General features: G+C 48.8%; 1 protein-coding gene and 1 long non-coding RNA gene across 2 annotated transcripts in view; both read right to left on the reverse strand.

Moving 5' to 3' along the window:
- Positions 1-2,630: 2,630 nt before the first annotated feature.
- On the reverse strand, positions 2,631-25,661 carry LOC147666485 (uncharacterized). The gene is made up of 3 exons (XR_015304764.1): positions 25,388-25,661; positions 7,417-7,467; positions 2,631-2,700 (listed from the first exon to the last, which is right to left on the reverse strand). It is a non-coding gene; the product is annotated as an uncharacterized LOC147666485 (long non-coding RNA).
- Positions 25,662-71,903: 46,242 nt separating this feature from the next.
- The window catches only part of LOC147666486 (uncharacterized), a 1,272-nt gene continuing 1,086 nt past the window's right edge, over positions 71,904-72,089 (reverse strand). The window contains exon 1 of the mRNA XM_086949052.1: positions 71,904-72,089. This exon is cut by the window's right edge and continues 1,086 nt beyond it. Coding sequence (XP_086805178.1) covers positions 71,904-72,089 — 186 coding nt within the window.

A 72,089-nucleotide genomic window follows, 5' to 3' on the forward strand; every position in this document is an offset into this window, starting at 1 on the left:
GGGCGATAATTCTCAGGTTTTACCGGATCTAGGGAAGGCTTTTTTAAAATAGGTGTCACTACCGCTTGCTTCCATCTGATAGGCACAGTCCCTGAGGCCAGCGACAGGTTGATAAGAGCTAGCACGGGTGTGCGGCATGTCGCCTGCATGTTCTTAAACTGGGCCGATTTGAGTGGATCCACAGGGGAGCCAGATTTAATTTTTGGCTAAATAAATCAAACCCCTCCTCGGAGAGAGGGGCCAGCAGGTCCAGAATCACATCATCGCCCATAGGGCAGTCAGCTGGATCCGAATGCTGCAGATTAGTTGGAAAGGTGCGGTAAATTGCTTGCACCTTTTCGATGAAGAAGGATGCCAGACTTTCACTGTGGGAGTCTGTGCATATTTCCGCTGCGGTGGCCCTCTTGGTCATGAGGTCCTTTAGGACCTTAAAAATCAGTTTAGAGGGGTTGGGACTATTCCGAAACTCCTGCGCATAGTAGGCGTCACGAGCCTTACAGTAAATACTATATCATTTTCCAGGTAAAAAGTGAAGGCTAACCATGTCCAAAACATGCACCTTCCTACATTGAGACATATTTCCTAGGACAGCGGAAACTCTACAGCAGGTCTTGCTCACAGTCCTTATACTGCGACTGCCACTACTGAACATTAATCTTGAATTGTTAAAGCAGGGCCCGGATCTGGACAGGGGCCAATGAACGGGAGGGCAACTCATCGGATAATAGAAGTCTTCTGTCTTCACACTCACTCAGAGAGAACAATGCCATCCCATGTATTGCAAGACAAAGAGGCCACAACCCTCAGTGAAACACTCACCTCTCAGATGTGATTCATTAATAAGAATCAAATGAACATAACGGGTCCCTGTGGACCCCACAGATACACCGTTCCTATCAGTACCATAAATGCTTGGGGTCCCGCAGGTAAACCTAACAGTGCTACAAAGGCTTAGGGGCCCTACAGGTAAACCTTTCCTAACCCAGTTCTACAAATGCTATGTGCTCCCTGCAGCAGGACTGGGCGCTCTAGGGCAGCAATTAAGTTGCTTGGCATTTATCTACCCTTAGCAAAGCCACGTGATAAAGGCAGTTGATCAGGATGATTCTCTTCGATCAGAAGTAGCTCTCACTATTGAAAAGGTGGAGACCCTGGTATAACACAAACGCAGACATGCGGTTCGGCTCTACCAGGACATGCAGTAAACTATTAATTCATGTATCTGTAGGATTAGATTGCATTGCAAGTTAATTCTTATTTCACTATTTTCCGCAAACAACATACAACATAGATTCCTCATGTGCGACCCCTGATGAAGGGAGAACCCCCAAAATGAATTGAGTCAGACTGAATTTGAATTTACTTGCGCAAAAGTGGATTTTGAAAGTGATTCTATGAGAATAAATATGCTTAACCTGGAATACAGGTGGATTTGCTTCCAAGAGAAGGAGACATTGATGCACTTTTACAGGTACAAGCTGGGGAACAGGAGACACAGACCAGATCTAGTCTGAGCTATATAAACAACTCTAGCCACACACATCTACCTTCTAGCACGCAATGAGTGGATTACATAAACACTACAATAATGAATGAAAAATACACTGCATGCTTAGACAAGGTTTGCTATGTAACCTCTGAACTCCTGTAAACCTAAACAAACACCAGTAATCAGACACTAGGGACATCACCTGAAGCTCCTAAGTTTTTCATTTTGTTTGGCATCTTGTTTTTGGAGAGTGGGTTTTTACGATAAGCTATTTTTAGGTGTGTCTTCTTTTATTCCAGGCTGGGCACTAGTTTTGGCATTGTCATCTTTTATACTCTGCATACCAATTTGCTGACTTTCTTTCACGCATACCTCATTTCCCCGAACGGGAAACGTCTGGGGGTGGGGTGTGTCAGGTAGCCCCTGTGGTAGAAGATGGGATAGAGGATAAGGAGTGCCATGCCATCCCTTCATATATTTCTCCCCTCCTATATTCACAGTCCCCTTTTACCAGTTGTCCGCTTTGCTGTCATCAAGAAGTGGAGAGAGGGGAATCGGCAGGCGGCCCCTTTAAGCCGGAGCTGAGGACGGACATCAGAGGATACACGCTTGAAGAAGGGGTGGAGAGCGCGAAAGGTTGGTCAGTAGTTGGTCCAGCTACACGGGGCATAGGAACGCGAGGTGGAGAAACCAGCGGGGGAAGACCGGAAAGACAGAGAAAGACTAACAGCCTTCAGAGAGAGAGAACCGGAGCCCAGGGGAGGTCACAGCTTGCCGGCGAGCAGAACACCCGAACCTGGCGGAGGAGGGAAAGCCGAAACAGAAGACCAGACCTCACTGAAGGACTCAAAGTCACCACGCCACTGCCCCGGAGGGACGTGGCTTTTCCAGGTGCGTGGGCGTCTACGGGCTTTTGGAAAGGGGCTGAGTAAGAGAGGAATGGGAGGGGAGGCTGAGGGGTGAAAGGGACCCAGGGAAAAGGAAATAAGTGAGACGGAAAAGAAAGACAAGAGCAGAAATCATTGGCTACTCTTTTTCTTTTGGTTGCTCCAACCTCTAGCCCCTCCCTTCACATTTATGCATAGCTATTATTTATCCCTCAAATCCTCCCTTGATTAAACCATAAAGCAAAAACACTTACCTGAGTCTTTTCCTTCTGTCCGAGGGACGACGGCGGCCGAGGCTCACCTAAGGGACTGAAGTGGAAGACCCTGTGGGAAAGAAGAATATAAAAGAGACAATCAATCATTGTGATTTCCTGTAATACTAATAAAAAGTGCATACCAAGAAATTATTCAATGCAGTGTGCTCCTTCTTGCCCAAATCTTCTCCACGAGGAGCTACATACTTTCCCCACAGGGAATGGGAGACAGACACACAGAGACCAACAGACACACACACAGGAAAGCATAATAGGAAAATGCTATATACAGTTTTTATATGATTGCATATGTACATTGTTTTAGAAAGATGGTGGAACTATTAATTCTGTTCAATGTGCTTATTTTGCTAATTACTTTTATCTGCTTTTATTATCATTGCAGTTTGGGCTGGACTGTTCCCATGAGGCACTGATTTGCATATGGCCATGTCTGAACTGGGGTGGCATGGTGAGCAAAATAATGATGGATTTACCCAGATCTCTTGACTGGGGGTGAATTAGAATGGTTCAATTACTAATGAAAATGCTAATATTATGTTATTTTAATTTGATATTACATATGAATTACCCCTAAGCAGAAACTACTTTAAGGAGAAATGTAGGATTGGTAAGTAGAACCCCTCTGTCTTTGTGAAGTTGAAAGAAAGGCTCTTGTATAGGTAATGCCTGAAGTTCATCAACTCTCCTTAGTGAGGTTATAGTTATGAGGAAAGCAACTTTCCATGATAGGAATTGTAACTGACATTTGTGCATTGGTTCAAAAGACGGGCCCATTAGCCTTGTAAGGACTATGTTTAAGTTCCACTCTGGAGCAGGGGGAATACTTGGCGGTACCTTTTTAATCCTTCCATGAAGGCTTTAATCACCGGTACTCTGAAGAGAGGTAGGTGTTGTCTATGTTGCAAGTGTGCAGCTACGACTCCCAGGTGTAAACAAATGGATGTGTAAGTGAATCCACATTGCTGTAAATGCAACAGATAACAGATTAGGTTCTGCACAAAAGCATCAAGATGATTGATATTGTTGTTGTTACAATAGGCAACAAAACGTTTCCATTTGCTGCATAACATGCTCTAGTAGTAGGCTTTCTAGCTTCCTTAAGAATATTCATACAGTCTGGTTGTAGTTGTAAATAACCAAACTCTATGACTTCAGGAGCCAAATCGCTAGGTTGAGTTCTCTGGGAATTGGATGTCTGATTTCTCCATGGCTCTGAGTGAGGAGACAAGGTGTGAGATGTAGCTTTTGATGTGGAACCAGTGAGAGTTCTAAGGATGAGAGTACCAAGGTTGACGAAAACATGTGGGGGCTATTAAGATCAGTGTGAGGGACGTTTGTCTGAGCGTCCGAACCAGAAATGGAATTAGAAGGAGAGGCGGAAAAGCGTAAGCAAATATCCCTGACCAAATCATCCATAGGGTATTGCCTTTGGATGCTGGGTGTGGGAACCTGGATGCAGAGTTTGGGCATTTTGTGCTGTGCACTGTGGCAAACAGATCTATCTGTGGAAAACCTCAGTTTTGAACGTAGGGAAGAAGAACTTGGGGATGAAGTTCCCACTCGTGTACTTGCTACCTGTGTCTGCTGAGCAGGTCTGCAATCTGATGGTCTACTCCTGGGAGGTGTTCTGCTAGGAGATAGATTTTCTGGCGAATCGCCCAATCCCAAATGCTTTGTGCAAGGTGCGACAGCTGGAGAGAGGGAGTCCCTGCCTATTTCTATAGGTAGTACATTGCTGTCATGTTGTCAGTGCAAACTAAGGCAGTCTTGCCTAAAAGTTGGGTGAGAAAAGCTGAGTGCTATGAACAACACTGCTAGAAGTTCCAGGTAGTTGATGTAAAGACGTTTGTGTTTGTCTGACCACAGCCCCTGGACTTTGTAATGTTGTATATGGGCACCCCAACCAGTTAACGATGTGTCTGTGGAATCGGGTCTATGAAAGGCTGTCCTGCTAAATTTTGAAGGTTCCACCACTGCAGCGAGCGATGGTTTCCGCTGTCTACAAACACTAGGTTGGGGTCGCAAATTGCGAGGCTCATTAATATTAATGAGCATCCCGCAATTTGCGAGCCCATTGGGAATGTCAGCCCTACCAGGGATGGTGGCCTGCTGGGCTCAGCAGACCACCATGACTGGGACTGCTTTTTAATAAAGCAGCTTTTTTTTTTCCTTTTTTTTTTTTAAATGCAGCTCGTTTTTCTTAAAGGAAAACGGGATGTATTTAAAAAAAAATGAAACTTTTTGTTTCATTCTTTAAGGACTGGCAGTGGTCCCTGGGACCACTGCCGGCCCTTAAAAAATATTTTTAGACACAGTCACAAAGTGGAAGAGGTACACTGGGGACCCCTTCAAAATTGCGACTGCATTACCACCCTCTTGATGAGGGTGGTCATTTGCAAGTGTTTTGCGACTGCAATTGTGGTCTTAAAACATTCACACATAGCATTGCGTACGCAATTAGGAAGGGAATGCCCCTTCCTAATTGCGACTTACAATTCTTAAATAGAGAGTCGCAAATAACCTGCAACTCGCTACTTTGGAATTGTACATGGCCAACAGTGATTTTGCATGTGCAAACAGGTTCCCAAACCCGTTTGCGCATGCAAAATCACGTCGTACATCTGGCCCCCTGTGATTGATTCCACTGAGTCGCTAGACATTGTTGCAGAGGACGCATGTGAAGCCTTGCATGAGGTACGATTGCAACGCAGGATGCCATCATTCCCAGCAGATGCATGAAGCCTTTGGCTGGTAATGATTGGTTGAGTTGAAATTGTAATAGTGTGGCCTGGATATTGTGAATCCTGGCTATATTGGGAGTGGCAGGAGCATTGAGAGTGTTGATGGAAGCTCCCAGATAAGATTGCACTTGTGCCGGACACAGGTGAGATTTTTGTGCAATTATTGTAAAACCCAACTGGTGAAGTAGATGTACTGTTGTCCGATTGTGTAGTGTCCTTGGTGAGAGAGAGGATGATCTGGGTGTCGTGGGCGTAGGATACTATACTGAGTCCGTGCTGTTTGACGATGGTGACAACGTGTGATTCCTAGTGGGTAAAAACACGGAAGAAGATGTCCTGGCATGTGACGTCACCTACCGAGGATCGAGAGTGGGAGAGTGGCCCGGAGGAGCAGAGAACGGAGCTTTTGGAGGCGAACCCGGGGACGACAGGAGTAAGCCAGGAGGCCACCGGATTTGTGAATCGCCGTGCCACACTCCTGAGGGAGGAGTGTGGCTACAACAGGTACGGCAGCGTTTGGCGGACTGGGTAGGAAGACGGGGTTCTTCTAAACCATAGCCGCGTGTGTGCCAGAATATCTGCCCAACCTTTCTTTGTCCTCACCGTGTAAATATACCCCTCCTCACCAGTAATCACGCCTCTGCACCCTCGCACGTTTAATAAAGTGTTTAGCACCTTAGCACCGGTGTCCCCTGCACTTGCCCGGTTCCCTGTGGGAGAGTCCAGATAGAGTACATATCCTGACGATCTGTACCTGTTTATTTTCCCTGGCGGAGTCCAACGAGGAGTTAGGAAGAACGGAACATCCCTGAAGTCTGCTTCTTAACCATCTGGAAACAAGACCATAACCAGATGCCATCAGGGACCCCAGAGCTTTTCAGAGAGACACCTTGACAACCCGCCATAAAAAGACGTTTTCCAAAATAAACCTTACCTACCCCGAACTGGTCTTAGGTCTCTTCTTGATCCCATGCCACAGTCACACACTACGTTGTGACACGACGAGGGAAACCCAAAAGGAATCACACTAGGGTCCTTGGGCAATAGGCTATTTTACAGAACAGGGGACCCTAGACATTGAGAATCAGAGTAAATAATAGACATATACTGAATAGTATATATGACCTCCGCCCAGCCGGGCAGGTTTCTTTAATTATCCAAAATGTTTTTGTTACTCAGTGTAAACGACAATTGTACAAAAGTGGGCACAGCCTGTGACCCACAAGAAACAAGAACAAAACAAGTGACACAAACAGTTATGTAGAAGTGCACAAAGGCGGTCTGTACTCATTCCATGGTAATACAGACTGGTATACAATCTCAGCAACCCATTGTTGTTCAGAATTTATGTAGTCAAATCAACATATGGTGCATTTAGGTCGACGACGTTTCGATGCAATTACACAATACTTGCATCATCATCAGGACAGAAAAATATATGTCATGTTTGTCTTGGAAAATTTAAAAGCCTCGTGATTTATCAGAGTAGCTCCATGGTAGGCTTTCCTCGGAGTGTTAGAAACTAAGGAGATAAATGTTGGATAAGCTATCAGAATAGCTCCAGTGTTTGCAATACGTGCAATTTGAGGTGATTAGGGATTTAAAAATGAATACTCACGATAGTTTCATTTCCGTGAGAATTGGGAGGATGTTCAAGCCGAAGGTCACGCTTGGTCCTGGTTAGTGTTTCTGAGGGATAATTAGGTGCAGCATGATGGCTGAAGGAGGGGGTTCTGACGGAGATTTATACAATTGTCGTTTACACTGAGTAACAAAAAAATTTTGGATAATTAAAGAAACCTGCCCGGCTGGGCGGAGGTCATATATACTATTCAGTATATGTCTATTATTTACTCTGATTCTCAATGTCTAGGGTCCCCTGTACAGTCACACACTACAACATCTTTCCCTTTAAACCGAAGATAACAGCCTACAATAAAAAACGAACCAAAAAGCAACAAAACTAGAAAATGCATTTCCAAAAGCTGCAAAAGAGAAACTGTTAATACAAACTTTGTTGGTACCTTAGTAATGTGCTTACTTCTTGGCTTCACTCCATCTGCAGCAATAACGCTCTGAAAGGAGAAATTACTGCTGTTAGTCTCAGAGTCTTCAGTATAACTAGTCTCAGGCAAGAAGACTGTGGTGTCGGAAGATAACTTTCTCTTATTTGGCTTCATAGATCCACCAGTTACGCAATCGCTATTAGCAGACAGGCCACTGTCAGCAGCATCATAACTTCAGGCAGATCAGCAAAGCGGATCTCACCACTCACATTGGGTGAACAGACTCGTCTCTGCTACATACATCCACTCTGTTCTCAAATTAGCTTGGGGCTGTCAAAATGCAAAGAGCTGCAATATATTGGCCACACTTTCCTGACTACCTTGTTTTAAAAAGTTGTGACATTCAAGCGTGATGCTTGGTTCATCTCCAAGCTGAATTTTTTTAGAGGTTCTATTGCCACACAATACTATTCCCATATTCCAGTTTGTCCACAGGGTGCTTCAAGCCTGGTAGGTTATCACCTGCGTGTTTTGCAGATAATTTCCACAGGTTTTCCACAGATAGATCTGTTTGCCCTGGGGAGCGACTGATGACTCAGCCTGCACCTGGCCCAGGAAGGGCGAAGTACTGTCAACAAGGTACTCCTGGCTGCCCCTGTCCACACAATGCTGGCTCCACCTCCTGTGGAGCGTCTGATGTGCCTGCCCCTCACACTGAAAGCAGAAGCCAGAAGTACACCCAACAAGTGCTCAGAGACTGAATGAAGTTATGCAAAGGCCCCCCTGGCCTGAAAAGACAAAAGAAATGCTGTATAAAAGTAGGAGACCTGCTCCTTGTAAATCAGAATCCTGTTTCCACAAAGAACCTCGGCCCAACTAGAAGGAGAAGAAGACGCTGGAAGGACTGGCCTGCTGCTTGCCTTGCTGAGGAAGGAGAGGAAAAGACTTGCTGAAAAAACTTTACTGATTTGTGCTTGAAACTTTCTCCAAGGTCTTGTCTGAGCTTGCCCTCTAACCTGAGCCACAGGACCATCTGGCTCAACCTGCTCTCTGCTCGTCTGCCGGTAATTTCAAGGACTTCTGCCCCGCCGGAGACGTGATCTGTGGTGCCCCCAGCCCCTCCTTGAGGCCGTGACCAAACCGTGTTTCCCCGTCCCCGCCGAGGAAGAGTCCCGCTCCGTCGAGCTGCTCTCCCCCCGCTGAGGGAAATCGCTGTGTCACCTCGCCTTGGAGGCTCGCTGCCGTGACCTTTGTGGTGCCCCCCAGCCCCTCCTAGAGGCAGTGATCGAACTGTGCTTCCCCGTCCCCACCGAGCGAGAGCCTCGCTCCATCGAGCCGCTCTGCCCACGCTGAGGGAAGTCGCTGTATCACCGCCGTTGGAGGCCCGCTGGTGCACCCCCCCCACGCTCCCGTCTGACGTCCCCACTGGACCCTACAGACACAGAGGACAGACAGCTGAAGCTTCGGGAGCCTCGGGTGCCAGCCTCGCTCTGCTGAGAGCCACCGTGTGCCCCGCAACAGCCTTCACGGAAACCCCCAAGAGATGCCGCACACCGGCACACACGTTCTTCTTTCCCCTCGAGAGCACTGTGCGCAGCGGTTGCCTTTGTACACTGATCTCCCCACCTGAGCTGCCCTTCAACCTTCAGCGCTCACGGTGCGAGTCACCCTCCGTGCGCCGCAAGAAGCGTACCCCTTGATCGGACTGCCCCGAACGCCTCGTTGCTGGGAGTGGTACGAGTCGAACCCGTGCTCACGCCAGATGCGTGAGACGCGGTAGGGTTTCGCCGTTTACACCGGAAGAGGCACACAGAAGCGCAACAAAGCAGCTAGTGAGTCCTGAGAGGACTCAAGGAACTGAACTAAACATTTAAACTGCAACAAGGAGAACACTGCCTATTTTCAACCTTGTGGCTAGGAAAAGCGTTACCTATGGTCTTGTGATAAATACTTGCCTGCATATCTATATTTTTACATAAAGAAGACGTATTTTTATATAACCACAGCCTGGTGTCCATTTGTGGGGGGATTGGTACATTTTACTGTGTGTGTTATTACAAATGCTTAACTCAGAAACGCCTGAAGAATAGCCTTGACTGCTCAGAAGCCACGCACCTAGAGGGTGAGCAAGGGTAATTCTAAGGGGTCATCCTTTGCCCTGACTTAGAGGAGAGGGTGCCTGCTTGTCACAAGGGAAAACTTGCGCCAACCAGAGACCCCCAATTCTAACAGTTATTATGTTAACATTTTAAATGCTGCACCTTTTAATTTGTTCCGATATGAAAAGATCCTTAACCTGCACCGGCTTTGATAAGGGGAAGGAAATCATTTTTATAGGGAACTTGTGAGAAAGTAGCTTTTTTTCGAGGAAATATTGTTTGTTTGTGGCGGATTGCTGTGTTCAAGTTGTACATTTGGGAAAAACCTGATCTATGAAAAGGCCAATATTTGTGACGTCCATAAAACTTAAATCTGGTAGTAAACATCTGGCACACTCCGAGATGCAAGTAACACTGAATGGCCTGTCCCACACAAAATACTGGCTGCGCACCGAGTTAGCACCGCGTGGGACGGGATCGTCCACGAGTAAAATCGATATAAAGCAAAGATTTTGACTTCAGCGTGTATTTATAGCTCCCGGGAATTCTGTGCTACATGTCCACCACCACCATGTCCACCACGTCCATCACCACCACGTCCACCACCACATCCACCACAACCACATCCACCACCACCATGTCCACCACCACCATGTCCACCACCGTCACCACGTCCACCACCACCACCATGTCCACATCCACCACTACCATGTCCACCACCACCACATCCACCACTACCATGTCCAACACCACCACATCCACTACCACCACCACATCCACCACCACCACCACATCCACCACATCCACCACCACCAAGTCCAAGACCACCACCACCACGTCCACCACCACCACCACGTCCATCAACACCACATCCACCACCACTACTTTCACCACAACCATGTCCACCACCACTACATCCACCACCATGTCCACCACCACCACATCCACCACCACACCCACCTCCACCACCACCATGTCCACCACCACCACCACCACCACGTCCACCACTAACATGTCAACCACCAACCAGTCCACCACCACCGCGTCCACCACCACGTCCACCACCATGTCCACCCCCACCACGTCCACCACCACCATGTCCACAACCACCACCACGTCCACCACCACCACATCCACCACATTCCCCACCACCATGTCCACCACCACCACGTACACCACCCCCACACCCACCACCACCACGTCCAACACCACTTCCATCACCACAACATCCACCACCACGTCCACTACTACCATGTCAACCACCAACCACGTCCACCACCACGTCCACCACTATCATGTCCACCACCACCATGACCACCACCACCACGTCCATCAACTCCACATCCACCACCACTATGTCCACCACAACGATGTCCACCACCACTACGTCCACCACCATGTCCACCACCACCAGGTCCACCACCACACCCACCACCACCATGTCCACCACCACCACATCCAGAACCACCATGTCCACCACATACACCACCACGTCCACCACCATGTCCACCACCATCACCATGTCTACCACCACCACATCCACCACCACCACATCCACCACCACCACCACCTCCATCACCACCACCACGTCCACAACCACCACCTCCACCACCACCTCCACCACCACCACATCCACCACCACTATGTCCACCACCACCATGTCCACCACATCCACCACCGCATCCAACACCACCAGGTCCATCATACCACCACCATGTCCCCCACCACCACCACGGCCACCACGAGTCTACCACCACGTCTACCACCACCACGTCCACCCCCACATCCACTACCACCGCGTCCAACACACCGGTCCATCACCACCACGTCCACCACCACCACATCCACCACATCCACCACCACCACATCCACCACCACCACATCCACCACCACCACCACCTCCACCACCATGTCCACAACCACCACCTCCACCACCACCACATCCACCACCACTATGTCCACCACCACCATGTCCACCACATCCACCACTGCGTCCACCACCACCATGTCCATCACACCACCACCATGTCCACCACCACCACCACCACGGCCACCACGAGTCAACCACCACGGCTACCACCACCACGTCCACCACTACCACCTCCACGTCCACCACCACGTCCACCACCATGTCCACCCCACATCCACTACCACTGCGTCCAACCCACCGGTCCATCACCACCACGTCCACCACCACCACATCCACCACCACCACCACCACCACATCCACCACTACCATGTCCAACACCACCACATCCACTACCACCACCACATCCACCACCACCACCACATCCACCACATCCACCACCACCAAGTCCAAGACCACCACCACCACGTCCACCACCACCACCACGTCCATCAACACCACATCCACCACCACTACTTTCACCACAACCATGTCCACCACCACTACGTCCACCACCATGTCCACCACCACCACATCCACCACCACACCCACCTCCACCACCACCATGTCCACCACCACCACCACCACCACGTCCACCACTAACATGTCAACCACCAACCAGTCCACCACCACCGCGTCCACCACCACGTCCACCACCATGTCCACCCCCACCACGTCCACCACCACCATGTCCACAACCACCACCACGTCCACCACCACCACATCCACCACATTCCCCACCACCATGTCCACCACCACCACGTACACCACCCCCACACCCACCACCACCACGTCCAACACCACTTCCATCACCACAACATCCACCACCACGTCCACTACTACCATGTCAACCACCAACCACGTCCACCACCACATCCACCACTATCATGTCCACCACCACCATGACCACCACCACCACGTCCATCAACTCCACATCCACCACCACTATGTCCACCACAACGATGTCCACCACCACTACGTCCACCACCACCAGGTCCACCACCACACCCACCACCACCATGTCCACCACCACCACATCCAGAACCACCATGTCCACCACATACACCACCACGTCCACCACCATGTCCACCACCATCACCATGTCTACCACCACCACATCCACCACCACCACATCCACCACCACCACCACCTCCATCACCACCACCACGTCCACAACCACCACCTCCACCACCACCTCCACCACCACCACATCCACCACCACTATGTCCACCACCACCATGTCCACCACATCTACCACCGCATCCACCACCACCAGGTCCATCATACCACCACCATGTCCCCCACCACCACCACGGCCACCACGAGTCTACCACCACGTCTACCACCACCACGTCCACCCCCACATCCACTACCACCGCGTCCAACACACCGGTCCATCACCACCACGTCCACCACCACCACATCCACCACATCCACCACCACCACCTCCTCCACCACCACCACATCCACCACCACCACATCCACCACCACCACCACCTCCACCACCACCATGTCCACAACCACCACCTCCACCACCACCACATCCACCACCACTATGTCCACCACCACCATGTCCACCACATCCACCACTGCGTCCACCACCACCATGTCCATCACACCACCACCATGTCCACCACCACCACCACCACGGCCACCACGAGTCAACCACCACGGCTACCACCACCACGTCCACCACTACCACCTCCACGTCCACCACCACGTCCACCACCATGTCCACCCCACATCCACTACCACTGCGTCCAACCCACCGGTCCATCACCACCACGTCCACCACCACCACATCCACCACCACATCCACCACTACCATGTCCAACACCACCACATCCACTACCACCACCACATCCACCACCACCACCACATCCACCACATCCACCACCACCAAGTCCAAGACCACCACCACCACGTCCACCACCACCACCACGTCCATCAACACCACATCCACCACCACTACTTTCACCACAACCATGTCCACCACCACTACGTCCACCACCATGTCCACCACCACCACATCCACCACCACACCCACCTCCACCACCACCATGTCCACCACCACCACCACCACCACGTCCACCACTAACATGTCAACCACCAACCAGTCCACCACCACCATGTCCACCACCACCGCGTCCACCACCACGTCCACCACCATGTCCACCCCCACCACGTCCACCACCACCATGTCCACAACCACCACCACGTCCACCACCACCACATCCACCACATTCCCCACCACCATGTCCACCACCACCACGTACACCACCCCCACACCCACCACCACCACGTCCAACACCACTTCCATCACCACAACATCCACCACCACGTCCACTACTACCATGTCAACCACCAACCACGTCCACCACCACGTCCACCACTATCATGTCCACCACCACCATGACCACCACCACCACGTCCATCAACTCCACATCCACCACCACTATGTCCACCACAACGATGTCCACCACCACTACGTCCACCACCATGTCCACCACCACCAGGTCCACCACCACACCCACCACCACCATGTCCACCACCACCACATCCAGAACCACCATGCCCACCACATACACCACCACGTCCACCACCATGTCCACCACCATCACCATGTCTACCACCACCACATCCACCACCACCACATCCACCACCACCACCACCTCCATCACCACCACCACGTCCGTAACCACCACCTCCAACACCACCTCCACCACCACCACATCCACCACCACTATGTCCACCACCACCATGTCCACCACATCCACCACCGCATCCACCACCACCAGGTCCATCATACCACCACCATGTCCCCCACCACCACCACGGCCACCACGAGTCTACCACCACGTCTACCACCACCACGTCCACCCCCACATCCACTACCACCGCGTCCAACACACCGGTCCATCACTACCACGTCCACCACCACCACATCCACCACATCCACCACCACCACCTCCTCCACCACCACCACATCCACCACCACCACATCCACCACCACCACCACCACCTCCACCACCATGTCCACAACCACCAACTCCACCACCACCACATCCACCACCACTATGTCCACCACCACCATGTCCACCACATCCACCACTGCGTCCACCACCACCATGTCCATCACACCACCACCATGTCCACCACCACCACCACCACGGCCACCACGAGTCAACCACCACGGCTACCACCACCACGTCCACCACTACCACCTCCACGTCCACCACCACGTCCACCACCATGTCCACCCCACATCCACTACCCCTGCGTCCAACCCACCGGTCCATCACCACCACGTCCACCACCACCACATCCACCACCACCTCCACCACCTCCTCCACCACCACCACATCGACCACCACCACATCCACCACTACCACCCCCACCCCCACCATGTCCACAACCACCACCTCCACCACTACCACATCCACCACCACTACGTCCACCACCATCATGTCCACCACATCCACCACTGCGTCCACCACCACCATGTCCATCACACCACCACCATGTCCACCACCATGGCCACCACGAGTCCACCACCACGTCTACAACCACCACCACATCCACGTCCACCACCACGTCCACCCCCACATCCACCACCACTGCATCCACCACATCCACCAACACCATGTCCACCACCACCACATCCACCACCACTATGTCCACCACCACCAGGTCCACCACATCCACCACCACCATGTCCACCACCACCAACACAGCCACCACCATGTCCATCACGAGACCACCACCACATCCACCTCCACCACCACCACCACCACATCCACCACCACTACGTCCACCACCACAATGTCCACCACATCCACCACCACCATGTCCACCACCACCAAGACCATCACCACCACCATGGCCACCATGAGGCCACCACCACGTCTACCACCACCACATCCACCACCACCACCTCCACCACAACCACAACCACCACGTCCACAACTACCACCATGTCCATCACCACCACATCCATCACCACCACGTCCACATCGTTCACCCCCACCATGTCTACCACCACCACGTCCACCACTACCACCCTCCACCTCCACCATGTCCACCACCACCACACCCACCATCACTACCACCACCACGTCCACCACCACCATGTCCACCACGTCCACCACCACCATGTCCATCACCATCACCACGTCCACCACCACATCCACGCCCACCACGTCCACCACCACCACAACCATGTCCTCCACCACCACCGCTACCATGTCCACCACCAATACCACCACATCCACCACCACATCCACCACCACCATGTCCACCACATCCACCACAACCACCACGCCCACCCCCAACCACATCCAACACCACTACATCCACCACCATCATGTCCACCACCACTACGTCCACCACCATGTCCACCACCACCAAGTCCACCACCACTTCCACCATCACTACATCCACCATCACCACACCCACCACCAACACGTCCACCATCACTACCACCACCACCATCACAACATCCACCACCACCATGTCCACCACTACCACATTGTCCACCACTACCACATCCACCACCACCACATCATCACCACCACGTCCATCACCACCATGTCCGAAACAACCATGTCCACGTCCACCACCACACCCACCACCACCATGTCCACCACCACACCCACCTCCACCACCACCTCCACCACATCCACCACCACTACGTCCACCACCCCCATGTCCACCACATCCACCACTGCATCTACCACCACCATGTCCATCACACCACCACCATGTCCACCACCACCACGTCTACTACCACCACCACATCCACGGCCACCACCACGTCCACCCCCACATCCACCACCACCACATCTACCACCACTGCATCCACCACCACCATGGCCACCACCACCACCATGTCCACCACCACCGGGTCCACCACATCCACCACCACCATGTCCACCACCACCAACACGGCCACCACCACGTCCATCACGAGACCACCACCACATCCACATCCACCACCACCACCACCACATCCACCACCACCACCATGTCCACCACCACCATGTCCATCACCACCACCACAGCCACCACCACGTCTACCACTACCACATCCACCACCACCACATCCACCACCACCACCTCCACCACAACCACAACCACCATGTCCACAACCACCACCATGTCCATCACCACCACATCCATCACCACCACGTCCACATCGTTCACCCCCACCATGTCCACCACCACCACCACCACGTCCACCACCACCACCCTCCACCTCCACCACCACCATGTCCACCACCACCACACCCACCACCACTACCACCACCACCACCACGTCCACCACCACCATGTCCACCACATCCACCACCACCATGTCCATCACCATCACCATGTCCACCACCACCACATCCACGCCCACCACGTCCACCACCACCACAACCATGTCCTCCACCACCACCACTACCATGTCCACCACCAATACCACCACATCCACCACCACCATGTCCACCACATCCACCACATCCACCACAACCACCACGTCCACCACGTCCACCACCACCACGTCCACCACCACCACGTCCACCACCACTACCTCCACCACCATCATGTCCACCACCACCACGTCCACCACCACCAAGTCCACCACCACACCCACTTCCACCATCACCACATCCACCATCACCACACCCACCACCAACATGTCCACCACCACTACCACCACCACCACCATCACCACATCTACCACCACCATGTCCACCACTACCACATCCACCACCACCACGTCCACCACCACTACGTACACCACCATCATGTCCACGACCATGTCCACCACCACCACCACATCCACCACCACACCAACCTCCACCACCACGTCCACCATCGCCACACCCACCACTATCACCACGTCCACCACCACATGCAGCACCACCACATCCATGTCCTCCACAACCACATCCACCACTACGATGTCCACCACCAACACTACCACACCCACCACCCCAACCACCACCACATCCACCACCATGTCCACCATGTCCACCACCACCAACACGTCCATCACCACCACTTACACCACCACCACGTCCACCACCACCACCACCACATCCACCAGCACTACGTCCACCACCACCATGTCCACCACATCCACCACATCTACCACCACCACCACGTCCACCACCACCATGTCCACCACCACTACATCCATGTTCTCCACCACCACATCCACCACTACCATGTCCACCACCAACACCACCACATCCACCACCACCATGTCCACCACGTCCACCACCACCACGTCCACCACCACTACGTCCACCACCATCATGTCCACCACCATGTCTACCACCACCACATCCACCACCACACCAACCTCCACCACCACCACGTCCACCATCGCCACACCCACCACCACCACGCCCACAACCACATCCACCACCACCACATCCATGTCCTCCACCACCACATCCACAACTACCATGTCCACCACCAACACCACCACACCCACCACCCCAACCACCACCACATCCACCACCCCCAACACGTCCACCACCACTACATCCACCACCATCATGTCCACCACCACTACGCCCACCACCATGTCCACCACCACCACGTCCACACCCACCTCCATCACCACCACATCCACCATCACCACACCCACCACCACCACATACAGCACCACTACGACCACCATCACATCCACCACCACCATTACCACATCCACCACCACCATGTCCACCACCACCACATCCATCACCACCACGTCCATCACCACCATGCCCAAAACCACCTTGTCCATGTCCACCACACCTACCACCACCACATCCACCACCACATCCACCACCACCACATCCACCACCACTACGTCCACCACCACCACGTCCACCGCCACCACAGCCACCTCCACCACCACCACATCCAGCACCACCACCATCACCACCACATCCACCACCACCACGTCCACCACCACGTCCACCCCCACGTCCACCACCACCACGTCCACAACCACCACGTCCTCCACCGCGTCCACCACCACTGTGTCCAACACCACCGCATCCATCACCACGTCGTCAATCACCACCACGTCCACCACCACCACGTCTACCACATGTCCACCACAATGTCCACCACCACCCCCACCACCAGCATATCCACTACCACCACGTCCACCACCACCAAGTCTACCATCACCACCATGTCCACCACCACGTCCACCACCACCACCATGTCCACCACCACCATGTCCACCACCTTCATTTCCTATGCAATGAATAACGTTAACAGATTTTTCAGTGGGGCATCTGCAGAAAAGTCCTCTTCCTGTTGGAAATTAAGAGAAATTTAACCCCTCACCCAAACAATACATTTATGAAATAAAATGGACTGAATGAGAGCCATGGCTTGCGGCCTTGGTGCTACAGTAATACTACACCTGGCGGCCAAGAAACCAAGCACGTAGAAGCCCTGAGAGCACAGCCGCCGCGCCGCAGATGCACGCACCGCGGCGGCCATCTGTGGTTTCTGCCCCGGTAGCTTGTGTGGTTTAATGTAACAGGCCATTGGCTGTGAATAGATCCCACGCGCTTCCCAGGGGCGAGATACACTTACAGGGGAAGATTTAATCTTCCATGAAAAATCCGTGGGATGCCAGTGGAGCATGGGACAAAGAGGCACGAGTGGTTTAAAGCCGTTGCCAAAAGTACCACTGGACATAACTTCTCCAAACAGTATATGTACATCTTCACGATTGTAATGCACACCAGAACTGGGTGGTAAGGACAACTGTGGCAATCAAACCACACACACAGGTATCTAGGTAATCTATAGGATTGCTTCAGTTGTGGGGTGGGAAGGGGGAATTCCATAAATCTAATGCCATTTGAATATAAATAAATTGGGGACTTTACTATAAGGACAATAGTACTTCAAGGAAGTAAGCGGCCACTGAGGCATTTATACCACACACATGTTTATTTGTTGACAGGAAAATACACTATGCAAAATGTTTCAGTAACTGACAGCTTTTGGTTAAACCTGGGCAGAATCATTCAAATTCAAACTTTGTTGACAACGAATTAGAAATGTATGGTTGTGTGTACAGTGCCCTAGGCCATAAGGGCACACACAAAAGCTTCAAATTTAAGTTTTCTAATGTTACTAAAAAGACCATGATACTGAAGATAACAAGCATTTGCAATGCAACAGGTAGCGCATTTACACGAGTTTAAGCTATTGGGATTGTAAATGACAAAGCATTTTATTTATGTTTTGAAACCCAAAACATAAATAAAAGGCATTGTCATTTACAATACCAATAGCTCAAACTTGCGTAAATGTGAAAGCAATTCAATTGCAAATGCTTGGTTCAGTTTGTTGTGTGCCCAAACACCCATTTGGTAGCAAGTAGCAGGTATACCCCAACTGCCTGGTATTTACTAAACATCAAATGAATCGCTAGTGGGCTGCCAACTATCAGGGTCCCACTGAGATAGAAAGTAGTCACGGCCAACAAAATAAAAATGCTCACCATTAGTTAATAGCTGAAGAAGTGGCATCTTTAAGCTAACTGTAATGCACAGCTATCATGCAAAATGAAAATAATACTAGATTACTGCATAGAATATCTGTGCAATGCAGTAAAAAAAGTACATAGATATGCAAGTCAGATTCAGAGAGGACTATATTCATTCTATATCATGCATTACAATATTTTAGCTTTCTCCCACTGGAAACTTGCTCTGCCCAATAAAAGTTAATGTTAACATGTTCCCGCACGTTTCATTAAAACTCTCCCACATTGTTGTACCAAAATACATTTAAGCCTTCTATATTTATGTACATGAGGGTATACGCTGCTCATGTGCGTGCTTATAATACGTGAATCATGGTTCATTACCATTAAAGAGAGGGATAATAGACTTGCAATGTCCCTCTCTGTGACATTACTGTACACTGCCTATGCTAATTTGCAAACCCTGCCCCTCTAAAACCTATTTTTTGTTTTGTTTGGGGCTCGTGCCCCCTGTACTTTTCATTTTTGTACTTGCGATTTTGCTGTTTTCAGTATCTGTATGGACTTAAATATACAAAAGTGATGTTATTACAATCCTTAAAATAGAAAATGTGTCACAATTTGTGACTTACGTGAGGACGGAGGGACAGGAGACTGATTAGTTAAGTGGTGAATAAATGCACCAGCCTCGTCACACTCACACTTCCTTGAAGACTTGACGAGCCTGTCTGCTCTGACACATCTGGAAAGTTAGGGAAGGATTAGCAGAATGAGCAGCTATTACTCCCATGGGACCACCGAGAACAAAGGAGATACAGCGGCCCCGGCTCAAATGCGATCCCTTTTTGAAGAACATGGAAATACACATGTAGCTAGGGCGGTTGCCAGGGAGGATAGATATCAGTGATACTCAAAGTACGGCCCGGGGGCCGCATAAGGCCCTCCAGGTCTTTACATGCAGACACCCCGGCATCAGCAGCACTCGACTCAGAACTAACATGAAAAAGAAACGTACATATACTGCAAACACTTTTTTAAAGGTTAATTGCAGTTAGGAAAAGGAAGTAACTAGGCCCTTAACTTTAGGAACACCTTCATTCTTAAAGGCAGCCACTAGATATACATGCTTTGTTTCCCTACCCCGACTTTACACCCTGCTGGCATCAGTGCGGCCCTCGGTCACACCATAAACCAAACTTTGCGGCCTCCGGGAAAATGTTTGTGAGTACCTGTGACCTAGATCAACAAAAGGTGGAAGTAGTTAGACTCGAGGACGAAACAGAAGCATGCATCTCCAAAAGGCACAACAGGAACCAATGAAAACAAGCCTTGCCTTTGGGACCTTATAAGTGTTTAGCCATACAACAGTTGATGCTGTTGCACCAAGGATATTGTGCTGTATAACTAAATACTTGTAAGGTCCCAAAAGCGAGACCTAGTGGCTATGCCAATGCTTGTTGTTCATGTTTAGCTATACAATAATTAGGTATTCAATCTTTCTATCTCATGACTTCACCTGGGGTTTAATATGGGTGCTGTGGTCCCTGTTGTGAGTCTGGCACCCTTGCCTGGCCTTGCTGAGCATTCTAAGGTCTTTTCGTAACACCAGGACTGAACTAAAGAGGGCCTGTGGATGACAACTGCGCATGCGCTGAGGACAGACACAGCCTCCTGCCGCCGAGCGCTGGTTTAGGAAGGTCTTGAATTAACACAGCCTACCGCGGATTAAAGAGGGCCTGTGGATCACACCTGCGGCGGAGCATGGGTTACAGAGGTCTTGGGTGAACGCCTGCACATGCGCGGAGGACAGACACTACCTCCCGTCGCCGAGCGTTGATTCAGGAAGGTCTTGAATTAAGAATCTGGAACTCACTTCCACCAAACATTAGAAAAATTCCAAACACTGCAACATTCAAGAGGGAAGCGAAGATCTTCCTAATGAACAAGTTCCTCCCTTAGGCAAGACTTTCCATCAGTACTACTCTGGAATCCTGATGTAGAACTTAATGGCAATACACATCGGGATCATTCGGAGAGGATCAGAGGTACACCTCTGTACACTAAACAGATCCTAAATGTGTTATTGTTGAAACTGCTAAGAAAGACATATACCGGACTCTAATATATATTAACACTACTATACCGTTGTACTCTAACTGTAACACGTGTAGCTGTGAAACGCTCTGATACCCTTGGGTCACGTTCGCGCTATAGAAAACTCTATAAATAAAAATAAATAAATAAAATATGTTGTGTGTTTTGTTCCATTAATTTTCCAGACCATATATTGATCTGCATACCTTGGTGATGTATTCTAGAACTGTCTTTTCATTCAAACAATTGCGACACCTAACTGAACACATTGTAGCCAATATCATTAGATGCCCAGGTTCTGATGGACATGGGGCAACCCCATTAATTTCTATGGTAACATTCTAAAAGTGTCATTTTCAGAATTGTAATTTAAAATTCAACTTCAACATGAGTTAGGATTTTAAATAAGACACCAAACTTGAACCAAACATCTCTTCCCATTGGGAAAATACACCTCTGAAATGTAACACAGCAACTCCAATGTTATCCTACGAGAGAGAGATAGGCTGCGCTGTAGTAAAAAACAAACGTAAGAGCTTTTCACTGCCAGGACATGTAAAACGTAAAAGCACATGCCCAACTTTTTAAATATTGCACCCTGCTCTTAGGACTACCCAGGGCCTACCATAGGGGTAACTTACATGTATTAACAAGCAATGGCATAGCCAATAGGTCTCACCTTTGGGACCTTATCAGTGTTTAATCAGAGATTTTGATTTTGGCAATGTTTTTAAGCTATGTTACCCAAGTGGACAGATATGCCTACTTAGAAAAGAGAGAGTTTGATGTACCCAACAATTGAAGATCTTGTTAGTGTGGATTAAAACGATACACAAACCCTAATGCACAAGCAGATGTTAAAAGAGCTTGTGCCTGAAGCAGAGGGACCGTGAAGTTTGCAAACTTAGTTTGGTGTGGGTGCAAATCCTGCATTGTCTATTTCTGACGAGTTGCCCTACCACTGCTGAAACAAGGCCAATGGAGGCACCAATGGGTGAGGTGGACTGGCCTCAAGGGTTATGTGACCTCAGTGCCAAAGTCACTGTCGCTATAGCGTGTGCTGCTTCATAGGCCTGCCTGCAAGACTGGAGGTGAACTTCGGTATGGATTGTGGTAACCTTTAAGGTTAACCAATACCTACCACTGCTAGGGTCCACCTGCTAGTGCTAAGACACTAGGGCTTCTAAGGTCCAGTGGGGCCTTCTAAGGTCTAGCATGGGAATATGCTCCCTCAGGAGAATGGTCTGGTAATGAATGCTGAACCTGGTTCACCAGTTCCAAAGTCGGCATCTCTGGCCATAGAGCCAAATTCTCACCCCCACTGAACACCAAACTGCCCCACTGAGAAAAAGGAGCCCCATCACGTAGAATTAAAGCACCACCTGAATATCTTTTGAGGTGTTATTCCTCTGGCGCAGTAGGGACAACTTTATAGTGTATTGCTCTGATTTAAGAGCATACAAGCTGTTTGTTTTGTTCTCAGTGGGGGAACCAATCATTGATTTATTGTTTTTTTTATTTTTGATATATGTATGTGTTTGATATATGTTGTATATGTTGTATATATTGTATGTATGTAGTGTATCATATATATGAGTGTGATTTAATTGTTTGTGTAAAGATGTGTACATTGTGTATATATGAAAACTGTATATGTACTAGTTTAATGTGACTATACTGTGTTTTTTTCCCGTCACTTGAAACGTACACAAGCTGTAATAGCAGAAATTAATTTGTCCTTAATAAGAATAGAGATTAGCAGGGTAATTAATTGTACTCTGGCTGGAAATAAATGTTTTTGATTGATCCCTCCATACCATTCTTTTGTGAATTTACATCATTGATGTTATTGCCCTGGTATTTGAGAGTAAATTGGGCATGACCCCTACTATGTATATACGTGTCCACTGAGAAAAACGTGCACTGCCTATAGCTACAACCCAATTGTGCCCCGCTAGAAACACCTGGATGCGACTCATTTCAAATTATGCACTCGACAAGAGCAATATGCTGCCTGAAAAGAAAAAGTAATAACCTCCTGGAAAAGCAAACACTTATAGGGAATGCAAGATTAAGTAAAGCATGTGTAATATTACCTGGAACAACATGGTTACCTTAACACTTTTACACTCAATATTTAGAAATCAAAGAGTGTTTTTGCCTGAAAAGTAAAGGACATGACTACATGAATAGGAAGGGACCTGTTTCAATGCCCATTGCTTATATCCTTACAAAACATAAGCAGTATGATTTAAAAAGACCACATCCCTGAACACAGAGCCGTGGTACACATTTTATAAACTATAATAAGGAAAACAGTCGATAAGGATTGCATTAAACGTTTTCCACTCCACGCACCAACAGAAAGACGAGAAAACGAAAGTACTGTTTCACTGGCAAACTCCGTGAAGTGGCGCTAATGTGTTTAGGTGTGAATAAAACCAATCTGGCCACTTTGCGACCCCTCTGTTTTGCTTTACTTTGTATTTTTCTTATTTTGAACCTTTTTTCCTCTTCATCCCCGAGGCTGCACTTTGGAATAGAAAAATTTGAGAAAAAGACGACATTTCCAGCAAAAGTGTTTCTTTCTCTTTTGGATCCATTTCACAGGGGAACAAATGAAGGAAACGAGAGGAAAGAGAGGGTAATAGCCGTTTCTTGAAGTCACGCTTTCATTCAGCAAGTGAGGAAGAGCGAGACAGAGACAGAGAGAGGGAAGAAGAGGAAGAAAGGAGGTGGCTGCTGACCGCGGCAAAGCAGAAGTGGACTCTCTCCTAGTCAGAGTAGAAGGCGGAAGTGCCTCTTTCTGGCCAGACACACCCAGGGGCAGCCTGCGCGTCGATGGGTGCGTGAGTCCAACCTCCCATGGTATAAAAAAATCAGCAACAATGAGAATGTAAATTTCCCTCAAATGTTCAGGTAAAGAAGTGTGGTGGCAAAGATTCCTCACAGTGCAGTATAAAGCAGTGCAGCGATAAGCATCTCTCCTAGTGCAGTAAACATCAGTGCAGTGTACACATTTTCACTGTGCATGCCCCCCTGTAGTGCAGTACAAAGCAGTCCATTGTGAACATAGTCCTCATAGTGTAGTAAAAAGCAGTACATTGCACAGCGATTTCTTATAGTGTGGTAAAAAGCAGTACATTGCACAGAGATTTCTTATAGTGTGGTAAAAGCAGTGCCCTGTGCACAGATGACCTCTTTAAGCTGTAAATATCCTTTACAGTGCCCTGAAAAGCAATGCAATGTGCACAGATTTCTTATAATTAAGTAATAAACACGTACAATGTGCACAGATTTCACAAAGTGTTGTAAAAAGCAGTCCAGTGTGCAAAGATGTCTCATAAAGTATTACAAGTAATACAGTGTGCACAAATGTAAAGATTAAGCTGTAAATACCTCCGTGTGCAGTGAAATGCAAAGTAACTTGCAGGATTTCCCAGCGATCAGTAAAAAGCAGCACAGTGTGCACAGATTTTTATATAGTAGACTCTCTCCACCTCCTGGAGGGGGGGCAGGTTTGGAGTCTGAGGGGGTGGGGGGCAGATCTGGGGGGGTCGGTGAGGGTCTGTAGATGAAGATAGCTGCACAGACACCCGAGAGGGTGTCCTTCCGCCTCTGCAGTCAGCTGAACACAGAAAGAAGCCAGAGGTATCAGCATCTAATGCTTGTGCTGACTCTGTGGCCCCTGACCCGGAACACAAGTTCCCCCATGCTTGGGCCATACTCAACAATTGGCCGGAAGTGAAGTCGGGATCTGCTGATGCTGACTCTGCCGTTGATGACCCTGAGTCCTTCACCTCACACTGTAACTTCATCCAGCGCGGTCAGACACTGCTCCTCCGCACATGAGCAGACTGCCGAAACAGAAGCGGTGGCTTGACACGGCTCCTCCGCACATGCGCAGACTGCCGAGACAGAGGCAGTGACTCGACACCGCTCCTTCGCACATGCGCAGACTGCCAAGACTCCAGAAGTGGCTGGATACTACTCTTCCGCACATGCGCAGACTGCCATGACCCCGGAAGTGGCTGGACACGGCTCCTCCGCACATGCGCAAACTGCCGAGACAGAGGCAATGAGTCGACACCGCTCCTTCGCACATGCGCAGATTGCCAAGACACCAGAAGTGGATGGACACTACTCTTCCGCACATGCGCAGACTGCCATAGTCACCGGACAATAACACTGAGTATTTTCACATAAATGAGCCTAAAACACTCAAAAGGTAAATAGACTTTCTCAATTAGGAATGTTGTTATTCACCAGAAATCCACATCCTGCACTTCACGTGTGAGAGACACAAACCCAAAACGATGTGGCGTAGCGGCCAGAGCTGCAGTCTATGGGTCGAGTACCGGCGTCGGCTCACAGACCTGTGATTCTGGGCAAATCACTCCATCGCCGGGTCTGGAACAAGTGAAGGTGACCGTGTGTAAAGTGACTGGGCCTCATGTAAAGCGCCCAATACCTCCTGCTCGACTTTGACCATAAAACTGCAACAACCGCCCCCCCCAACCCTGGAAACGAGGCAGAGCACGGATCCAAACAGAAATAAACAAAGCAACAACCTCGAGTTTAACACTCCCTGCACTGACACTGACTCCCTGCACTGACACTGACTCCCTGCACTGTCACTCATTCCCTGCACTGACACTCACTCCCTGTACTGTCACTCACTTCCTGCACTGACACTCACTCCTTGCACTGACACCCCCTGCACTGATACTCACTCCCTGCACTGTCACTCACTCCCAGCACTGTCACTCACTCCCTGCACTGACACTCACTCACTCCCTCCCTGCACTGACATTCACTCCCTGCACTGTCACTCACTCCCTGCACTGACACTCACTCCCTCCCTGCACTGACACTAACTCCCTGCACTGTCACTCACTCCCTGCACTGACACTCACTCCCTGTACTGTCACTCACTTCCTGCACTGACACTCACTCCTTGCACTGACACCCCCTGCACTGATACTCACTCCCTGCACTGTCACTCACTCCCAGCACTGTCACTCACTCCCTGCACTGACACTCACTCCCTGCACTGACACTCACTCACTCACTCCCTCCCTGCACTGACATTCACTCCCTGCACTGTCACTCACTCCCTGCACTGTCAGTCACTCCCTGCACTGACACTCACTCCCTGCACTGACACTCACTCCCTGCACTGACACTCACTCCCTGCACTGTCACTCACTCCCTGCACTGGCACTCACTCCCTGCACTGATACTCACTCCCTGCAATGTGGTAGATTCAGAGCATACGGTTCACTGACATCTGAGCCAACAGTGATTGAGCAGAGTCTCTCCGGCAAAGCAAAAATGCACAGAAGAGGTGAAGAAAGTTTAGGAGTAAGCCTCCAACAACTATAGCCCAGATGTCAGTAGGAGCAGGGTTTGGCTGGGGTAAGAAGTGTGGGACAGGGACATCACAGCAAGAGGCGAGGTGCATGGGCAGACATGGCAGTGTCACACACAGTAAGGTCATAGACAGCAGGGTTAGAGTTTTCATGATCAGAGGTTGTAGAGGCTGGAGGAAAACAGGGTTGAGACACACTGTCACTCTCTCACTCCTCTCCTTTACTGCCAGTCACTCACTTTTGGCACTTCACACACTCTCTTCCTGCACTTTCACTCCCCTTTCCTGCACTGACACTCACTCTCTGCACTGTCACTCACTCCCTGCACTGACACTCACTCCCTGCACTGACACTCACTCCCTGCACTGAAACTCACTCCCTGCACTGTCTCTCACTGCCGTTGTGTGCTGTTAACACTGGATCTTTTGAACACCCTGATAAGCCACGAGTATTCAGTGATCACAGATTTAACCTCTTTATTTGCAGGCATGAAGGGAAAACAGCTGCAGCACAAATGATGGACGGAATGCTGCATGAATCAAACATTCACCCCCAGTCAAGAGATCTTTTCTGTTGCTCACCATGCCACCCCATGTTAAACCCAGCCATATGCAAATCAGTCTTGACCCTGTGCCTCATGGGAACAGTGCAGCCCGAAATGCCAAGCCAGGTTCCTCCCTGGACTTAGAACAATCATCCTGGAATCAGTTTCGGAGTAACACCCCTTATCAGCCAGGCTAGCTTGAATCCAGTGACACAGCGAGCAAGAGACCCACATCTGGGCATACCCATCCCACTTAGGATGAAAAGTGCTGCAGCACAAATGATGGACGGAATGCTGAATGAATCAAACATTCACCCCCAGTCAAGAGATCTGGGTTAAATCCATCATTCTGTTGCTCACCATGCCACCCCATGTTGAACCCAGCCATATGCAAATCAGTCTTGACCCTGTGCCTCATGGGAACAGTGCAGCCCGAAATGCCAAGCCAGGTTCCTCCCTGGACTTAGAACAATCATCATGGGATCAGTTTCGGAGTAACACCCCTTATCAGCCAGGCTAGCTTGAATCCAGCGGCACAGCGAGCAAGAGACCCACGTCTGGGCGTACCCATCCCACTTAGGATGAAAAGTGCTGCAGCAACAAATGGTGTACGGAATGCTGAATGAATCAAACATTCACCCCCAGTCAAGAGATTTTGGTTGAATCCATTGTTGTTTTGCTCACTTCACCACCCCAGTTTGAACCCAGCCATATTCAAATCAGTCTTGACCCTGTGCCTCATGGGAACAGTCCAGCCTGAACTGCAAAGCCACGTCCTCCCCGGACCGGAAACCAGCATCCAAGGACCGGTTTCAGGGTAATACAATCATCAAGGAGCTGTCTAAACTCCAATGAACACTCGACATGCGGTCCTCAAGAGATTGTATAGAGTTTCACATATCCCGTTCAATATCAAAATTACATGCAACTCCTCAGTCCACTATTCCCAAGAAACTCCTTGACCCGACTCTGTGAATTCAGCTTAAGAATCTCCCTTGAAACCTGCAACTTGAAAGAAAGCTTCTCCAATAGTGCTCTTCTTGAATCGTGTGCGGCAAGAACTAAAACTAAAGTCCAGGCGGTGGTTGCGAGCTGGAAAAAAAGGGCCCTGGATTTTGCTCCATGCTGTCACTAGAGACACAGTACCACAGTCCGTCATTGTGTCAGCAGCCCATATAAGATCCACAGAACCACGTCACTCGTATCCCTGCACCTTCTGATAGGGATGGGCGATGTTTCAATGACCTGGGAAGAAGGACCAGTTCTGCGGGAGCCACTTCTGTAAAGACAGGAAATTCTCTGCTAGTCCAGTGTGTAAAGATAGTTCACCTATTACCGACCTCATCCACAAGCGCAGGCGCTGTGACAGGAAGGCAATAATAATGGGAGGAGCCAGCCTGAGCATCCATAGTCTGCACTCGAACGATGGTTTCTAATGCTGCTTTGGCTCCCATTACCAGGAAGACTTACGTAACTGGATAACACTGATCTTCACCTCCAACTGTCCAAGATCCAGCCTCTTGCAGTCTGGTAAAGATGACAGTGCTGTCCTTCTGGGTGACTCTGTCTCCCAGCCCTTTGCATCACCCCTGGGGAAGGAACAGGAAGTGCCCAGGCATCCGCAGGTCTCGTCTGATCCTGCAGGATGGGAATTCAAGGACAACGCTTCCACTTCTGGGTCCCTGCCAGGAGGTACCCTGCTGGAGTCTAAACCAGCTCTTGCTCTGGGCCTTGGTAAGTTGCCTCAGGTCATGCAGAACTTTAAAATCCAACCACTGGAGTTCAAAATCCATAGATAAGAGCCCATTATGCTGGACAATATGTTCTGTAAATAAGAAAATTAAACCTTGTTGTAGTTCAACTTCATGAAGTGCAGAAAATATCCTGGAACGCCTTGAAGCAGGTTATTTCCCATCGTTGCATGTTTGCAGGATGAAAGTCCATCTGCTAAGCACCAACTTAGAGGAAGAGCATGTTACAAACACTCACCTGATACCTGGAGCCCCGCCCTCTCACTAGGGATCTTCAACTTTTAAGTGGAAACACTGTGGGTACTAACAGCCAAACACGACATCTCCATGCATAGATAGGCCGATGAGGCACAACTCCATCACAGGGTAGGTGGCAGCATTCAACAGCTGAGGGCATGCTGCCTCAATATCCTCCTGTGAGATTCACTGACAATCCCTGAAACATTCAACCCACTGAAGAGCCCTGTGTCTGGCCTTGGACATGGGTATCAATTAAGCTTCAGATAAAAAATTAATCCAACTATAACTTCTCTTATGTGCGTAATTTAAAAACAGTGCTATACAACACATGGGCACCACTTGAACACAATGGCTCTAGCCTTCACCAGTGCATGAACACTGGCAATATGAAAAAGAGTAATGTGGATGAATACAAAGATAACGACAAGCCAAGCCTAACTACTTCAGGCCTACCTGCTTCATTCATCATACCTGCAGAAGCGTTCTGTGAAATGGATTCATGGCAGACAGTCCAGCAATAAGTAGAGATAAAAGAGGGGACAAAAGCAGCAAAACTCAATGCAAACAAACTCAAGAAGCTGGACCACGAGACAAAGTGCAAAGGCAGAGTGCACAACTATCATGGAAAATACAAAGGACTATGAGAAAGTCAATGTTTACCAGGAGCGAAGATGAAGGGTGAGCTCCCTCTACGGCTCCACTGTCAGCAGTAGAATGCTGTGGTTACTGCTGTGCCATTCTCCATTGTCAGTGACGGAACACTAGACGAGGCGGGATCAGTGGTTACCACCCTCCGCTGCTGCTTCTATGTCAGTGATGGAACACTGCACGAGGCGGGATCAGTGGTTACCGCTCTCCCCTGCTGCTCTGTCAGTGATGGACTCCTGCATGAGGCAGGGTCAGTGGTTACCGCCCTCCCCTGCTGCTCTGTCAGTGATGGACTCCGCTTGAGGCACGATCAGTAGTTACCACCCTCCCCGGCTGCTCTGTCAGTAACTGAACACTGCACGAGGCAGGATCAGTGGTTACCACCCTCCCCTGCTGCTCTGTCAGTGATGGACTCCTGCACGAGGCAGGATCAGTGGTTACCACCCTCCCCTGCTGCTCTGTCAGTGATGGAACACTGCACGAGGCGGGATCAGTGGTTACCGCTCTCCCCTGCTGCTCTGTCAGTGATGGACTCCTGCATGAGGCAGGGTCAGTGGTTACCGCCCTCCCCTGCTGCTCTGTCAGTGATGGACTCCTGCACGAGGCGGGATCAGTGGTTACCGCCCTCCCCTGCTGCTCTGTCAGTGACTGAACACTGCACGAGGCAGGATCAGTGGTTACCGCCCTCCCCTGCTGCTCTGTCAGTGACTGAACACTGCACGAGGCAGGATCAGTGGTTACCACCCTCCCCTGCTGCTCAGTCAGTGATGGACTCCTGCATGAGGCGGGATCAGTGGTTACCGCCCTCACCTGCTGCTCTGTCAGTGATGGACTCCTGCATGAGGCGGGATCAGTGGTTACCGCCCTCACCTGCTGCTCTGTCAGTGATGGACTCCTGCATGAGGCTGGGTCAATGGTTACCATCCTCCCCTGCTGCTCCATCAGTGATGAGCAGGAAGACGGTGACAGTAGCACTCGTAACTTCTCGTTTGGACTACTGCAACAGCTTATATGCAGGACTAAATCGCTCTGTCCTGCATAGGTTGCAGGTTGTCCAAAATGCTGCTGCCCGCCTGGTTTTAAAATGGCCGAGGAGGTCATCTGCCTCGGCTGCTCTCAAGGCCCTACACTGGCTACCCATCCACAAACGCATACTGTTCAAGATCCTAGTGATTACCTTCAGAGCTTATCACCAAAAAGGACCCAAATACTTTCTCCCCTGGTTCAAACAGTGTGCACCAACACGTTCCCTCAGATCAGCAAACATGAATCTGTTACAGATCCCCAAATTCAGACTCTCAAAAAGAGGATGGAAATCCCTCGCAACACAGGGAGCAAAGGCTTGGAATAAACTCCCACACAATCTGCGCCTGATCTCTGCTGAGAATCATTTCCGTAAGGCTTTGAAAACATGGATTTTCAACCTGTCAGACAAGGTCTGTATGACTCTGGTCTAGACACAGTTGTGTTTTAGTATAGACGAGATAGACATGCGAACTGACTGTTTCCGGCCTTCCACCTAGGCTACGGGCTAAAAGCGCCAAGATGCTCCTTGGAGTGACAGCCGCGCTATATAAATGCATAATTACATTACATTACATTACCACCCTCCCCTGCTGCTCTATCAGTGACTGAACACTGCACGAGGCAGGATCAGTGGTTACCTCCCTCCCCTGCTGCTCCGTCAGTGATGGACTCCTGCACGAGGCAGGATCAGTGGTTACCGCCCTCCCTGCTGCTCCGTCTCTGATGGACTCCTCCACGAGGCAGGATCAGTGGTTACCACCCTCCCCTGCTGCTCTGTCAGTGACTGAACACTGCACGAGGCAGGATCAGTGGTTACCACCCTCCCCTGCTGCTCCATCATCGATGGACTCCTGCACGAGGCAGGGTCAGTGGTTACCACCCTCCCCTGCTGCTCTGTCAGTGATGGACTCCTGCATGAGGCAGGATCAGTGGTTACCACCCTCCCTTGCTGCTCTGTCAGTGACTGAACACTGCACGAGGCAGGATCAGTGGTTACCTCCCTCCCCTGCTGCTCCGTCAGTGATGGACTCCTGCACGAGGCAGGATCAGTGGTTACCACCCTCCCCTGCTGCTCTGTCAGTGATGGACTCCTGCATGAGGCAGGATCAGTGGTTACCACCCTCCCCTGCTGCTCTGTCAGTGACTGAACACTCCACGAGGCAGGATCAGTGGTTACCACCCTCCCCTGCTGCTCCATCATCGATGGACTCCTGCACGAGGCAGGGTCAGTGGTTACCACCCTCCCCTGCTGCTCTGTCAGTGATGGACTCCTGCATGAGGCAGGGTCAGTGGTTACCGCCCTTCCTGCTGCTCTGTCAGTGATGGACTCCTGCATGAGACAGGATCAGTGGTTACCGCCCTCCCTGCTGCTCCGTCTGTGATGGACTCCTGCACGAGGCAGGATCAGTGGTTACCACCCTCCGCTGCTGCTTCTATGTCAGTGATGGACTCCTGCATGAGGTAGGATCAGTGGTTACCACCCTCCTCTGCTGCTCTGTCAGTGACTGAACACTGCACGAGGCAGGATCAGTGGTTACCACCCTCCCTGCTGCTCTGTCAGTGATGGACTCCTGCACGAGGCAGGATCAGTGGTTACCACCCCTCCCTGCTGCTCTGTCAGTGATGGACTCCTGCATGAGACAGGATCAGTGGTTACCGCCCTCCCTGCTGCTCCGTCTGTGATGGACTCCTGCACGAGGCAGGATCAGTGGTTACCACCCTCCGCTGCTGCTTCTATGTCAGTGATGGACTCCTGCAGGAGGCAGGATCAGTGGTTTGAGGAAAATGAAATTTTATATGGCCAATGTGTCCCCTGCGTGTACCCCACGTTTAGTGTATGTGCATGTCACCCATGCATTTTCCCTTTGTGGCCTGAATAATGAGACCTCTGCATTTCCGTCCCACATTAGAATGTCAGTTACCAAGTCTTCCATGAAAGAAACGTTAATTCTGCACTGAGGCCCATGTTGTCCATGTTTTTGCACTGTGCACGTTTAAAGTCGAGATGAACCCATTTTTGTGGCTCAGCCTGAGCCAGGACCCGAATTAAGGTTTTCATGCCTCCAGACACTGTGAAAGCTGCAGCTACGTATCCCTGACCTCTCGCATACTTTTGGCTCAGCCGAGAAGGGCCCAGCCCGGGGTGCCAAGATAGTATTTTGCACACAGTTATCTGCTTGCTCTACAGAATCACATTCCTGCCTAGTGAAGAAGGTAAACAGAACCCGTTTGCAGAGATAGGGCCTAGCCTTTTTGTCTCCGTTTAAGTGATTTGCGCAGCTCGCATCCATAGAAAGCCCAAAGCCCCCACGCAATGAACGAAGAAATATATGCCCACACTGGCTCTTGGTGATGAGCAACCTTTGCTTGAGCGACCTTTACTTCAGATAATACATCCTCCAAACTTAAGATATCAGATAATACCAGACGTGCAGGTCGTCCTGACACTGAAGGCCTCTCTACTAGACCAAAAGTCAGCTCCCCTCAGCTTCCCCCAGTTACACGTCAATTGCACGTCATGATCAAGTTGCGCACACAAGTAGGGCAAAGGTTCCAGCTGGCCATGCAGACCCCCCTCCATGTATCCACCCACCTATGACACACCTATGACTCCTCAAGTGAACGCCCACATGTACGCCCTCATGCACGCCCACATACTCTTATCTCTCTCTTTCTCTTGCTCTGCCTGGAGCGCTCCTCCTTCTCTATGCAATTTAATGTATAAATATTGTACTCTGTGAATAAAGTTCAGAAGACTCTTCCTGAACCTTAGTGGTGATGGAACCCGATTCTCCCTTAACTCGAGTTACTGAAATAAAGCCCTTTTGAATCGGACACCACGGACTCTGCCTCTCATTATATGCATGATCCTTTGTTTAAGTATAGAAATTATGACAGGGTAATACTTTATTTACCACATTAATCTGGCGCCCGAATAGGTACCAATCCCCTTCCCCACGCGCCGGTGATGTAGGTCCAGCCCTTGCCCCCTTCTACAGCCGTGACGGACTTCAAAGTGTACACGCCAGCGGGACTTCCTGCTTACTCCCTCAGGCCCACGGAGGAGGACGGACTGCGACCAGGCATCCACACGAGGCGGTGAGGATTGCGGATCATCCCAACCAGAGCCCAAGCCGTGAGAGAGCAAGGTCCGAGGTTTCCGAAGGTCCACCTGTTCCGGGGCGCATGCGCAGGCAGTATCAAGTTTCCGAGGCCTTCAAGTTCTGCTTCCCGGTGAGTACAACTATGGGGAACGCATAAAGTTCAAGACGGGTTCATTTATTTGAGCTCGGTAAAGACGTGCCTGTGCACGGTAAAGACGGGTCCATTTCGGTGGGCACGGTAAAGACGTGTCTCTTTATGAGACCGGTATGGTATGGTTGTACTGTACTCCAGTGCATAAAGTTAACTGTTTTCAAGTACATGTATCTAGTCAAACTGTTATCTGTTTTAGTGTTTTAGTGTTGTAGTGTGAATGATTGTTTCAGTCAGAATATTTTTGTGTGTATTGTGTTTTCATTGAGTTGGTTTCAACATGCCACTGTTTTCGAAATTACGTCAGATAGGGACCAGGAAAGGCATATTAGAAGAGCCAGTTAACATCCCGCCTAGAGACACACCTGGTCATTACATGTATAATAAACACGGGCTACATGCCATATTGTTTTTAGACTTGTGGGTAGATTACACAAAGGATTTAGAGGAGAAGTACAGATGGCCTATTTCGGGAACATGGGATTCTGAATGCATTATGAAAGTAGAGGAAGCGCTATGGAAAAGGAAATCAAGACCCTCACAGAAAGATGCTATTGAGTTATGGCGCAAAGAGTCACATAGGAGAACAGAGAAAGAATTCCACCAAGCAGAGAGAAGTAAACAAGCAGCGGAAAAAGCCAAAGAAAAAGAACTGCGGGAGGAGGGGGAACGGGTCAAGGCAGAACAGGCTGATAGAGAAAGAAATGCCGTTGTTACTGGTATTTATCCCGTCCTCTCAGAAGAACTAGCTAGAGTGACACCCTCAGAAACACCCCGTAGGTCGCGAACGCCACCACCTGTACCCTTTAGAGTACGTAGAAAGAAGCCGACAGCATCAGAGGCTTTTATTTCCTCCTATCTGTGGCTCACTGGTTAGAGGCGGCAGACCCGAGAGCAGAGGACGGCCCGGGACCAGGGATCGATTCCCGGCGCGGCAGTTTTCTGGACCAGGGTCAGCGGACTCGATAATTCTCTCGCCTCGGTGCCCACTCTGATCAGCGATCACACTCGGCAACTCTGGGCATTAGCTTGCCTCATCTTCACTAACGGCCCCACCAGACCGCCGGGGATGCCTGGTCTCACCCTGGAGATACCCATTAAGGGACCATCTCTCAGGGAAGCCAGGAAGGGTTTCGCAGCGGTCGAAGCGCCTTGGGACCCTACGGGTAAGTAGTGCGCTATATAAATGCCAAAACAATATCTAGGAGAGCCCGCACCAGACTACGCAAACGCAGATTTCCCTCCGCCCCCATCAGCGGATCAGCTCCAACAGCTTCAGCAGGTCGTGAAAGACAACGTAGGGCCAGGGGCGGTAGGGGGAGGGGGCCACCGCCAACGCCTACTGTAAATGTAGCAATCCCTCATTGTATATACGACCCAGAACCAGGAAAGGGCTCAATGCTCGTGATTTCACTAAGACTAAGACAGGCCGTCGATTATTTGGACACATTACCAGACATGAAAGAGCACCTAGATAAAATATACCGTTTCATTAGGACGGGGGAGGGACCCGAGAGTATAGAACAAGCCATGGGACACAGAAAGGTGGGGGTCAAGAATTACATTCTCCGTTTTATTATTAACTGCCTGATCAGGGAACAAGACGAAGGAGACGGGGATGTAAAGCCTGGGTTGATAGAATGGAGTAATAACATAGATGCCGGTCGACATGATAAACAGGGACAGACAGATAGCATGTACAAGAAAATACGAAAGGAAATATTAGCAATACACAGAGTAGCGTCTGACGAGAAGGGTGAGTCATCACCGGAAGAGTCAGAAAACGAGGCAAAGGACAAAATGAATTATGTAGGCAAAGCACGACAGTTTGACAGGCCCAAGTGCCTTGACTACCGTAAACAGGGACAGGCTATAAAAGAAAGATATTCCCTAGAGAATATATTCCAAGCTACTGAAAAAGCCCTGCAACGACGGATAGAGAGCGAGCGATCTCACACCCCACATGAAAAGGAATTGGCCCGGTCAGCCACCCAGTGGGTGTCCAATTCTAATATATATAGTAATGATATAGTAGCCCAGACTTTCTTGAGCCTTCCGCCGAACGAACAGCGTTTGGCTGGTATTTACATGGTCCAACATTTGATAACGTTGTATGAAAATCAATATTCCGATCCCGGTCCATTGTATAAATTACTGGACGACATAGTTCTAGAAAGATGGACAGGCCTAGGTACTGACTTAATTAATGTTATCCTGGATCAACGACATAAGTACCTGACTTCTCTGACCACATGCCTGCTTCCCGCCCCACACCACGACAGAAAGCACCTGTACATAGACAGACAGAACCCCCTACGAGAGGTACATCCCGTAAAAAATGCAACCGGTGAGCTTCAACGAGTGTATGTTTACACCCCCTTAACGAAATTAGAAATACTGGAAATGAAAAAGATGCTGCCCTGCCATGATAAAGACCCGGGGGGGGGGGGTTCACCGAGAATTAAAAGACATTCTCTGCATTGGAGATTACACGTACGCTGACATTCTGAAACTATTGAAAGTACTGTTGCCTGCAGGTATTTACAAAAAGCTTAAGAAAAAAGATTGGGAGGTGGGAGAGAAAAAGTTAAGTTGGACAGAATTGGAAACAGAGGATAAAGGCAGGCTTCCGGGGGTTGGTCTTGGGGAAAAAGCTAGAGAACTACCTGAACTCCTAATACAGGTTTTGCCGAGACTATTGATTACTAAAAAGGAAGATTGGTATGCTATTTCAGCCTGTAAACAGAAACAAGACGAGGACACAAGTGATTTCTATTCTAGATTCGAGAAATGCTTTTCTATTAATAGTGGCCTTAAGCCCAGTAGCGAGTCATATCCTCATCTTTTCGTGAGCAAACTAGTAGAGAATTCCCTACCCCAGATCAAGAATAGAGTACTGAAGGTTGAGAGTACTTGGCAAGCAAATAGCCCTTCACAAATGTTGCAAATGCTACAATACCACCAGAACAGAATTAGAGAAGAGCAGGATCATGAAAAGAGACGCATGAAAGAGACAAAAATGAAGGTACTGGTTGCCCAATCAGTACCAGCAAACACGAACAAAAATGGCAAAAATACCACGACACCTGTCAAAGAGAACTGTAATTATTGCAAGCAACCAGGTCACTATGTAAATGAATGTGCTGTCCTGAAACACAATATAGCTACAGGCAAGACAAAAGAACGACCACACCCTCCAAGGCAAAATAGCACCCCACAGAACACACAACAGACAGTAGCGAATTTTCCACCCCCACCACCGCCTGTTCATGCCACACAACAAATGTATCAGTACACGCAGTCAGACTATCCAGAATACCAACAGTTCTCATGAAACAGCCTTGAGAGGGAAGTTGGCTTGCCCCTTATTGAGGTTCCTGTAGATCAAGAGGGTCCCTATGTACATAGTCGTGTATTGGGAAAAGACAGAAAATTTCTGATTGGCACAGGGGCGAGCAGAACTATGATCAGCCATGACGAGGTTCCAGGGGCACCCCTCTCGGGCTCACAGAATGTTTCCCTGGGATTTTCAGGAAAGCCTATTGTTAATGAAGTATCTAAACCAATCTCCCTTGGAGTTGGTCCACTGTCACGTACCACAGACTTGCTACTTACTAAATCATGTCCAGAAAACTTACTTGGTATAAAGACATTAAAAGAACTAGGAGTAGTTATCTGTTGTTCTCCGGAAGGAGTACGACTGTTCTTACGTGATTTTAAGGGACATTATGTGTTGAAAGAATTTAACCACAGATTCCAGAATGTACCACAGCATCTATGGGCACAAGGTCCGACTGACGTAGGTTACATGGACATAACACCACACCGTGTCACTCTCAAAGCAGGAGTAGTACTACCACGTATACGACAGTACAAGTTACCACCTGATGCCGTAGTGTCCTTATTGAAAATTGTTGACGAACTCATTGCACAAGGGGTGGTAGTGGAGACTGACTCGAATGTATGTAATTCACCTGTCATTCCTATCCTTAAACGAACAGACCCTAATGCACCACCAGTTTACAGACTAGTTGTTGACCTTCGAGAATTGAATAAATGTGTAGTCCCTCAATACCCAGTGGTTCCAGACATTTCATCATTACTGACTGCTATTGATTCTGAGGCAACGTTCTTTACTGTCATTGACCTGAAGAATGCTTTCTTTAGTGTTCCCATTCATCCAGATAGCCAGTATCTTTTCGGATTCAGTTTAAATGGACGCAGCTTTAAATTTACGAGAGCTCCCCAAGGTTTTACAGAGAGTCCTAGCATTTACAGTCAAGCATTAAAGAGACAGCTGGACAGTATTAGCATGCCTACCAACACTGCACTGCTCCAGTACGTAGACGACATCCTAATTACAGCACGATCAGAACCAGACTGCGAAAATGCGTCACTGACAGTTTTACACTTTCTGGCAGACAAGGGGCACAAAGTGTCCCCTTCGAAGTTACAATTCTGCGCACAGCAAGTGGTGTGCCTTGGACACTTGCTGTCCAAGAGGGGCAGACAGCTGACACAAGAACGTATTCAGTTAATTGCTAACCTTTCACAGCCAAAGACACAAAAGGAAGTACGGGCCTTCATTGACCTCGCTTCATACTGCAGACAATGGATTCCCCAGTATGCCTATCTAGCCAAACCACTCATACAGTTGACAACACAGGAGGCAGCGTCTTCGACTGTCCTCCCTTGGACACAAGAACATACCTTGGCATTCGAAGAGTTAAAAAGAGCCTTATGTCAAGCGCCAGTTTTAGCGACTCCTAGTTACAGCAAACCTTTTATGCTTTTCGTGACTGAACGAGATGGAACAGCACTATCTGTCCTCACACAAGATCAAGCAGGAAAACACAAGCCTTGTGCTTATTTTTCTAGTACACTGGATCCAGTGGCCCAGGCTCTGCCTGCGTGCCTGAAATCAGTTGCAGCAACAGCCCTAGCCATAAGACAAAGTGACTCCATAGTGCTGGGCCACCCCCTGACAGTCCAGGTACCACATGCAGTGGAAGTTCTCTTGAACAGGACACAGACACAACACTTGACTGTAGCGAGACTGACAGGATATGAACTGACGTTATTTCAGCCACACATAGAAATAAGACGATGTAACATTCTGAACCCTGCGTCACTTGTGCCCTTAAGTACAGTAGACACCGCACCACATGACTGTGTGGAAGTATTGAATATAGTGACAAAACCAAGACAAGACCTGACAGATATTGCACTGCCAGACCCTGACCTGACACTCTATGTAGATGGATCATGCATGAGAACAAGTGCAGGAGAGTTAGTGGCAGCATATGCCGTGACCACTGCTACTGAAGTCATAGAGACACAAAGAATAGACACACTGTCAGCACAAGCAGCAGAGCTCATTGCTCTGACACAAGCCTGCATAAGAGCTAAGAACTTGAAAGTGAACATTTATACAGATTCACAATACGCATTTGGCGTTGTTCATGACTTCGGAGTGTTATGGAGGGAGAGAGGTTTCTTGACCTCTCATGGTACTAAAATTCAGCACGGTCCGCTTATTCAGGCCCTGTTAGAAGCAATACATTTACCTACAGCCATAGCTATCCTGAAATGCAAAGCATACACCAAAGCTACAGATACCATTTCCCAGGGTAATGACCTGGCAGACCGAACTGCTAAACTTACAGCCCAGACACCAACAGACATGAAAAAGACAGAGGTACCATTACCGACAAAAAGCATGACAGTCAGGGATCCTTCACAAGATATACTCGACATACAGACACATACCACTTCAGATGAAATAAAGATATGGACTGAACAAGGAGGGGTCCAGACTGACCAAGGTTGGATGACTAAAGGCAAAGCCACATGGTTTCTTCCTGATTCCATGGTACAAGTGATCATAAACACAGCACAAGGTCCAGCACACTTGGGAGAGAAGGCAATGCTAGACAGCTTACAGAATATCTGGTTTAACAAGCACCTGCGTGCAGCAGCGAAACAGAAAGTACGTACCTGTATGATCTGTTGCCAGTTCAATCCAGGTAAAGGCATTCCGGTGGAACAAGGCGGATTTCATCCTCCTGACCATCCTTTTGAGGTCCTCCAGATGGAGTATATCCAAATGGACAGATGTAGAGGTTACAAGTATGTCCTGGTAGTTGTGTGTGCACTATCTAGATGGACAGAAGCGTATCCAGTCCCAGATTATACTGCTGTGCCAACCGCCAGGCAATTGGTGCGTGAATTTTTCCCGAGATATGGATTGCCCCGTGTCGTGTACTCAGACAATGGTCAGCCTTTTTCTTCTAAATTAATGAAACAAGTATCCCTTCTGTTAGGATATCAGTGGAAGTTTCATTGTGTACGACACCCTGATGCAGCAGGACTTGTAGAACGCCATAATCAGACAATAAAGACGAGATTAGCAAAGATCTGTGCAGAAAAAGGCGTGGATTGGATGGTAGCCTTGCCGGTTGCCCTCTTTTACATGCGTATGGTAGCCCATTCCAGAACAGGCCTATCTCCGTATGAAGTGGTTTTCGGTAGACCGCCGAATATGTGGGGTACGCCTATGCCTAAGAAAATAACTGATGTTGACAGTAACATGCTGACAGATTACCTGGCTTCCTTGATGTCTGCACTACTCTCTTGTCGTTCACAGGTTGCCGCCGCCTTCCCTGACAGCACCCAGGTCAAGGAGCATGCCATAGTCCCTGGAGATTTTGTTTTCGTGAGGAATTTTGGTCAATCAAGCCCCCTTGAGCCGCGTTGGATGACACCGAAATAAGTATTACTGACCACGAGGACAGCCATCAAAGTCGAAGGAAGAAAAGGATGGCTTCACGCCCATCATTTCAGAAAATATTTTGGAGACTCTGGAACTTTGATAAAGAACAGTGACATTACAGACTTTAAGCCCCCTTTGCTAGAAAAGACTCCACAGCAAGAATACAGGTCCAAGTTACGATCTAGAAAGTCAGACAGCGTTTAATTGTTTAAGTCCACTAGGTGGTGAATTGGTTAGACAGGTTCCTGACATGTATAAGATCGTAGACCAGAATAGTAAAAAGAGTAGAATGAAAGAAAAATACTGCAAGATATTACGCAGTAGATGTATAGTAACTCTGGTTTTTCTGTCTCTTCTGTGCATCACTATAATATGTATCAGCTTGACACTACATATTTTCTTTCCTCCTATTGCCTCACATATGCACTTTTCCATAAATGACACTGTAGAGCATACATTTAGTGATCTGCCACCCCATGAACTGTCATATCGACTCGCCCTGCGCAACAATACTTTTATTCGAATGTTGCACCGTTCTCATCAGACCAGCAATGCGACAGATTGCTGGGTATGTGGCCAACTTCCACCTATCAGAAAACGAAGGGAGTTCTGCCCTTCTTCCCTTTTCCGTTCTCGCACAATGGTTTGTGCGGAGCATGGTTTGCTTTAATGTCATCACTAGACAGAAAGTCCACAGTTTTCCAGGGCGACTGGATATGGGGTAATTTGAATAAAGTAATGAATGAGGCATGTTTTCCAGACGATGACGGACTCCCCCAAAGGAAGGGAACAGATCTAGAAAATGAAGAGTACGAGCAAGGAAATGCTTCCCTTAGCTTTATGATTCTGAATGTTCAGCCCAAGCAAAATGCAAGTCCACAATCTATTACAGTCCTACCAGCAAAAGGTGATTTGTGCGTTAGAAAGAAAGGATCAGTACATATGGGACACAGCGAGTGTAATGCTGTAGTCGAGTTTATTGATAAAGGAAAGTCTTCTTTCAAAGCATCACGCCATACCTATTTCATTTGCGGTCAGACAGCCTATGTACATCTGCCCTTAGACTGGGGTGGGACATGTTATATAGCGTTCCTGCTGCCACCCGTCTTTCTGGCCCCATCCCATTATCATCGAGATTCACGACTAGAGCATGTTAGACACCGGAGAGAGACCGATTCCTCCGAGATTAATCAGACTGAGACAGCCTGGGAGCAATATACAGATTTCAATAGAGGATTCTTTTTCTTCATAGGTCCCGTCCAAAACAGTAAACTCATACGCAGGTTGACACGAACTCTAGAAGCAGTAGTAAATGAGACTGCATCTGCCCTGGCGAACTTGACCCAGGAGCAGTCTGCCATGAGACTTGTTGTTCTTCAGAACCGCCTTGTTCTTGACGTCATCCTGGCGGATAGGGGCGGGGCTTGTAGAGTGATTGGCTCCAGTTGCTGCGTTTTCATTCCAAATAATGCGCCATCTGTGTACGCAGCAATAACAAGACTCCACAAGATTGCTCATGATATACATCAAGACCCAGGCACATGGACTTGGTCCGGTTGGCTCTGGGGTGTAATATCAGCATGGGGATGGAAAGTGTTGTCGTTTCTAGGAATGATACTGCTTATGCATTCGGCTGCTGTCTCTGTCTGCAGTGTGGCCCGGCGATTTGCGGCCTGTGTGCCACTGTCTGTGTTCCCCATCCACGTATGCAAAAGATAAAAGATGAACAAATGATGCTGTATGATCAGATATACGGTCTCATGAATATAGATATGTCCTGAAGGGTAAAGTAGGGGACAAGGAGGGAATGAGGAAAATGAAATTTTATATGGCCAATGTGTCCCCTGCGTGTACCCCACGTTTAGTGTATGTGCATGTCACCCATGCATTTTCCCTTTGTGGCCTGAAGAATGAGGCCTCTGCATTTCCGTCCCACATTAGAATGTCAGTTACCAAGTCTTCCATGAAAGAAACGTTAATTCTGCACTGAGGCCCATGTTGTCCATGTTTTTGCACTGTGCACGTTTAAAGTCGAGATGAACCCATTTTTGTGGCTCAGCCTGAGCCAGGACCCGAATTAAGGTTTTCATGCCTCCAGACACTCTGAAAGCTGCAGCTACGTATCCCTGACCTCTCGCATACTTTTGGCTCAGCCGAGAGGGGCCCAGCCCGGGGTGCCAAGATAGTATTTTGCACACATTTATCTGCTTGCTCTACAGAATCACATACCTGCCTAGTGAAGAAGGTAAACAGAACCCGTTTGCAGAGATAGGGCCTAGCCTTTCTGTCTCCGTTTAAGTGATTTGCGCAGCTCGCATCCATAGAAAGCCCAAAGCCCCCACGCAATGAACGAAGAAATATATGCCCACACTGGCTCTTGGTGATGAGCAACCTTTGCTTGAGCGACCTTTACTTCAGATAATACATCCTCCAAACTTAAGATATCAGATAATACCAGACGTGCAGGTCGTCCTGACACTGAAATAAAGCCCTTTTGAATCGGACACCAGGGACTCTGCCTCTCATTATATGCATGATCCTTTGTTTAAGTATAGAAAGTATGACAGGGTAATACTTTATTTACCACATTAATCTGGCGCCCGAATAGGGACCAATCCCCTTCCCCACACGCCGGTGATGTAGGTCCAGCCCTTGCCCCCTTCTACAGCCGTGACGGACTTCAAAGTGTACACGCCAGTGGGACTTCCTGCTTACTCCCTCAGGCCCACGGAGGAGGACGGACTGCGACCAGGCATCCACATTAGGCGGTGAGGATTGCGGATCATCCCAACCAGAGCCCAAGCCGTGAGAGAGCAAGGTCCGAGGTTTCCGAAGGTCCACCTGTTCCGGGGCGCATGCGCAGGCAGTATCAAGTTTCCGAGGCCTTCAAGTTCTGCTTCCCGGTGAGTACCACTATGGGGAACGCATAAAGTTCAAGACGGGTTCATTTATTTGAGCTCGGTAAAGACGTGCCTGTGCACGGTAAAGACGGGTCCATTTCGGTGGGCACGGTAAAGACGTGTCTCTTTATGAGACCGGTATGGTTGTACTGTACTCCAGTGCATAAAGTTAACTGTTTTCAAGTACATGTATCTAGTCAAACTGTTATCTGTTTTAGTGTTTTAGTGTTGTAGTGTGAATGATTGTTTCAGTCAGAATATTTTTGTGTGTATTGTGTTTTCATTGAGTTGGTTTCAACATGCCACTGTTTTCGAAATTACGTCAGATAGGGACCAGGAAAGGCATATTAGAAGAGCCAGTTAACATCCTGCCTAGAGACACACCTGGTCATTACATGTATAATAAACACGGGCTAGATGCCATATTGTTTTTAGACTTGTGGGTAGATTACACAAAGGATTTAGAGGAGAAGTACAGATGGCCTATTTCGGGAACATGGGATTCTGAATGCATTATGAAAGTAGAGGAAGCGCTATGGAAAAGGAAATCAAGACCCTCACAGAAAGATGCTATTGAGTTATGGCGCAAAGAGTCACATAGGAGAACAGAGAAAGAATTCCACCAAGCAGAGAGAAGTAAACAAGCAGCGGAAAAAGCCAAAGAAAAAGAACTGCGGGAGGAGGGGGAACGGGTCAAGGCAGAACAGGCTGATAGAGAAAGAAATGTCGTTGTTACTCGTATTTATCCCATCCTCTCAGAAGAACTAGCTAGAGTGACCCCCTCAGAAACACCCCGTAGGTCGCGAACGCCACCACCTGTACCCTTTAGAGTACGTAGAAAGAAGCCGACAGCATCAGAGGCTTTTATTTCCTCCTATCTAGGAGAGCCCGCACCAGACTACGCAAACGCAGATTTCCCTCCGCCCCCATCAGCGGATCAGCTCCAACAGCCCTCCCCTGCTGCTCCCTCAGTGATGGACTCCTGCAGGAGGCAGGATCAGTGGCTACCGCCCTCCTCTGCTGCTCTGTCAGTGACTGAACACTGCACGAGGCAGGATCAGTGGTTACCACCCTCCCCTGCTGCTCCTTCAGTGACTGAACACTGCACGAGGCAGGATCAGTGGTTACCGCCCTCCCCTTCTGCTCTGTCAGCGATGGACTCCTGCACGAGGCAGGATCAGTGGTTACCACCCTCCCCTGCTGCTCCTTCAGTGACTGAACAATGCACGAGGCAGGATCAATGGTTACCGCCCTCCCCTTCTGCTCTGTCAGTGATGGACTCCTGCATGAAGCAAGTGTAGGAAGGTGAATATCTGACTATTTGGTTACCCCAACTTTGTGCCTAGTGTTTTGCTGGATTTTGACTTAGTTGGCCTGGGATCCTGCTATTCAGGGCCCCAGGCTATCTGCTCTCTCTATAACATGGACTCCATGTACTTGATTGGGTATTGGGTCACCTCTGTGAGCCCCTGTATAGTGTACCAAAGGTACCCAGGGCATAGGTGCATCCAAGGCCTACCAGGGGCTGCAGCATGTATTATGCCACCCCTGGCTGACCATCCAAACTGAAACCACAGGCTGATCACTCAGCTTGGGTAAGGTGGGGTAATCACCCCTTACTTAGATATAGTATACCTATATCTACCCATATATATAGACACATATGCACATATAAGTCACTACTATGGTAGGCCGCGACAATCCTGGAGGCAGAGTGCTTGGTTATATGTGAAAGGGTGCTCTGGCATGAGTTGAGCCCCTCTGCAGCTGTCGGAACCATCTCCTTATAGCTGTTCTATGATATAGCCACACCATATACTCTTAGGTGCATTATAACCCTGCTGGACGAAACTCCGGCAGGGGAGGCCTGGAAAATAGGTTTCCTGCCTTGGGAGGTGCTAGCACCTCCCCAAACAGGCTTTTAGTGGATTGGGGCAGGGAGGGCTGCAAAACGAGACACTGTCTGGGGCACACAAGGTGCTCCATGCATAGCCTAGTTTAAACCAGTTGCTCGGGCACTGCAGCCCTGCTCTGGTGTATAACTGGACAAAGGGAAAGGGGTGTAACTACCCCCTTCCCAGGTCCACCCATAGGAGGGACCTAGCAGGTAATCCAGCCCCTAAGTTTGGTATAAATATAGGAGCTGTGTCCAGAGACATTAAATTATCCTGGAACGAAACTCTGAAGCAAAACTCTTGGCCTTGCGACATTCTATACCAACTAGAAGACTGAAGACATCTCCCTTGTGGTCAAGGAGTGACCACCCTGTTCAAACAGGCACCACCAGGCAACATGCCGGTCTGCTTTGTTGAGGCTTCCGAAGGATCCCGAAGACTCACTGACTCAGGAACTGGACTCTCAGACTTCTCTGACTCTGTCCCAAATCCACAGCAAAGCTGAGACCCGTGGCGGACACGAAATACGTGGGAGCGGACACCCTGGACATCCTGCATTCTGCTAACTGTATCGACTCCTGAGAGAACTCGCAGTTGTGCATTGGGGTACAAGAAGCTCCAGACCCGACCGCCATTTGGACTGAAGCTCAGCCCTTCACACTCCACGAGTGCTGTGTGGGGCCTGCTCCTGCATTTCAGCTCGACGCGTCTTCCCGGTTGCTAGGTCGCTGGCTAGTGAGCCCCCTGAAGGCAAACCTTTGAAATCATCTCGCTTTCCTGGTTGGTCCAGGCTTGCTCCAGATTCCCTGCATAGGAGAAGTTCCCCAGACCTTGCTGGTCTGACTTGAAGCCAATCTTCACTCCCTGCGTGGGTAGCTGTTATCAAGGCTTGTTGGGTCCAATCCGAATACCGACACCGCAGTCAACTAGATCCTTTGTGGGACAGCTCGAATCCAGCTCCTAGTTGTCTTCGACGCCTCCTGGTCCTCGTGGCTACAGAGACAAGCTTCACCTCTTCACCTGTTTGCATAACAACATCGCCTGGTTCCTTCCTGGTCACTGGCTAGTGACCCAGACTCTGTCCCCTCTGCTTTCAGGTTCTTGAGATCTTCAATCCACCCTTGAATGCACCCGGACACTCTTCCTTCTGCCGCCTGCAGCACTTCTTTTGCAGACCTCCATTGAAAGCATCGACGAAACTCAACACGAAAAGACACCTATGCACCCGGCTTCCCTGGGTGAGGTAACTCGAGTACTCCAGTGCTCCCGTGGGTATTGACTCTTCAAGTGCCCTAGTTAAAAGGGGTTTTACCGTAGTCCACCCAAAAGTGTCCTTAATCAGTAACTTTGTAACTTCTTCGTTCTCCATTATAAGTTAATGGTAACTCACGACTGTGTTCCCAAATTGCATGCGTCTCCAGTGGGTCTCTTACTTCCTAACCTTTGGTTGTGTAGTGTAGCCCCAGCGATTCCCTAGACCCTAGGACCAGTTTAACTTCTCACAGCAGGATCAGTGGTTACCACCCTCCCCTGGTCTTCCGTCAGTGATGGACTTCTACACGAGACAGGATCTGTGGTTACAACCCTCCTCTGCTGCTCCGTCAGTGATGGACTCCTCCACGAGGCAGGATCAGTGGTTACCACCCTCCCTTGCTGCTAACAGTGATGGACTCCTGCACGAGGCAGGGTCAGTGGTTATGACCCTCCCCTGCTGCTCCGTCAGTGATAAACTCCTGCACGATGCAGGGTCAGTGGTTACTACACTCCCCTGCTGCTCTGTCAGTGATAAACTCCTGCATGAGGCAGGGTCAGTGGTTACCGCCCTCCCTGCTGCTCTGTGAGTGATGGACTCCTGCATGAGACAGGATCAGTGGTTACGACCCTCTCCTGCTGCTCTGTCAGTGATTGACTCCTGCATGAGACAGGATCAGTGGTTACGACCCTCTCCTGCTGCTCTGTCAGAGAAGGACTCCTGCATGAGACAGGATCAGTGGTTACCGCCCTCCCCTGCTGCTCAGTCAGTGATGGACTCCTGCATGAGGCAGGGTCAGTGGTTACGACCCTCCCCTGCTGCTGCGTCAGTGATAAACTCCTGCACGATGCAGGGTCAGTGTTTACTACACTCCCCTGCTGCTCTGTCAGTGATAAACTCCTGCATGAGGCAGGGTCGGTGGTTACCGCCCTCCCTGCTGCTCTGTCAGTGATGGACTCCTGCAAGAGGTAGGATCAGTGGTTACCGCCCTCCCTGCTGCTCTGTCAGTGATGGACTCCTGCATGAGGCAGTGTCAGTGGTTACCACCCTCCCCCGCTGCTCTGTCAGTGATGGACTCCTGCATGAGGCAGGATCTGTGGTTACCACCCTCCCCTGCTTCTCTGTCAGCGATGGACTCCTGCACGAGGCAGGATCAGTGATTACCTCCCTCCCCTGCTTCACTGTCAGTGATGGACTCCTGCACGAGGCAGGATCAGTGGTTACCGCTCTCCCCTGCTGCTCTGTCAGTGATGGACTCCTGCATGAGACAGGATCAGTGGTTACCGCCCTCCCCTGCTTCTCTGTCAGTGATGGACTCCTGCATGAGACAGGATCAGTGGTTACTGCTCTCCCCTGCTGCTCTGTGAGTGATGGACTCCTGCACGAGGCAGGGTCAGTGGTTACCACCCTCCCCTGCTTCTCTGTCAGTGATGGACTCCTGCATGAGACAGGATCAGTGGTTACTGCTCTCCCCTGCTGCTCCGTCAGTGATGGACTCCTGCACGAGGCAGGATCAGTGGTTACCGCCCTCCCTGCTTCTCTGTCGGTGATGGACTCCTGCATGAGACAGGATCAGTGGTTACCACCCTCCCCTGCTGCTCTGTCAGTGATGGACTCCTGCACGAGGCAGGATCAGTGGTTACCGCACTCCCCTGCTACTCTGTCAGTGATGGACTCCTGCATGAGACAGGATCAGTGGTTACCGCCCTCCCTTGCTGCTCTGTCAGTGACTGAACACTGCACGAGTCAGGATCAGTGGTTACCACCCTCCCCTGCTGCTCTATCAGTGACTGAACACTGCACGAGTCAGGATCAGTGGTTACCACCCTCCCTTGCTGCTCTGTCAGTGACTGAACACTGCACGAGTCAGGATCAGTGGTTACCACCCTCCCCTGCTGCTCTATCAGTGACTGAACACTGCACGAGGCAGGATCAGTGGTTACCTCCCTCCCCTGCTGCTCTGTGAGTGATGGACTCCTGCACGAGGCAGGGTCAGTGGTTACCACCCTCCCCTGCTGCTCTGTCAGTGATGGACTCCTGCACGAGACAGGGTCAGTGGTTACCACCTTCCTCCCCTGCTGCTCTGTCAGTGATGGACTCCTGCATGAGACAGGGTCAGTGGTTACCACCACCCTCCCCTGCTGCTCTGTCAGTGATGGACTCCTGCATGAGACAGGGTCAGTGGTTACCGCCCTCCCCTGCTGCTCTGTCAGTAACTGAACACTGCACAACGCGGGATCAGTGGTTATCGCCCTCCCCTGCTGCTCCGTCAGTGACTGAACACTTCACGAGGCAGGATCAGTGGTCACCGCCCTCCCCGGCTGCTCTCTCAGTAACTGAACACTGCACAAGGCAGGATCAGTGGTTATCGCCCTCCCCTGCTGCTCCGTCAGTGACTGAACACTTCACGAGGCAGGATCAGTGGTCACCGCCCTTCCCTGCTGCTCTGTCAGTGATGGACTCCACTTGAGGCACGATCAGTAGTTACCACCCTCCCCGGCTGCTCTGTCAGTAACTGAACACTGCACGAGGCAGGATCAGTGGTTACCACCCTCCCCTGATGCTCTGTCAGTGATGGACTCCTGCACGAGGCAGGATCAGTGGTTACCACCCTCCCCTGCTGCTCAGTCAGTGATGGACTCCTGCAGGAGGCAGGATCAGTGGTTACCACCCTCCCCTGCTGCTCAGTCAGTGATGGACTCCTGCATGAGGCAGGGTCAGTGGTTACTGCCCTCCCCTGCTGCTCAGTCAGTAATGGACTCCTGCAAGAGGCAGGATCAGTGGTTACCACCCTCCCCTGCTGCTCTGTCCGTGATGGACTCCTGCACAAGGCAGGGTTAGTGGTCACCGCCCTTCCCTGCTGCTCTGTCAGTGATGGACTCCACTTGAGGCACGATCAGTAGTTACCACCCTCCCCGGCTGCTCTGTCAGTAACTGAACACTGCACGAGGCAGGATCAGTGGTTACCACCCTCCCCTGATGCTCTGTCAGTGATGGACTCCTGCATGAGGCGGGATCAGTGGTTACCGCCCTCACCTGCTGCTCTGTCAGTGATGGACTCCTGCACGAGGCAGGATCAGTGGTTACCACCCTCCCCTGATGCTCTGTCAGTGATGGACTCCTGCACGAGGCAGGATCAGTGGTTACCACCCTCCCCTGATGCTCTGTCAGTGATGGACTCCTGCATGAGGCAGGGTCAGTGGTTACGACCCTCTCCTGCTGCTCTGTCCGTGATGGACTCCTGCATGAGGCAGGATCAGTGGTTACCACCCTCCCCTGCTGCTCTGTCAGTGATGGACTCCTGCATGAGGCAGGGTCAGTGGTTACGACCCTCTCCTGCTGCTCTGTCCGTGATGGACTCCTGCATGAGGCAGGATCAGTGGTTACCACCCTCCCCTGCTGCTCAGTCAGTGATGGACTCCTGCATGAGGCAGGGTCAGTGGTTACGACCCTCTCCTGCTGCTCTGTCCGTGATGGACTCCTGCATGAGGCGGGATCAGTGGTTACCGCCCTCCCCTGCTGCTCTGTCAGTGACTGAACACTGCACGCAGAAAGACATATCAAAAGACATTTACAAGAAAGTGTAATTCAGGGCAGTGAGCTGCATTCTATGTAAATCTGGTATTGCTGCTCTAGTCGACGCAGGCTTTGAGCCTACAGCAACCTTTAATATACAATGTATTGAGGTGCACGCATCCGGGTAACACAACAAGGTCTTATGGTTCTTTTGAAGGCTTTGCACTGTGTAACTTTCCTAAATGATCCCTCACTATTCCGGTGCTCAGCCTGGCTATCAATGTTCAAAGATGCATGCAGGATGTGGCCGCCTGGATGAACAACAACTGTGTCAAACTCAACACAGACAAGACAGAAGCTCTCATCTTTAACCCCTTCGGTGCTCATGACGAGCTCAGCTCGTAATGGCATATACCTCTCAGGTGCTCATGACGAGCTGAGCTCGTCATGACCACACCCGTTTTTATTATGGCCCAGCACTGCAGGGGAATCGCTCCAGCAGTCATGAGGTTAAGAATGACAAGGATACCCTCTGGAACAACGGATGGTAGCCAGCTGAGCTGGGTCCTAACCCCTGACCCACCGAACACACATGCAACCTCAGCATCATCCTTGAGAGGCAGCTATCCATGAAGCAGGAGGTCAGGGCAGTCTCTTCCGTTTGCTTCCTCACCCTCCCAATGCTCAGGAAGGTCTTCAGATGGCTCCCAGCTAACACCAGGCGAACTGTCACACACGCCCTCGTCAACAGCAGACTCGAGTACAGCAACTCCCTCTGCTTTGTAATCAGGACCCAACACTGGAGGAAACTCTAGCCCATCCAGAACACAGCAGCCAGACTCAACCTTGACCTCCTCAGACAGATGCACATCACCCCTCACCTCGGGAAACTCCATTGGCTATCAGTCTAGAAGAGATGCAAGTTCAAGCGGGTCGCCCTGGCTCCTGATGAGATGAGAGCAGATGTTGGGGGCATAATCCTTGTGCCTTTCAGGAGAGGTGATCCCTCACCTGCAGGGCTTGCAGGGGATTCCTCCTGCACTACAGGATGCCTGAACTTCCTGTGTAGAGGGGGCAGTGTCAGGTCCTGCATGCTTTGGGATCCTTCTCTTCCGGTTGTTGTGGACACGGAGGGAAGAGGCCCAGGTACTCAGATTGGGTGCTTCCAGATTGTGGCAGTAACGGAAGGGTGCCCGATTCCCGCGCATGCGCAGGAGGAGAGGAGTCCACACATGTGCAGGCTTTCACCTTCAGAGGGCGAGGATGAGCATCCCTGTATGACCGCCTTTCCATTTAAAGACCAGAGTGCAGGTATATCACTCTCTTTCCTGGATGATCTTTTTTTAACCCCTTCCACGCTGATGACGAGCTGGGCTGGTCATGGCGTAGCCTCCTTGCACGCTGATGACGAGCCCAGCTCGTCACGTAACATGCGTTTTAAAAAATCTCAGCGCAGGAGCGGAATTCCGCTAGCGCGCATGAGGTTAAGGATTTGTGCTGCAGCATTCCTGACATGGTAAATTGCTGATTATTGTTGGAGCCATCATGGGGAAGCGGTCTTTTAAAAGGATGAATGTTTCTCCATCATCAGCTTCTTCTTCTCATAAAAGAATGCAGAGGGGACAGATATTTCCTTTCACGTGGTTAGATCTAGAGCATTGGCAAGGTGCGCTTCCATAGCTTCTAGGCACAATCTGTATCTTAAAGACTGGAACACGGATGCAGCTCACAGAGCCATTTGAAGGGGAGAGGTTCTTTGCTGCGAATTGAGAAGACAAGCTGCATCGTGTGTTCATAGAGTGTAAACATTCCACTTCTTTTTGAAAGGATTCCTCAAGGGATATTTAGAGATTAAGCAAAATATATTATTGTTTAGGTCAACTGCTTTATATGAATGGAAATATATTTAGCAGACACACATAGGGTGACATAACTTTTAGTGTCATATTTTACTAAGAGAATAATGGAAAGAAATGTGGACAGGTTTTAAAAAATCTCTCATTAGTAAGCAATATAATCAGGTGACAATATATTGCAAATTTATACTCTATAAATTAGATGCCATTATAAGATATTTATTTATAATTGTTTTTATATTCTAAATGGTTTTTGTGTTCTTATTGGGTGATAATTTACACTATTTTGGTTATAATATGTTTTCTTTGTGTCTTTATTATGGTCTTGAAAACACGGTCTTGCATAAAGCACAGTGAAAGATAGGATGCTGTTTTTCTAGCTGCCTCTTTTTGGATTAAAGATATTGTTTCTGATACCCCAATAAACTAGGGCTCTGGCCTAACTCTAGAGGGGTTGACCTTCCCACCCACTGGTGCCTTGACTGAGTGCAGCGCTCCATCGCTTAAACAGAATTCCAGGTTATTGTATCCCCACCAGGCATAAGTGCTAGTGTGTTGTCCATGCCATTTGGGATACCAACAGTTCTGTAATGGGTCAGGGACGCAGTGGTACTTTTGCTCTTTAGAACAGCATGCACAACTACAGTAAAAAGAAAAGACTATATTAATGTTTGAAAGTGTTTATTTCAACTCTCATCCTGTTGCTTAGTACATGAGCAATAACCACACATATAAAATTAGAACAGCACTAATGTATGCTATGAGAAGCAAGAACAATATAAACATTTATAACAAGATTGGAATGTTCCCAGGAGCTTAGCACTGGGAAGACTACTTCTATGTTCTACACTAAGAAAGTATGGAGTAACTAACTTTCCTCTGGAGATTCTGGGAGTCCGTGCACTGCATACCTGTTCTGATTGGAGAAGCTGTGACTGTCAGACTTCAGTCGAGAAAGAGTGTCTCCTTGAAAGGAAAACATACATCAGCCGGGTTCAGCTCTGCTCCTCTCTGTATTGGCTCTCAGCAGAAGAATGGATGCTGCGGCAGTCTGGCAGGAGCTCTTGCGATGACCTGTGGCGAAGACCTCTCTAATGGAGTTGACAATTCATGGGGTGTATATATAGTGTTGCCCACTGAATTTTACTCTATATTGGTGGACTTTCCATCACTTTGATACATAACTGGTATGAACCAACATGATGAAAATATGTCAACTGGGTTTACTTTGCACATTCACTCTAAGACCTTGAAAGGCAGCTATCAGAGACAGTAGCATGTATGTTAGCAAAGTTGTTGTTTTGAGGAATTGGCACTTTCCGAAGTTTCTAAAGGATAACGACATGCTGTATATAGCCAGAGGTAGAGAGTCGAATGTGTTGGGATCCCTCAACAGATGTGTGTATAGTTATCTATTTGGAAAAATAATATTGTCTGTGATAACCATATAACCATACAACGGAAGAACAATCCCACGTCACTGGAAGGCGGAAGAGAAGAACAGGGAACAGTGGAGTATAAGTGCACACGGAAGCGCCGAAGGTCAGCTGTGTACAATTTTCAGGTAAAAAAACGTATTTGTATTTTTGTGATTGAAGATTTCCTGATGAGTTTTCGCTCTAAATTGAACCTTACATTGTAAAGTACATAAAGCAAACAAACTGTATCCCCCAAAAACACCTTAGAATCCTTTTTAAGTCTCTAACAGTAGATGTAATAAATACTGTTTGAAGCAAGATGATAGGGTTATACCGGCTGGGTTGGTTGAAGTACATGCAGGGCCACTGACTCAGGCTCTCTCAATTGCTTCCATTTTCCTAAATAGCCCTTTTTCTGAGAAAAATGTTAAAGATGCAACACATCAGAGCAGTGGTTCTTGAACTATTGAGGCCCCCCCCACTGAATCATTACTCGAATCCAGGGTGCCCACTGAGTTATTATTGAAAGCCAGGGATTTCCCTGGCTTAAGACATTTCTATGATTTGGACCTCAAAACAATACTCAAAAATATAGGAACAAGTAATCACCAAATTCCCAACTATTCAAATCTTTTCTTTGATTCACAATCAAATATTGAAAAAGTTTTCAAATTGTCAGTTTTCCTTCTTTATTTGAACATACTTTATTAATTTGAATGTATTCATTTTTCATATTATTTAATTTGGTAAAAAACAGTCCCTGACCCACTGAGCAGGCGCAGCAGGCTCCAAGGGCTCCTCGGACCACAAGTTAAGCATTACTGCATAAGAGAACTAAATTGGGAGGGACAATAGATATAAAGGAGTCACAAACCACTATCAGCAAAATTAAAGCTAGTCGTCTAAGTTTCTTTCATGAAATAACAACTTTCCATCATTAAAACCGGTAAAATATGGATCTTATTGGAAGACTGGAGACTCCAATCATGCTAGTTTAAAGCTGCTTAATTGCAGAATCATGCATAATCGGTTTGCAGTAGAGGGTTTATAAAATGGAGGCCGACAACCAATTAGCTGCTTTGAGAATGTTCTCTTATTGCAAAATCTTAGAAAGCCATGGCCCGCCTTAAAAGAATGACCCCTGAAACAGGTTATATCAGTTGCAGATGGTTGCATATTTGTATATTTGTATATTTGTGGGGTATTTGTAGAGCGCGACGTTCGCTCCGGAGGGAGCATCTTGGCGCTGGAGAACTTAGGAAAGCCGGTCCAGGAGGAATTAGATGGAAGCCTTAGAGTAGTCATCCGGGAGTTTAAAAATCCATGTTTTCAAGAGCTTTCTGAAGGGTTTTTCCTGGGTTTGTTGTCTGAGGGTTTTGGGCAGTTTGTTCCAAGCTTTAGTCGCGAGGAAGCTGAGGGTTTTTGCGCCCTTCATTTTCAGGTTGTATTTCGGAAGAATGATAAGATTGTCATCGCTTGAACGAAGGTAACGGCTGGGTAAGTAGAGGGGAAAACGTCTAGTGAGGTATTTAGGGCCTGTCTTATTGTAGGCACGAAATGCCATAATCAGGATTTTAAAAAGAATCCTTTTGTGGAGGGGGAGCCAATGAAGCGAACGAAGCGCTGCAGAAATAGAGGACCTGCGGGGGAGACCTAGGACTAGACGGGCGGCTGTGTGAAGTACGCTCTGCAGTTTAAGGATGGTGCTCTTCTTGACTCCTGCGAGCAAGCCGTTGCAGTAATCCAGTCGCGAGATTATGAGTGCGACTGTCACCGTCTTTCTAGCATCGATGGGGAGAAAGTCGAAGAACTTTCTCAAGGATCTAATGGTTCCAAAGCATTTGCCAGCGACGGTTCTGGCATGCTGATCGAAGGAGAGTTCGGAGTCAAAGATTACACCAAGATTCCTAGCTGACGACACTGTCTGGGGGGGGGGGCAGCAGAGTTGTCTGGCCACCAAAGTGCTGGACAAAAGGTATTATTGGTGCCAATCGGGAGGATCTCCGTTTTACTTGAATTATATTTCAAGTGGTTATTTTCCATCCATAAAAATACTTCGGTCAAACAGAGTTTCAGGTTGAGTTCAGCTTTGGTCGATAGTTTGTCCAGGGGTACAATGAGTTGTGTATCATCGGCATACGAGGTGACAGGTATGCCGAATGAATCTATCAGATTAAGGAGAGGAATGAGATAGATATTAAAAAGGAGAGGGCTCAGGATAGATCCCTGCGGGACACCTGAGGAGACAAGTTTGTCTTTGGAGTGGAATGGGCCCAGAGTAATGGATTGGGAACGGTCGGACAGAAAAGACGTAATCCAGGAAAGGGCGGAGTCGGAGATACCAATGTCCCTGAGTCTACTGATGAGGATGGTGTGGGAGACGGTGTCAAACGCCGCAGTTAGGTCGAGCAGGATTAGGATGGAGTTTTTTCTCTGGTCTTGTAGAGTTTTTATGGTATCAGAGAGTTCGATGAGGGCAGTTTCTGTCGAGTGCTTAGGGCGAAAACCAGATTGTTGAGGGTGAAGAAGGTTGTAATCATCCAGATAGCGTTTCAGCTCGCAGTGAACTAGATGTTCCGTGATTTTTCCCAGAGCCGGGAGCAACGAAATAGGGCGGAGATTGGTAAGATCCGTCGGGGGTTTATTTGCCTTCTTCATAAGGGGCTTGACAATACCTTTTTTCCAACGGCTGGGTACTGTACCTGACCTAAGCGAGGAATTGATCAAGTGGTTAATGGTAGGGTTAACCTCATCGATTAATTGGTGAAGGATCTTGGGGGGGCAAGGGTCGGAAGGGGCGCCAGATTTGCAGGCCAGGATGGCTTTTTTCGACTGCTCAAGAGTGACAGAGGAAAAGCAACTGAGCGTGCAGTCTAGGGGGGCCAATGAGGGGGGCGCTGGGGAAGTAGCAGGGGGAGGGAAAGTAGTTTGGATCGAGGCAATTTTTTCTTCGAAGTAATCGGAGATTTGATCACAAAGTTTCTGGGAAGGGGGGATTTCAGGCTGAAGTGCTTTTGGATGTGTAAATGATTTAACAATCGTGAACAGGGCCTTCTGTTTTTGGCCTGCATTTTTTATAGCATTGACATAGTAGTTTTTTTTAGCCAGTTTGATTTTTGAAAGGTAGTCTTTCCTTGTCGCGATATAGGAGGTGCGATTAGTGACTTCATATGTTTTCCGCCATTTTCTTTCTGCCTTTTTACATAGCAGATGCGCATTTGCAAGATCTGGTGTGAACCAGGGGGCATTGGCTTTGGTTTTGCCTTGGGAAGTGCGGGGACGTGAGGGCGGAATTCTGGATTTGATTTCTTGAGTAATCCAATTGTGAAAAAGATCGGCGTCGGTCTCGACCTTGCCGGAAAGGATGGGGGCTTGAGTTTGCATTGTAGGATTAAGAGTGATGTTATCCTGAATCTTTTTCCAATTTATATGATTGACGAGGTTTGAAACAGCTTTGTTTCGCCTGGATAGAATTTCGCTAGGAATGTGAAATGGGATCAGGGAGTGGTCAGACCAGATCTGAGGTAAGGGGGATAGAGTGATCAGGAGGGGGGAATTTGTGCAGACTCCATCAAGGGTATGACCAAGGGAGTGGGTGGGTGAGGAAACGAGTTGCCTAAAGTTGAACATCTCGAGGGTTTGTGTGAAGTTAATGGTATGAGTGTCTGTTTTCGATTCTAAATGAAGGTTAAAGTCGCCGAGGAGGGTGAAGAATGGGTATCTAAGTGAGAGTTGGCCTAAAGAATCATACAGTGAGTCGAGAAACTCAGATGCGTTGCCAGGTGGGCGGTAAATAAGTCCGCCTGAGAATGAGGTGTGCTCACTCAGTTTAATAGAGAAGCCTAGTCCTTCGGTCTTTTTTAGAGGCTCAAGGCTGAAAGTGTGACAAGGGAAGGAGTCTTTAAGGATGATTGCCACACCTCCGCCTCGGCCCTTGGCTCTGTCTGCCCTGAAAAGGGAGTAGCCCGGGGGAAGAGCAACAGCAATATCAGGGTTACTATCTGTTGTTAGCCATGTCTCAGTTATCATGAGGCAGTCGAGGTCGGACTCCAAGATCAGATCGTGTATATCTTGGTTGTGCTTGCACATGGAGCGTGCGTTGATCAGGCCACCTTTAAAGAGAGGTAGAGGGGCCAGTGAAGTGTTGGCCGCAGGGGCAGCAGAGTGAAGTTCAGTGGACCAGTGGCAAAGTTTGCAACTGACTGGGCCTGAGATAACGGTTGGATCGAGTGTACATGGACAGTGCTTGGCGACTTGTAGCTGGCGGAGGTCGTTGGAATGATAGGAAATGCGGGGGGTAAATTGGGCAGAGTATCCTGCGCCTGTCGCGGTCTTGTCGCGGACGGGCGCAGACGGGCTTGCCTTAGGCGCGCCTTCGGCGCGCAAACGGCGCTCCCGCTGCGCTCGTCCGCTGCGCTTCCGGTGACAACACATGAAGTGGCTGAGGGAGGGGGCGTGGCCTGCGGTGTGGGCGTGGCCCAAGGTCTCGCCGGAATGGCGTCTATGTGATCGTCGTTGCAGCCGGCGCTAAGGAGCGTTCTCGGCTGTTTAGAGAAGGGCTTAGGTAAGCTTTGTTTCAAACAGGATTGCACAGAAAGTAAACAATTTTAAAAAGTACCAGCTTTAAAAGCTCCCGGCGTGTGCCTGCGGAGTCCGTTTAGTTCTAATGCGGCGCTCGGTTTGGCGCTTTTTTATATGGTTTCAGGCGGAGGGGGCGTGGCCTGCGGTGTGGGCGTGGCCCAAGGTCTCGCCGGAATGGCGTCTATGTGATCGTCGTTGCAGCCGGCGCTTAGGAGCGTTCTCGGCTGTTTAGAGAAGGGCTTAGGTAAGCTTTGTTTCAAACAGGATTGCACAGAAAGTAAACAATTTTAAAAAGTACCAGCTTTAAAAGCTCCCGGCGTGTGCCTGCGGAGTCCGTTTAGTTCTAATGCGGCGCTCGGTTTGGCGCTTTTTTATATGGTTTCAGGCGGAGGGGGCGTGGCCTGCGGTGTGGGCGTGGCCCAAGGTCTCGCCGGAATGGCGTCTATGTGATCGTCGTTGCAGCCGGCGCTAAGGAGCGTTCTCGGCTGTTTAGAGAAGGGCTTAGGTAAGCTTTGTTTCAAACAGGATTGCACAGAAAGTAAACAATTTTAAAAAGTACCAGCTTTAAAAGCTCCCGGCGTGTGCCTGCGGAGTCCGTTTAGTTCTAATGCGGCGCTCGGTTTGGCGCTTTTTTATATGGTTTCAGGCGGAGGGGGCGTGGCCTGCGGTGTGGGCGTGGCCCAAGGTCTGGACCACATAATGTATCTGGAAAGAGTAGCATGGACCACATAATGTATCTGGAAAGAGTAGCAGAGGATACAGGACAATGACTTTTCCTAAAGCAAATAAGGATTTGCGATTCCTGTGTTCAGAGACCCGATGCTCAAGCTTTCTACTCTTTAGGACATCGAGCTACACAGAGATTTGGATGCTTGGGAAAGGCAGGATAATCCACTGGTGTTAAAAATGTTTTTTACAGCTAGAAAGTGAGAAAAGAACTCCAGGAGAACATTGTCTAGCGAGAAAGATCCAAAGCATTGCTATCTGAAATGCAATAGAATGGTCAATTTTGCCGATCGACCCATCTGAGAGAAATTGGGATTCTCAGCAAAGCATTTAACACAATAAAGACTACAGTACCATATCATAACATTTGATATTTTGCTAAAGGAGTTCTACTTATCTTTATTCTTTTCATAATAGTCAAATGAATGGATACTTCCCTACGGGCTTCCCATCGATAAAGCCTGCTGTACACAATGGTCGATCTATGTGTGATCACCATGCTGTAAGACTCTAGGCAGCCTAAGATATTTACAATAGTGACAGAGGTACAGCATTTAAAAGAGATGGTCAGTTTGACTGAATTGCAACTCGTCATTGTAATCTGTAACATTTTAATACCAACATGTGATGGTGTTAAGCAAATTCGCTCCTAGCTTCGATGAGATATAGACTTGCTTTTATGCTACCCTGAGTCCCATAAATAGGTTTTATATTCTAATACTCATGATGTAATACATCTTAGTACACTGCAAATCATTCACAAGTCACAAGAGCCGACCATTGTTCATTTTCACCTAGGGAATTCAACTGAACAATTAGTGCGAGCAATGGTTATAAGCTTCCCCTTAGCGGCCATTAAATGTGCACGGTCACTACATGAGACAACACACTGCCTTTGTCAGAAGGTGAAATGTGCTCTGCTGCGTTGAAATGTGTAGGCTTAAAGAAAGGAAGGACGTAAACTGGATACAATGAGCACTAGTACACCGTAAGTTGTTATTCCAAAATAAGAAGATGGACGAGAGGAACAGTGTTTGGAATATTTCAAACATCATAATGTCACTTTAGAGCACACATTTTAAAGAGATAGGCATTATAAATGTAGAATATACTTTCAAACGTTTTTTTTTTTTACATTTTGTATTCTGACCGGCAATTACATATCTTGCATTATTGTATACAGTCATGTACAATACATAGTTGGTAATTAAGACTATTCCATAGGGAGATACACAATCCTGTGTTCTGGACATCACACAGCAGTTCACATTGCATTGGTACCAACAGTATTATTGTGCCGCAATCCTTCCCATACACCCGCCAGCCTTCGACCTCCACAAAAGTCAAGTTTTTCCCCACCTTAATGCTTCTTGTCTGTGTGTAGAAAAGTTGGCACCCACTCCGCACATTCAGTCTGAAGTGTCTTGTAAATATTTCGTCAGTGGCTCCCAAAAGTCTCTAGGTCTGGACGTTTCTGGTAATTTGTCAGCATAGGACTCTAGTGTCGTTTTACAGTATGTCATGTCTGTGATCCAGTCTTTTAGCCTGGGTGGTCTCTTGCTACCCCATCGTATTGCTACTCTGCGTTTCGCTACGAGCAGCACCACCGCCAAGAACTTTCTCCTCCTAGCATGTTTGAGCTTTTTAATTCCCAATAGGCACGTCATAGGTGTGTTTGTGATACGTTCTGCAAGCATGGTGTTTAAAGCATTGATTACCGCTCGCCAGTAGGCCTGCAAGCCCGGGCAGGACCACGCCACATGCAAAAAATCTGCACCCTCTGTGTTGCATCGGTAGCAAGTGTCCATGTCCCTGAGTCTCAATTTGTGTAGTTTCGCAGGCGTGTAGTATACCTGATGTATGAACCTGAAGTGTATTATACGAAGGTTGCAGTTAGACGTAAGAAGTGTGAATTGCGTGCAGCTGTACTGCCATTCCTGCTCATCGATCGATTTGCCCAGCGATCTCTCCCATCTGGTTTTTGCCGCTGTGCACTCCTCGGCCTGTTCATTTTGGGCTGTGGTGTAAAGCCGTGATACCAATTTTGTGCATGTTGGGGCCGACAGCAGCGTCTGCAGCGTCTCCAATTGCTCAGGTTCAGAAGGGAACGTGTCAAATAGCGCCTTCACAGCCGCCCGAAAGCGCAGAAATGCAAAACTTTCCATCGGAGCCTGGTGTGTGCAAAGGGCGGGATCTGACCATTTGAGAAATGAGTTATGAGGGAACGCCTGGCCCATAGTCCGGAGACCCATGTCTTCCAGTAATTTCTCCATGTTGGGTTCCTGTGTCACTGTGAGGCTAGGATGATTAGCCGTCGGTAGAGCCCTCGCAAACACCGGCAGTTTGTTTGCTCTGCGCGCCAGCGCGTGCCACGCCCTCGAGGCGTTTTTTGCTGTGTGTATCGTGTCAGTTGGTGTATAACTTACGGGTTTGGCTAGTAACGCCATTAGCGGCGTGGGGAATATGCTGTCACGTTCCACGGCTACATGTGGTATGAATGTGTGGAGCCTTGTCCAGTAGTGTGCGTGTTGTGCTTGTGCGCAAATATAATATAGTTGCAGATCTGGTGCCTCAAAGCCACCCAGGTGGTATGATTGGGTGAGAGCTTTCCAACTCACCCTGGCCTGCTTTCCAGCACATGTCAGTCTCTGAAGCACAGAACGTAGTTTATCAAAAAAAGGCGTTTGTCAGCCAAATGGCGACATTCCAGAACAAGTACAGGAACCTAGGTAGTATTATCATCTTCTGAAGGGCTATTCTGTCTGCCATGGAGAGGGGCATTTATCCATCTTTCCACCTGTTCTTCTAACCTAGTCATCGCCTTTCGATAGTTTTCCCGTACAACTATCTCCGGGTCCCTGTGGATCCATATCCCCAGGTATTTGACCGGGTCAGTGCTCCATTTTAAGGGGTAGTCCCACTCCGGTTTCTCTGTAACTGTGGTGAGTGGGATCACCACCGATTTGTCCCAATTAATTCTGAGTCCTGCATACAGTTCATATTGAACGTACTCTATTATGCGCAGATTCAGATTCCTGTCCGGATGTGTGGCATAGAGGACCATATCATCTGCATATAATGATATGCCGATTGGTCAGAGGCTGAATGGTAAAGCCATGTCAAAGTGTTTTTGTCGAATTTTGCAGGCCAGTGGCTCGAGTATCATCACAAAGAGCATGGGTGATAGAGGGCACCCCTGCCTCATGCCTTTTGTGATTAGTATAGGCTCGGAGGTTAGGCCATTTATGCGTATTCGTGCCTTTGGGTTTGTGTATAATAGGGAAATCTACTGCAAAAAAGGTTCAGGGAACTCCATTTTGCGCAAGGTAACAAACATGAATTTCTACTCCACGGAATCAAACGCCTTAGTGGCGTCTAATAGGGCCGCTGCCACTGGCACCTCTGGGTCCAGTTGATGATAAAGGGAAAATATTGTACGTAAATGCTGAGCAGTGGACCGCGTCGGCATGAAGCCTGCCTGGTCCGGCAATATTAGGTTGCAGAGGAGAGGCTGTATCCTATTCGCAATTATTTTTGCCGGAATCTTCGCATCAATATTTATTAAGGATAAGGGCCTATAGGAGTCACACCTCTGAGGGTCTTTGTCCGGTTTCGGTAGCGCCACTAGTAGCGCTTCTTTGAGAGAGGACGGTAGTCTGCCTTCCTCATACGCTTTCTCGATCATTTCTGCAAAGTGGGGTACTAGTACATCCCTATATTCCTTATAAAACTCACCTGGGAGCCCGTCTAGGCAAGGTGCCTTATCATTAGGCAGTGAATTAAATGCCTCTACTATTTCGTCTTTGGAGATTGGTAGACAGGAATATTGTCTGTGATTGTCGGATAGCCATGCAATGCCTATGTCGTCTAGGTAGTGCCATATGTCTGGATTGGAGGGTGTGTCACAGGGCCGTGTATAGTTGTGCATAGAATTCAGTAAAGCTGTCCAGTATGGACAGTGTATCATACACAGAAGTGTTCTGAGCAGTCTTTATTTCAGTAATGTACATCACAGTTTGGGCAGGCTTGATTTTAGAAGATAATGCCCTCCCTGGCCTGCCACCCTCGCCATAATTTCACGCTATGTATCTACGTGAAAGGTACTTGACTTCGTCTGCAGCAAATTCGTCATACCTATCAATGTGTTGCCTTATCTCAGCTAGTATAGAATCAGAAGGGCTCTCTTCAAACCTACGTTCCAGAGTCTTAATGTCACCTTCAATTTTCTCTAATTGCCCTGTATGTCCCTCAATATACCCGTGTGGGTGCCTATGCAATATCCACGTATAGTGACTTTAAATGCTTCCCACAAGGTTTTTCTACTCTGGACAGAGCCCTTGTTATCCTCGAAAAAGCTAAAAAGGGCTTTTCTCAAACCCTCCCTGCAGTGCCGTATGTCTCAATTTCCACGTAAATTGCCTTGGTGTGTGTGTCGGTATTTCTAATTTGAGTAAGACCGGTGCATGGTCTGACAGTGTCTTAGGCGTGTGTGTCACTTCCGTGACCCAAGGGTGGGCGTTACTAGCCAGTAGTCAAGTCTGGACCAGGTGAGGTGCGTGATGAAAAGCATGTGCCCTCCAATTTATCAGGGTTCCTTTGCTTCCAAACTTCCATTAAGTTCCATTCAGCCATTCTGTCTCGCAATATCTTGGATGAGCGTTTTCCATACCTATCCAGTCCGGTGGACCTATCCAATGAGGAGTCTAAGCAGGTATTAAAGTCTCCATCCCAGAGTATGGTTCCTGGTTGCATCTCTTTCAGAGTCAACCAGAGTTTAGCATAGAAGGAGGGGCCGTCTATGTTTGGTCGGTACACATTCACTATAGTTAGTACAGTGCCCCCGTAATTGCCCTGTAGTATCACATAGCGTCCTTGGTCATCCCGTATTGACTTCAGGTGTGTGAAGGGTACTGTGCTTTTCACCCATATCAAGACTCCTCTCGCGTAGGACGAAAAGGAGGATGCCAGGCGAGGCTAAGCCCACCTTGTTCCAATATATTGTTCCCTCGTGTCAGTGAGATGTGTCTCCTGCAGGCAGGCTACATCGACTTTGTGTCTGTCTAGATACGCCAAGACCATGCGTATTTTCTGCGGGTTGTGTAGCCCCTTACGTTCCATGTAAGGAAGTTTATTGGTCTACAATCCTTAAGGGAACCTCCCATCTTGTCTGTCATAGTCAAATGTCAGCAACCTGTGTGTGTGCTGTCAAAGATGCCAGTCACAGGTGTGTCAATTCTTTGCGTGCCAGTCAGATTTTCCTCTTTCCCCCACCCTACCACCCCAAACCTAGTGGAGACAACCCTGACAATGATCAACATCCTATCCCAAAACCAAATTAACAGAAAAGAACAAGAAATTAGCATAGTACAACAAATCTGTGCGGCTCACGCGTGGGGGCAGAGCCACCAACCCGTTTCCTGTAACCTCGGTTACATGGGTCTGAGCCCTCTTCGTCGTGGTATCAGCTCACCCATCCACATTACATATAATCCTATATTTGAGGCCGCTAGGTAACAAAGCTGAACAGTACACCCTTATTAAGGATCTAGCCCACCAAAGTTACCGACAGTAAACGTGTCTGGCAAAATAGTTAGCAAATGTCCACTTATCTGGGAGCGCTGTCTGTTATGTTCCTGTGTGGTAAGCACTAGCGTCTATTGACTGCCAATATTTCAAGCCTCTGCCATTTTCACAGTCCCTCTGCGGTTCTACTCAGCCTTAGTCTATTCCATGTCAGACATTGCGGGTTGTTCTCCCTGTTCGCTTCTTGGTGATCTTCTCCTCACACTCTGTTTCCCTTTTTGCTTCAGGTATTTCTGCACCTCCTCTACTTCATTGAAGATCCGTATTTTCCCCTCGGCGGTGATCTTGAGCCCGAAGTTTCTGTTTTACGTCCATGAACTTTTTCTGCGCTTCTTGTACTGCAGCAGTAAAGTCAGGATACAGTGAGATGTTCATCCCCTCGTGAGTCAGTGTGCCTAGTTCCCTGGCTTTCCGTAGCTCCGCATCACGGTCTCTGTAGTTTAGTATCTTAGCTATGATGGGCCTCGGCCTGGATCCGGCGGGTGGTTTGGGTGCCAGTGTCCTATACGCTCTTTCCACAATGAACACCTCCGAGAAAGTGTCCCGTCCCAGCATGGTGATTAACAGTTTCTCAACATAGTGTTCCATTGGGCCCGTGTTCGTAGTCTCAGAAACACCCATCAGGCGGATGTTGCTCCTCCTGGATCTGGCTTCCAAATTCTGCGTCTTGGACGCCATAGCCACCAGCTGCTTCTCTATTTTTGTTTGTTTCGCCTCCATGTGTACCTGTGAGTCTTCGGCCTCTGATATTCGCCTTTCCGCCATATCCAGGCGTTCTGTGTGCTTGTCTAAGCGTTCTGACATTCTATCCACCCTGTAAGTAAGGGAGTCGATTTTCCCGTCTATATTCGTGAATGAGGTCTGAATAGTATGGAACATCGTTTGTATGGCGTCATTTGTAATCGGTCCCGCCTCTGACGACGTGAGAGGGATCGGGGCCTGTATCTCCGTGGCATTATCCTGTTGTTTCCTGGTCTGATCAAAAGTTATCTTCGGCTGGTTGCGGTCTGGTTTCCCCATGGCTCTACCGTTATTTAAAAGAGCCCAGCAATTTAGAGCTTATCGAGTTTGCGCGCTGGCCAGGCTCGACATTGGATGAGGGTCAGTGCAGCAACGTTCCCGTCGCGATCAACGTAAGGGTGTCAAAAGGCTGCCGTGCCTTGTTTCTCTGTTTTAGCGCCTGATCGATACTGTCCGTCCCGCTGCTCCCAGCTGTGGGTTAGGATTGCCCTAGTGCTCCGCTCCCAAGTGGCCACCAATGATCCACAGTGGGGGCCGTCTCCGATCCAGTGTGCCCCCAGGCCCAGGCTCCAGTTGAGTACTGTTGGAGCGACGGGTCACTGGCTCCTTAGGTTAGTACCGCGCCAGCCGTAGCAAAAATGCTCTTCACTTCAATATGGTCGCAGTATGGATGTGTCCCGCATGCTTTCGCCTCAGGATCTGCGCCCTGTCCAGGTTTTAGGGCCTCTTCGCTCCACAACACGCCGGCTATTTTATCAGGGAGCAAATCGGGCTGTGGTCCGTTGGGGGTTGGTCTAGGTCTGATTCCGCCCGCCTCTGAGTTGTAGTATGCAACTGGGGGGGTCCTGTTTTCAGGGCCTGGTTTCGAGTTCCGGGCCTTGCTTCACGGTCTTCTTTGGGGCCCTTTTTGGCTGCTGTGCGACCCCCGCCTCTCCGAGGCAGTGCCCAGCGTGGCACGACACAGCCCCAGCATTTTCTGTGTGCACCTCGGCCCAGAGCAGCTCAGCCCGGCTCCACAAGCACCTCCGGTGGGACTCACCAGGTCGTGCGGCCGCCGTACGTGAGCCGCGTCGCGGGTCGCTGTTGACGCGAGGTCGGGGTTCCGGTCCGGCGCTTCCGTCATCAGGCCCAGGACGTCCGATCTGGTTTTCAGGTTTCGGGACCTCAATCGTCCTCCCGTTTTCTGCCTCCACTGTCCCGATGTTACCAGCAGCCCTCGGCGCGTGTCTAAGCGCGTTCAGCTGGAAAAAAAGGATGGTTTTGAAAGGATTGCTAGGGCTCCGCGAGGAGCTCGCTTAAACAGCGGCCATCTCGCTTCACGGCTAGCTCCGCCCCCCCAGAATATACTTTCAAAATGAAAGCACTTCTCTACAGAAGTCACAGAGCGTAATTTTGCAGTTAATTTTTTTTCTACAAGTAACTTTGTAATTGTCAAAGACAGCAGCTAATAAGGTGAGTTTCTATAAGCAGTTAATATGGTAAATTAGTATAAGCAGCTAACAAGGTGAGTTACTATAAGCAGGTAATTTATTATACTTTCCAGCCGCATCCTGGAACAGACTGATAGCACAGTATTGTATGTTACTAGGCCTGGGCGGAGTTCTCCTATGCGGAACTCTGCGAAGTGCCGAAAAAACTCTGCCACACTCTGAGGATTTCTGAAAATGCGAAGTGCGGTAAGTCGCTCTGCTCATGCCCGATTTTTAGCTCCAAGACATTGCACTGCACAATAACATCAGTGCGAACTGCACCATGAGAATCGTAAGAGGGCGCTGTTTTTTTCAGCCACTTGAGTAGATGTTCTACTCACACAGCAGCTTCCTTAACATGAGCGGTAGCGACCTGCCACGACTGATTGCGTTGAGAAATCTCGACTGGAGGAGGCCAGCCATATGATACTTCTCACTCTCGCTCGCCAAACTTAACATTGACGAGCCGCGCAAGAGGGAAAACTCAGCCCTGTGCGGCTTTGTGTAGTTTTTCAGAACTCTACGATCCATGGGTAAAGCTCAGTGAACGCTGCCGACGAGGTGGAATTTGTCACCCACCCCTATATGTTACAAGAAAAGAGCAACAGGGGCAGCGAGCAAACCTGAGAAAAAGAATTGGAAAATGTTTGCCAGTGTAAAATAATATTCACTTTGAGGTAGAGGGAGAGCTGATATTCTCAACAGTGCGTGTCAACACCTGAGATGTTTGTGAAAGATCTTTAGTTACAAGAAGGCATCACTACAGTCCCCATATCCTTCTTTATGCAGTAGCTTTGTCTCTTAACAATTGTGGCAAACAGGATTGCCGATAGAAGGTGGACACTAGGACAAACCAGTCGGCAGTAAACAGATAGGATCACAGGTAGAAGGTGGACAGCATTACTAGTAGCACGTCTCGCTTCATGAACACAGGAGAGAAGGTAGTACCATATCAGGCAAAGAACCTATTCTCACTCAGAAAGCAGGCACACTGGTGAGAATGGTGCACTCTGTTATCACTTGTGTCAGACTCCTGCTGAAAGCTGTCATGCTGTCAAGATAGGAGCCCTCTATTGCCAAATAAACTAGGCTCCTTGTTGACATCGCAAATTATCTTCATAGTTTAGGGAACAAATCTCATTTAACATCTCTTTCTACAGAATCCACAGTGAAATACCATGAACTAAAAGACATTATTTTGCTTTATTACATTTAAAAAGACATAGATTTCTTATTAATATGTAAAATCGAATCATCATTGTGTACATTGCATAACACCGTGATTGCTTTTTACTGTATCATATTTTAGTTCATGTTAATTTGAACGTAAGGTGGGTTTGATCCTGGTACACGCCTCTATAGTGTGTTTTTAAAGGCTCTTGGATGACCATGCATGGGCCGTGGTCGGATGTTTGGTTGTGCTTTATTAGTAGAGATTTAAAAGTGTCTGTATTCAAATTCTTTATGCCACTAATGGCAGTAACAGCCACTTATTCCTAAATATGTAGAGTTGAGTTTAAAAATGGTCCTGTTAACGTAAAGGAAAGTAAGTCTGATCCTGGTACAGACCCCTGTAGTGTGTTATTTTTAAGGATGAGTGTACTGAAGACCAGTTATGTGTCTTATTCCTCACTGACTGGGTCGTTGTGATGGTGGTCGATGGCAGGAAGAACTTCCTGAACTCAGCACTTCGCTAAAATGAACTCAGTGCAAGGCATTAGTTTCTACCATCTTCGGCTACTGAAGATTTGACCTTTCCTTTAATTTGATTTGCATATTATATTGGCTATGCAAGCCTAGTCTATGAGAACACTGCGGATTGGATGACTCCAGCAACACAAAAGAGCACTTCAGATTATTTAGAATGCTGCGGTCTATCTTATTTGTGGTCTGAGGAAGCCCCAGCTGCATAATAAAGTTTATTGTTTGCACACGAGGCAGCACTTAATATGTAAGTCCATTCAAACACTGGCAGAGCTCATAAATTGAGGGTTCCTCTTTGCATGTAAACACAAGCCTGAATATCATTTGTGTCAAGACTCAGTATCGTTTGTGCTCATTCTCTTCTGAATCCCGATTTCTTTTCCAGTGCCAAGGATCCAGAAATGTGTAGTAGGGAGTCGATAGTTCTGGATTCTAGCTCTTCAGATTTGGAATTCTTTACTGCTCAAGATGCAATCTCTCCCTAGCTGGCAAGCTTTCAGAAACCAAATGAGAACTAAACTTTTCAACAGCCCTTTCTCTTATCAATAATTTTGCTATCATGCACCAGTTCTGTTCTTTCACCAGTTCGGATTTGGATGAGTGATTCTCTGTAAAAAAGATACTCTTGAAATTCTAATTGTGAATCATTTACATAGTGGTAAGCCAGCAAATCTCTCAAGGATCCAGCTCGATGTTGTACACCTTTGGGGAAGTGCCACTATGGCTCGTGCATTAGAAGATGCATGTGATGATGGAAATGAGCATCACTTCTCCTGCATCATGGGTGGGAAGACATATATTGGGCACTGCCACAGGGTTCCTCCTTGAGTCCCATCCTCTTCAATGTCTACATTGCTCCACTGGCTTCCATCGTATGGTCCTACGACTTCAGCATTATCTCAAGTGCAGATGACATGCAACTCATACTCTCCCTCTCAGAAGAAACATCGATCACACAATCACCCTTCCTTATGTGCATTTCCAACATAGCATAATAGATGAAAAGAAGCTGCCTCAAGCTACATGCTGACAAATCTGAAGTGGTACTGTCCGGCAAGTACATCTCTCTCTGGACCCTGGCCAGGTAACCCAGCACCAGAGGCCCTACATCCATTCCAACTACAACACCAGGAAATTGGTATCATAATCGATAGCCAAATCTCCATGACCAGCCAAGACCGCACAGTAGCAGCTCCATGCTTCCACACTGTCAAGATGCTCAGAAAAATATTCAAACGGATCTCACTAGACAGCAGCAGGAGTGTCAGATAGCATTCTTCACCAGTAGACTAGACTACGGCAATACCCCCTATGCAGGTACAACCACCAAGTTCACCAACAAATATCAAGCGGTTCAAAATACAGCAGCAGACTCATACTCAATCTCTATCCATGGACACACATCACCCTCACTGACTCCCCATCTAGAAGTGCACCACGTTCAATTCTCCCACATTCACCTACAAAGGCACTCCACATCTTAGTCCTTGCGTAGCTCAATGACCACATTCACTTCCATACCCATAATAGGCAACTCAGATGGACTGGACGACTCCGCAACCAAATCCTGCATCACCTCACTACCAGATATGTCTTCTCCCAATCGCCCCCAAGACCAGAAGGAACTCCCCCTCCCCATCAGAGCCTGTTTTTTCTCAATTAGTGATCAGGGTGTCTTGCAAATCCAGTTGGCATAACAACCATAACTGAACGCATCAAGCCTGAGAGTTGCAGCTCATATTTTCACACTTTCACTTCTCCTGCTTTTGGACACTGTTCTCTAGATGCAGCCACAGAACCAGCAATGTTCCGCAAAATGACGTAACACCCGAACCAGCTATGAATTTCCACCAGTATGTGCTTGTTAAATTAGTTTAGGGTGCTGGGCTTAAAGGGTTATTAACTTAGCAGCGCTAACGGGGCGGGGCGGCCGCGCGGCGGCCGCATGCTGGTGACAGAACCGCTCCGTCACCAGCCGCGGTTGAGCTGTGCTGGTGACGGAGCGGTTCCGTCATGACCCGCCCCGCTCAATACAACTGCCGCGCAGGCGCGAAATCAGCGCCGCGCAGGTGCGGCGGCGGGCCATGATGGAACCGCTCCGTCATCAGCACAGCCCAACCGTAGCTGATGACGGAGCGGTTCCGTCATCAGCAGGGGAGGGGTTAAAGAAATTAACAATCGCTGAGAACAGACACTTTTATAATTTTACAAATATCAGTTTTTTCTTCTTTCCTTCTAATCCAGTCTTTCATCACCTACTTTTTATAATCTGGTATTCGAAGATTCCATATAATTGTAATTTTATTATTTTGAATAAGTCCTTCATCTCAAAAGAACTGCAATTTTTTAATCTTGAGTATGTCCACAGACAGGATGTTGATGGCCTTAAATGTTTGTGTATTTGCTGCACCTCTAGGATTACTTCTATGCGCGTTTCATTAAGGTGTGTTTTTGCTTATGGTATTCAAAGGATTATAGGGGTGATAATCAGAAAAAGGTCTTCACTTATTCAATGTACTTGAATGTTTTTCCCTTGGGTGTGTTTGCTGAAGGCTTATGTAGTAGTGATGACTAACTAAAGCTCTTCACACATTCACTGCACTTGAATAGTTTTTCCAGTGTGCATACACTGGTGCTTAGTAGGCGTGAAAATCATCAAAAGCTCTTCAAGCATTGGCTGTACTTGAGTGGGTTTTCCTCTGTGTGTATACACTGATGTCGTTGTAGGTTTGATAGTTGACAAAAGGCCCTCTCACATTGACTGCACTTGTCTTTTCCCCTGAATGTGTTTGCTGATGAGTCATTAATGTAGAAGATTTACTAAAACTACGTCCACATTCACTGCACTGATA

Source organism: Lissotriton vulgaris, unplaced genomic scaffold (genome assembly GCF_964263255.1).
Source record: "Lissotriton vulgaris unplaced genomic scaffold, aLisVul1.2 SCAFFOLD_1669, whole genome shotgun sequence".
Taxonomy (NCBI): Eukaryota; Metazoa; Chordata; class Amphibia; order Caudata; family Salamandridae; genus Lissotriton; species Lissotriton vulgaris.